Genomic DNA, 69,634 nt, shown 5'->3' on the forward strand with positions numbered 1-69,634 from the left:
AAACTTTGAAGACATCATGTTGAGTAACATAACGCACAAAAGGACAAATATTGATCTCACTTTTATGAAATAGAATACGCAAATTAATAGTAAAAAATGAGAATACAGGTTACCAAGAGCAAGGTTGGGGGTGGCAAATGGAGACTTAATATTTAATTGGTACAAAGCTTGTTTGGAGTGCTGGAAGAGTTTTTTTTTTGGTAACGGATGGTGCTGATGGTAGCACAATGTTGTGAATGTAATTACAAACCATTGAACTGTGTATCTGAAAGTTGTTAAAATGGGGAGGAAAAAAAAACATAGAAGTGTACACCATAAACAGTAAATTCTAATGTATACTATGGACAATAGTTAACATGTCATTAACTGTAATTCATGTGCGTCACTAATTCAAAATGTTAATAGGGAAAACTATGTGTATGAGGGGTGGGTATATAGGTTATTTCCAGCATTTCTCTGCAAAACTGCAACCGCTCTAAAAAAAGTCAAAGACAAAATCAATTTTATGGCATGCCCATTTACTATTGCTATCCAATGGAATTCACGCCAGGATTCAATTCTTTTCCAGCTCAATGACTTCTGCAAGGCGAAATGCATCGACTCACGTCCTAGGTTCAACCACATCCTATGCGCACTAATTTCAAAACCCCTCATTACCCAGGCAAGGAGTACGCCCTGAGAGGCAAGATTCATCTCTGGATCCCCAAATCCTGACCCCAAATCTCACCCCCTTCCCAGGTCCTCCGCCTCCCGGGCGTTCTCGGCCTGTGCGCATCTCGGTGAGGTGCCTGCCCTGGAAGTGGCCCTTAAGTCGGTGTTAACCAGCGACCACTTGGCCAAGGAGAGATCTGTGGCGAGGAGCCACGCGGAGGACTCTGGGGTCCCCGCCAGGTGTGGGGTACGAAAAGCTAACCAACACCTGAGAGGGCAGCGGATCCCGCGCCGGCTCCGACCAGAACCCGAAAAGGCGCTGCGCAAGAGCGCGGAGGGGCCACGGGAGGTTTCCGAGCGAGAGCAAGGCCGGCGTGCACGGGCGGGGCGGGGGGTAGCAGGCGGCTGCGAGGGGCCACCCCGCTAGCACACAATGGGCCGGGGCGCGAGGCCAGACGCCGGGCAGAAGCAAAACCGCACCAACTGGGCCACGGGGCTCGCGAGGGCCAGAACTGGCCCGTCGGCCCAGGCCGGGCGCGGCGCGGCGTGCGTGCGCGCGCGTGCGCGTGCGTGCGTACGATTTGCGATCAGGCGGCGCAGCGGACAGCCCCGGCGGTGGGGCGGGGGGCAGTTATATTAGGGGTCCTTCCTCGCTCACCCTGGTTCCTCTAGGAGCGGAGACGGCAAATGGCGGACTTCGATACCTACGACGATCGGGCCTACAGCAGCTTCGGCGGCGGCAGAGGGTGAGGCGGGCGTGCACGGGGCCCAGGCGGGCGCGGGGAACGGGCAGAGTTGGGGGCTCCGGGGACAGCGGCTTTCCCATGCCTGCCCGGTGCGGCGAGAGGTTGGGGGCCGGACGGGCCCGCGGAGACCTGCGAGAGGCCTTTGGAGGGCCAGGGCCTGGAAATGGCGCGCTCGGGGAGGGGGCGGCGGCGGTTAGGCTGCTGGGGACTTGCTCGCGGGGTGGATCCCTTCCTCCGCCTCCCGCCGCCTACAACGTGTCGTCTTCCTCCTGCCTTGGCCGCGGGGCCGGGCCGCCGCGGGACTCAGTGTCCCGGGACACAAGCTCCCGCTTCCAACTCCATCTCCCAGGACGTAGAGCAGGGCAGCGCGGGACTCTGCTGCAGCCGGGGTAGGGGGTCGCGGGCTGCCCTGTTGGGGCGGCGGCCCCCTGTTGTCCCCCTGCGCTACAGGCACCTTGGCCCTCTTCGCCATGAGGCCAGCAGGCTGCGTAAAGTCGGAGGCCGAAAGGGGCGATTTCCTTCCCATTACTAGTGAGGCATGGTTCACCGCTGGAACCCGGGATTGGCCCGATTGCGGGCGAGGGTATCAACGAATACAAACACAGGAGCCTCTTTTGGGGGGCTTATGGGAGAAAGTGCATTATTGACAGATGCGAAGTGCTTGCTGCCAGAAAATTTATTTCACCTTAGTTTCCCGTTTTGACTTGGTGAACGAGTCTCATTTAGCCTCGTTCTGTTTCTCGTCAAATGCAGACGACTGTGTAATTGAAGCACTTTGTTTAAAAGACAAGGCCTTCGCTGGTGAATGAAAAGCTCATGGTGCATAATGCCAGGAACCCACGCTTGTTTTTTTTTTGTTGTGTTTTTTTTTTAAATACAAGTTACCTCATAACAGAATTTGGAAGATAAGTTATACACATCTTGCTATTTGTCAAGGACACACTTGGCCTTTGTAATGGAAACAGTTGGATTAATTTGCCAGGATAACACTACAATAGCATCTGCTGAGGTGTTCATCCGCCTGGGTTACAGTCCCCAAAAGTAGCTTTGTTTGATGAAGAATGATCACTTTTAATACCTGGGTTAGGAAAACAAAGGCTTGTTTTGGTGCGGGAGTGTAACTGGTATCATTCCTGACGCTATAATGTGGAAGCTGGGCAGGCAGAGCCACCCGTTAATTTCAAAGAATATTTTATTTGCTAATAAAAAAGAAATAGGTGTTGGAGAACATGTAGAATTAGTGCCTTTGGGGTAAGTTTCTAGTCACTTCAATCAATTTGAATCTATCGTTTTGAATCTAATAATTAATTCCCGCCCCCTAGATTCACAAACATTCCAAAGTACCCAGAAACTCTTCTCTGCTTAAGCAGTGGGATTACAATTTAAGCAGATTCAAGGACTTTTAGTTGTAATTGGACTGTATTATACTGAGCCTAGGGATTTTTCTTTTTTCATTCTGCCTTTAGACTATCAAATTTGCCAGCCTTTCTAGTGACTTCAGGTGTTCAGGTTAGACTAGCAATGCATGTCACATGTTGACAGTTGGGGAGTGGCTTAACCAATAGGAGATGATCAAAAATAAATTTCCTTTAAGATGCTATTCATTTCAGATAACAAAAGGCAAATGAAAATGTTAGTCATTTGTCCAGATGTACTCCAAAAACTGGTATGGGAGACTTAGTAGCTAGCGCTCTGCTTCCTGAGCTTCCTAATATAAAGTCCCTTTGACTGTTAAGCATCTTCTGGCATCTTGGAATCTTCCATTTAACTTCATAGTCATGTAAAAGTATAAAGAAGAGTTTCTCAGTTTTCTAAAAGTAATTTTTGGTGTTGGTGGTGATTTTGTGTGTTTATTTACACAGTGTCTGAAGTGGGTGAGTTAACTTCACAGAGGACCAGACATGAAGTGGTGGTGGTCTATGAAAAAGTTTTCATATCCCACCCAGAGAGGTGCTTTTTAATTTGAAGAAATCAAGAGTTATCTGTTATTGTAACCTCTGAAATTTAGCATTATGTTATTATAGTTCACCAGATACCTTTCAATGATAATTTCAGTTACTTGGGTTAACGTTCACATTAACAAATGTCTCCATGCTGTTAATTTGCTTCCACTCAGATATGAAGTTTAAGCATCTAGCACATTAACTATCATGTATATACTATGACCTTGTATTACTTTGTTTGGTACTTTTGTAAGATACCATCCCTCTAGTCTAAAACTCCTTAGACTAGTTCACAGATTTTAACTCTAAACCACTTGGGTCATAGGTGAAAGGAATAATAGGTTTTAAACATACAGTTATAGTCTGAAAACTTCGTTTTAATCAGTAATTGTACATTTCCCATAAGTTTGTTTTGTAGTTGTTTAATAACCATAGCAGCTGTCAGGAAGCAATATTAAACATCTTATACCAATGACAGGTGATATATGGCTGACAGGGAGCTGTACAGAACATATGTCCAGGGTGCATGGTAATGTTTGGATATACTCATAGTGGCAACAATGAAAAACCACAGTAGGGGGGGGGTACTGGGTTCCTGGCCAGTGGTGCTCTGTCGTGGTCCCTAGGGGAGCAGCGACAGTCTCCCAGGTACAGTGGCGGGGACCGGGAGGGATTGAGGGTTCAACAGTGAGTCCCTGATGCTAATGACTATGCTTGTGAGCTGATAAACCTAAAATAAGAACAAGGCCTAGAGCAACATTGTGCCTGGGAATTTCCTCCTGTCAGCCTTCATGTTACTCAAATGTGGCCAGTCTCGAAGCCAAACTCAGCATGTAAATGCAATGCCTTCCCCCCAGCGTGGGACATGACACCCGGGGATGAGCCTCCCTGGCAACGAGGGACCACTATCAACTACCAACTGATGATGCAACTGGAAAATGACCTCATACGGAAGGTTCAATGCGGATCAGCAGAATATCCATGTCTACATAAAATACCATGACTTTAAAATGCTGTTTGACCTAAAGTAAGGGGGAAATGGAAAGGAGAAATGAGTTTATATGGCTACGAGTTTCTAAAAAAAGAGTCTGGAGGCTGGCAGAAGGATTGCCCTCATGCACAACTGAGAAGAGTCAGAGAGACAGATAAAGCAGATACAACCCCAGGTATTGGTTCTTTTGAGGGCTAAAGAGACCCATGGGAGTTATGGTCATGGCCGATGGGGTTAACTACAAGGGCAGATGGCCCCTCTTTGGAAATGGTGTTTATGTGTGATGAATCTGGACTCAGATGGGATCTCCCTTCATAAGACTTTCATGCTAATGTGCTGGAGGTGCAGTTAATCTTGGGGTTTAAGATATATTTAGGGGATTTGAATCTCTGGACTGACAATGAGATAGCCAGGTCCTGAGCCTCAACAGACTCCAGCACCTACAATCTGATCTATTGGACTTACCACACTCAGCTAAGATGGAGTTGAAGAAGGACAACCACCACACCATGGAGCCTAGAGTGATTACAACTGAAAATGGGAGGATTGCATCCAGCATCCATGTGGAATCTGAGCCTCCTCTTGACATAGAGGTGCAATGGACACAACCAATCCAATGTCCACATAGAAGAGGTGGCATTGGATTGGGAAAAGTGGACATGGTGGACGATGGGTATGGGGAAAGGCAGGAAGAGATGAGAGGTGGAGGCGTCTTTGGGACATGGAGCTGCCCTGGATGGTGCTTCAGAGGTAATCACCGGACATTGTAAATCCTCACAGGGCCCACTGGATGGAATGGAGGAGAGTATGGGCCATGATGTGAACCATTGTCTATGAGGTGCAGAGGTGCCCAAAGATGTACTTACCAAATCCAATGGATGTGTCATGATGATGGGAACGAGTGTTGTTGGGGGGGGGAGAGGTGGGGTGGGGGGGGGGTTGAATGGGACCTCACATATATATTTTTAATGTAATATTATTACAAAGTCAATAAAAAAAACAAACAAACAAACAAACAAAAAAGTTTAGTCCAGGCATACCTCGGAGATTTTGCAAGTTCTGTTCCAGATCGCCACAATAAAGTGAATATCACAATAAAAATAAAAAATAAAAAAATAAAAAAAAAAACAGTAAGTCTTTATGGCCCACAAACAGAGTATATCTTTCCATTGGTTTAGGTTTTCTTTAATTTCTCTTGACAATATTTTGTAGTTGTCAGTATACAAATCTTTTGCATCTTTTGTTAGATTTACCTCAGTGTTTCATATTTGTATGCTATTATAAATGATATTTTAAAATTAAAATTCTCATTGCTGATTGCTTAGTATAAAGAAATAAAACTATTATTATTATGATAAAAATACATATATATATTAAACATCTTAAGGAGTTACAGCTACTTTATTTTCCAGGCTTGTTCTTAGAGGTATGTCAAATGCCCCAGCCATGGAGAGCCAGAGATTTAGTTGTTGTTAAAAAAGCAAATCAAAACAAAATTCCAAATTACCAATTGTAATAGATCTTGAATGTACTTTATTTTACAGTTTACATACTTAACTAAGGTTCCAATTTTTCATCTGTCATTGATAAGGAGGACAGTAATACTGGTGTTATTTTTCTAGTTTTATAACACTGTTAGGAGTATTTAACCAAATAACCATCTACCTGACAGCTACATTGCACCGTGGAGGTAGCAAAAGAGTTGAGATTGCTGAAATGGTGCTTGCTAAAAATAGGTAAAACTACAAACTTAGACATTCTTTATTAAGTTCATAAGGGGGTTGTAGAATTACAATCTTTTGAGTCTTGCCAGACTTAACACCTGGCATCTCTTTCTAAATTTCTAAACTTATATTTTACAATTTAGAACAGGAAAGAGAACAGTATGTGTAATGCCAGCTCTTTCCATTAGTGCTAGGATCTATAAAGATACTGAAAAGCTTATTTTAAAATTCGCTTTACCTGTCAAATGTCAAGTTGTCTGGGTTTGTTGTCATCCATCTCTCTCCCCTCCCCAGTGTCCCACCAACATTACCATGACCACCACTACCACCAGTGCCTGCTTCTAATTCCTTATCCTCTGTAAGGTCTTTGGGAGACAGTTCAGGCAAAAGCCCTGGTATTGAAATCAGGCGGTCTGCAGTTTGAATGTCACCTCAGCCTTGTATTAGCTGTGTGATCTGGAGCAAACTACCTTTCTGAGCCTCGTTTTCCTCTATGTGACATAGAAACTTCTCTAGATGACTGTTGGGAGGATTACATGAGATAAGTCTAAATACCAGCACAGCACAGTACAGTACTTGGTATATGGAAAATGCTTAATAATTCATAGCCTTCAGTTTATAATAATTTACCCATTTTGGATTGGTAGGAGTGGGGAAAGTTCTTTTGAGTTAACAGAGGTGAATTATTTTCCCAACTATAGTTCTAAAGCCAGGTGAGAAAGATGTATTCATTTTATAGACCTTGAACAACTAAAGTATTTTGAATGAGTACTAAGTAATTAGTTCTTTAAATAATTGGTTCATTATAAAATTTATTCCTGGAATATTTAATAGAAATGTTTCTGAGATTCTAAAAACCTTAATATACTTCCTCTTTTTTTTAACATATCAATTTTATTGATACATATTAATAAAGCATACAGTTCATCCAAAGTGTGCAGTTAATGGTATTTGGTATAATCACATAGTTGTGCATTCATCACTTCAGTCATTATTAGAGCATTTTCATTATTTCAATAATAAAAAACAATCTCTATAGTATACTTCTTAATTAAAAATTTTAAATATATTTCTATTAGAAGTTAGCCTTTTTTTTTTTTTTTTTTTTTAAAGATTTATTTATTTATTTAATTTCCCCCCTTCCCCTGGTTGTCTGTTCTTGGTGTCTATTTGCTGCTTCTTGTTTCTTTGTCCGCTTCTGTTGTCAGCGGCACGGGAAGTGTGGGCGGCGCCATTCCTGGGCAGGCTGCACTTTCTTTTCACGCTGGGCGGCTTTCCTCACGGGCGCACTCCTTGCGCGTGGGGCTCCCCCACGCGGGGGACACCCTTGCGTGACACGGCACTCCTTGCGCGCATCAGCACTGCGCATGGCCAGCTCCACACGGGTCAAGGAGGCCCGGGGTTTGAACCGCGGACCTCCCATATGGTAGACGGACGCCCTAACCACTGGGCCAAAGTCCGTTTCCCAGAAGTTAGCCTTAATGTTCTGGTAAGACTGTATACAATTTCAGAGTCTTCCTAGAAGCTTGGAACATAGAAAGCGAATGGTGTGTGTCAGTCCAAGATCGTTCCCATATTCCCCTAAGAAACCAAGGGAGAGTTGGGCAGGTGCATATTACCTGCCTCTTTGCCTTTTGTCATTTGTGCATTTGGTTAGACCACCCAGTAAGTGCAATGCATGATTTTAGTAGAACTCAGTGACTGTCATAATGTCGTCTTTTATAGGTTGCTTATCCTTGGTTCTTTCAGGTTTCTCCCATGGCGTGATTACTAACATTTTCCATCTTGGTTGGGCCCCTCTGACTGTGCTCTGGTGTGTTGATTCTCCCCTTAAAACATGGTGCCTCCAGCTAAGCACTGAACCTCAGTGCAGCATCCACTGGAGCCATAATCTCCCTTGTTCTGCCTGCTCTTCTTCTAGTTATTAATGTAGTCCATTGAAGTTTTGGAGCCACCTAGTAACTTTACATCAACCGTAAAAGCCTCTCAGCCTTTTCTGTAGCTAAACTCATAAACTTTTTTTTCACCACGGGACCCCTTTGCATTCTTAAAAATTAAGAACCCCTAAGAGCTCTGTTGCCTGTGTGAATTCTGTGTTTACCTTATTAGAAATTAAAACTGAGAACTTTAAAAGATATTCATAATTCATTTTAAAGTAACCATAATAAATTATTACATGATAACATAGCATTTTATGAAAAATATTTTCCAAGACAAAAAAGTTTAGTAATAATATTGTCATTGCAAACTTTTTGATGTCTGACTTAATAGAAGGCAGCTGATTTCTTTTACCTGCTTCTCTATTCACTCTTGCGATATGTTGTTTTGGTTGACATACATGAAGATAATCTGACCTTATTCAGATAAGTAGTTGGGAAACAGAGGAGTGTTTTAATAGCCTGTCAGATAAATGGGGTTATACTTACTTGCTTCTACACCAAATCTTGACAAGTGGTATTTCTTTAAAGATGAGTTGCAGTGAACTTTTCATACACTGTTAGATTAAAATTGATTGCTTTTTCTAGGACTTTGAATGGATCCCTTTCTGGTGCATGATTTTGTAACATGGTATGTTGATTATTTGGATAATACTGGTTCTCTGAGTTAGGCAGATCTTCCAAACATTGATATATTTCATTATACAATATTAAAATCACAGTCATTAATACCACCAATTTAATCAGAAGTCTTTGAATTATTGGGAGGCTATCAAGCTTATGTTTGTGGATACAAGTTTTCCAGTGTTCTAATTTTTGCTTAGAAAGTCAAATTTTGTCATTGTCAGCAATACTGTTACTTTCCTTGAAGGGAAAGGCTCACTTCATTCATTTTGAAGAAAATGTCTGCCTAATACCCAAGTCTGAATAACTAGTTTGTTATTCATTCTTTCAAATAAATATGGTGTTCTGAGAAAAGAGCGACTAGCTCAGCTTAAAACTCAATTGCACAAGTGCTTTTCCTGGAGACAGCCATCATGCTTGTGTGCAGCAGGAGTGATTTATATGTACCACCCATTTTTTAACATGGAATATTGAAAAAGAATATGTAGAGGGGTCGAGATGTAATAAAATTTAATTTGTACTGCTTTGTCAAGGACTTTCTTAATTGAAGCTATTTTTTAAATTATTTTTTTAATACTGCAAGTGCCTGGTGGTTACACATAGAATGAGTAATAGTACAGTTTGGTTCCGCTGCTTTGATATGTTATGTGCTAAGGCCATTTGCAAGATCAGCACAGGTTTCTGCTCTGCCTGCTAAATCTGAAATACTGTTTCTGGCAACCACATCTTAAGGCATCAACTAAGTAGAGCCCATAATATAACAGTCTAGTCAATGTTTTCACTTTCTCCAGTCAATTCATAAATTTTATCATACAGATGATTTGTTTGAGTCAAAACCAGACAGTTTTGTGTTCTTCTGACAACCTATAAATTGAAATTTGTTGTGAGCAAACATAGTATTAAAATACTTGTGTTTTAGTACAAGTAACTTAAAAGATTTGTTATGTATTTTCAAATTAAAAAATAGAAGAGCTATTAGCTATGGTCTGAGTCCCTTTGAATTCTTGGTCTTAAATATTGGACAACTTATGGCAATTTGTAGTTATCTAAATAATTGCCCTCTTGAAAAATGTTAATATTAATTTTGTGGTTGTCAGTTAATTGTGGATCCTATCCAATCCAACTGTGAAAATGTGAAATTTCATTTAAAATCTATTGGAGCTGGTGATATCTGGAATGCCAGATAGTGAGCATTCTACTTTAGAAAGAACTCCTGGCCTGGAAAGTTCAAAACAAATCCGCAGAAATAGTTTACACCATAGCTTTAAAACAAGTGTTAATGTGGCAGTGTTCTCTCCTTATGAAGTTAAGCTAATGACCCATTTATTTGCTTTCATTAATGTGTGTGGGAGTCCAGAATCTCAGAACATTATGATAAATACCTTTTTCCTGGTTAGAAAAATTCCCTTAAAATACTATATGTAAACCAAAAAGTCTTTGTCTTCACCGTTCATCTGAAACAAAGCTTTGTAAACTTCCCATTGTGTGCTATTTGTAGACCATGGAATCAATTTAGTAGGTATCCTGGCAAGCATTTTTTTTTTTTAATGAAATAGACTAGAGTGTGCATTATACATAATAAGAATTAGTACTGTTGGGCAAGATTTTTGTTTGTATCATTAGCATACATACATGAATGTATATGTACACATATTAGGTTACGGTATAAAACATTTCTTGCTCTTGGTCACCGCCAACAGTTTTTAGAAAAGCATTTAAGTATTTAATTTGGAGTAAGTCATCTAAATATGTGAAATGCTCTCCTGTGTTTTACATTTTTTCCCAAATAAGAGTACCCTTATTATTGATAAAAGTTATTTGTAATCCTGAAGTAGTTGCTAAATCTGACTAGTCCTTCCGTTCTTCCTTCCTTTAATAAATAATTTCCACCACTGGTGGGTACCAGGTAGTATACAGCTCTGGAGAAAAGCAGTGAAAAAGACAATCTCTGCCTGCCTAGAACTTGCATTTTACACAGTAGAACTACTGAAAATTTCCTTGGCAAGGCTTTTAATATCTTAGAGATGTGGTTGAATTTTTAAGGCCTTATTCACTGAGATTAGCAGAAAAGAGCTCCTTGAAATAGGGATCATTGAAGAATTCACCATGAAAAATCTCCTGCCCCCAGTGTTTGCCAGGAAATTCCAGCGGATTTTATCTACATCCACTAGTAGTAGTTATCCAAGATAAAGGGGATTTGATTTTTTTAAGAATACAATGTTTCTATTCACCAATAAATTAAAAGTTCATTTCTAGATGTTTATTTTGTACACTGCAGTTTTATTTAGTAAGCAGAGCCCTATGAGGGGAGGCTTCACATAGTCTTCAGGCTCAGATCCATCTCCACCTTAACTACTCTGGAAGTAATAAAGTTCATAAGTCTCCTTGTCACATGAAACTACATGCAGCAGTCACGAAGATTGTTAAGGTATTGCTTGGTATGGTATTTTAGATACCTTTTAGAGAACTGTTTCTCAGAAACAATTATGATTTTATTCTTGAAATGTTGTCAGTGTGAACATTTCCCAGATTTCCAGTTTTCCCATTGACTGTAACCTTCGCCCATAGAAGCTGTTTCTATTTTCAAACAGGAAAATTCAAAACTAGGGAAGAAAACCCTAGATATTTACTAGGAAAGGTACTAAATTACCAAAATCAATAATCCTAGATGAGTAAGATCCTACTTAAATTTCCAGGTTGACTTCTTAGGCTTCTTGTCTCTCTGTGGCACCATCTTGAGAACCAACCGAGGCATCAGAAAGCAGGGGATTTAATTTTTTTTTAATATATCATTTTTATTGATACATATTAATAAAGTGTAAATCCATCCAAAGTTTACAGCCAGTGGTATCTGGTATAATCACATAGTTGTGCATTCATCACTTCAGTCATTTTTAGAGCATTTTCATTATTCCAATTAAAACTCATCACCCCAAGGGGATTTAATTTTGAATGCTGTTTGAAGGCTTTGGAGAATGCATATGCTGAGAAGAGAAAGCTTTACTTGAAAATAAAGTATCTATAGTTTAAGTTGTATTGCACTAATTTTTTCTTTGTTTTATGGTCAAAAAACATATTTAGCCTTAGCCAACTATCATGGTTAACAGCCAGTCAAACATGTGCCTTCCCTTCAGGAGGCCTGGTCAGGGTGTTGCACTTGGTCACATCAGTATCATAGAGCATCTTCACAGCCTGTGTGTTGGCCTGATATCCCCAGTGAACACCTGTGGTGGTGTCTTCCATCTTCATGGCTGACTCAGTGGTCGATGGGAACTTGATGGCAGAGTGGTTGTTTGTTTTCTCCTGGGGGTGCTTTTCCAAGGATATTTGGGCTGTCTTCCTAGACACGGCGTCTTAGGCCACTGGAAGGGTGGGTGATGTGCGGATCTTTCATGTGGGAGTGGCTGTGGACGTCTTTCAGTACTGCGGCCTTGGCTTTCAAAGCCTTGGCTTTGCCTTTGGTTTTGGAAGGGGCATGGGCTTCCTTCTCTTCTGGAACCATCTTTGTGAAAAGGCTGTATTGCACTAGTTTTTAAAAGCCTAAGCTATTGGTAAACGTAATGTGGGATCCTGGACGGGATCTTAGAGCAAGTAAAAGGGTATTAGGTAAAAATTAAGAAACTCTAAATAAACTACGGACTTCAATGATAAGGTTTTGCTTTTGGTTGGTTAATTGTAGCTAATATACCAAATTAATGTAAGATGTTAACAGGGAAAACCAGAGTGAGCATAGATATATGGGAACTCAACTTTTTTTGTGAATTTAAAGCTATTTTTATTCCCAAAAAAATGAAGTTTTAACAGAATTTGGGTGGAAAAATAAAGCTATTAACTACATCCCTAAGCTAATCTTGCCTACATAAGCCAGGGAAAAGCCCAAAAGGAACATGTAGCTTTTATATTATTTAGTTTTATGTAATAAATGAGTGTAAACATTTCCGCTTATTTTTGTGATCAAGGTTGTGTTTTTGTAGTAAAAAATATTTTTTTAATGCAGTAAGGATTTTATTTTTGAGAGCTTAGCTCTTTTTGATTGGAAACCAAGTAGTTTACAATTTGAATTATCTTTTTTTTCCAAGCATACCTACTGGATTTTGTCTTTGTCACTTAACTCTTATAAAGGCAAATTTCTTGTAATGTTATAAAGGATCAATTTATAGTTCATAGGAGCTAGCATAAAGTTTTCAAGAGTGGCAGAGTGTGACAGTACTTAAAATCTGTAGCTTATTATTAAAAAATTTTTTTTTATAAAATCTTTTCCATGGAACACATTAACTGTAGCAAGAGTTCATTTTTTTTGTTGTCTTTTGTATTTTTGAAATAACTTTTGAACCCTTAATTTCCTATTTCATCTACTTATTTGATTCCAGCCCTTACTAACCTCTATTCCTTTTTCGTTGGTTTCTTTTCTTTTGTAGTCAGCCAGCTTGCCTCTAGTCGCCTTTTTTTTTTCCTTTTAACAGGTCATTCCTTTATTGACATGCATAAAATACATCACATTTGCTGTTGTTTTTTTTTTCCTCTGGCCTTCCCCACCCCCCCCAGTTGTCTCTTCTCTGTGTCCGTTTGCTGCGTGTTCTTGTTTTTGTCTGCTTCTTTTGTTGTCAGCGGCACAGGAATCTGTGTTTTCTTTTTGTTGCGTCATCTTGTATCAGCTCTCTGTGTGTGCAGCGCCATTCCTGGGCAGGCTGTGCTTTCTTCCGCACTGGGCAGCTCTCCTTACAGGGCGCACTCCTTGTGGTGGGGCTCCCCTATGCGGGGGACACCCCTGCGTGGCAGGGCACTCCTTGAGCACATCAGCACTGCGCGTGGGCCAGCTCCACAGCGGTCAAGGAGGGCCGGGGTTTGAACCGCGGACCTCCCATATGGTAGACGGACGCCCTAACCACTGGGCCAAGTCCGCTTCCCACATTTTCTGTTCTGTTGATGCTATAAATTCAATACCACTTCCCCAGTCACATCAGTTTTGAGCATAAAGTATATCATGTAACCTCAAATCTCTAACAGTGGAAGGCTTAAAGAATGGATGCTGCTATAGAGCAGTGCTGCTTCCTTTGATGTGACAACTGAACATCCATCTCCCTCCCCTTCAGATGACTTCTTCAACATGTTACCCAAGATCCAGAATTTTTTTTAAAATGGAGCATGTGTGTTAGGTGGCCAATGTCTTCATTCTAACTTGGTTTTGAGACTAAAACCATTCCTAATGCTCTAACGTGCTGAAGAAGTCTAGTCTCCTTTTGCTACTTCACACGTTACCAGCTTGTCAAGAGGTATTTCCCTTTTTCATCTGGGACGTGGAGTCCAGGTTCCTATGGCATTGTCATTTGGTAATGCCGTTAGTTATTCAGTTATCTCCTGAATTTTCTGCAGTCCTTTGTTTGTGCTTTCTCCTGTCTAGCTGCTGTGTCCTTTTCAGCTGAATTATCAGCTCTTTCAGGGTATTAACTGGGCTTAGGTTTATGCCCTGTCTTGCACTGTGCTGTGTATTTCATAGACATTTAGATAGTTGGTTGATTGGAGTGAAGAAAAGTGATTTGTCTGTAAAGGATTTTGGTCATCCTTGAAGTTGAAAGTTGGATTCCTTCAGATTGATAGTTGGTTTCCTAAACTACTGAGAATTTGTCTGAGTCTGCCAGCGCTGCCATGACACATGCCATGAAGTGGGTTGGCCCAAACAGCTCTGGTTGCGGAGGCTGGAAGGCGTCCTTCCTCCCAGGGTTAGTAGCATCCTGGCTGGTCAGCAGTCCTGGACTTTCCCCTCACATGGTGATGTCCTCTCCTTTCTCTTTGGAGTCCCTCCTGATTTCTGGCTTCTCCCTGTAGCCTTCTGTGTGTACTTTCTTCTGCTTATAAAGGACTCCGGCCATCTGGATTAAGGCCCACCCTCATCATTTTGAGCCACACCTGATCTAAAATAACATCTTCAGAAGTCCTATTAACAATGGGCTCCCACCCCCAGGGCTGCAGGTTGAAATTAAGAACACACCTAAATTGGAGTATATAATCCAGTCTACCACTGGATTACTTTAGAACTTCCGTATATTGTTTTAAAACTCAACAGACCATCCCCAAGGAGCAGTAAGAGGCAGTAATGAGGAAGGGAGCAATAGAGCCTAGGAGTTTGTAGCACAGACCCTGGCTTAGATGCCGGTTCTGCAGTGGGATCTGGGTGGGAGGCTGTTCCGCCTGCCTCAGCTCTCCACCTAACTGTTCCTGTTACTCATTCAGTGGCTGCCAGTCCATGGGCTTGTGCAGGCACTGCGTGGCCTCAGGTCTCGTTCACTTCTATCCAGGAACGCTTTAGGATTGTTATTAGATATTCATATGGAACACAACCTTTGTGAAATGCTTTTATGGTCACTTTTAAACCTCTCCATAAAGATCTGACGTATTTATAAAATAATAGGCCCCGCCATAATCAGGGTGGCAGAGTGAGACACTTCAGGGCTCCATCCCTCCATGGAAGCTCTGAACAACCGGCAGAATCATCTTTCTCAAAGTTCCAGGAAACGTTAAAGGACTGAAGCAGGAGGGCCAGTGCAGCATCAAGAGAAAGGCATCTTAAAAGCAGTAGAATCACCTGGCACCCTTGCTGGCCCCTCCCCGTCCCTTCTCTCCCCTACCCCCGCTCTCCCAGTGTGATCCTTGGTCCCTGTTCCTGGGGGAGCAGTATTCCCCTTGCACATCCTGGGAGCATGTATGTTGGGCCCAAACTGTCTGCTCGTGACCTGAGGGATTCACTGCGTGCATGTAGAAGAACTTGCTCTGCATGTTGAAGGTGGCCCAGGGAACTCTGCTGTGAAAGCTGCAGGGCCGGCAGACAAGTCATGCTGCCCCGGGCAGGCGATTGATTGCTGGCTGTAGGGCATATAGGACAGTGCCTTGGATTGTGAGGAAACTGTTTCCTAGAGAAGAGGGGGATTACAAGATGCATAGGCAGAAAGGATCAGGAAGTCCCCTCTACTTTGGCCTGGAGCTATTCTCCAGATTATTTATAGGTAAGCCTTTGTGCCAATTTGAGATTATTTATAAATCCCAAAAAGAGAAAAATGATGTTTGTGAACTAATCTGTTCCTCTGGGTGTTATACCCTTTGTATTAAATTCAGTTGAGGGCCTTTGATTAGATGACCTGTTAAGATTGCTGTAGGGCTTTTTATTTGATTACACCAGTAGGCGTGACTCTGGTTGAGTCCCCACCCTCTTGCTGGGTCTGGTCTATGACAGCTCTCCATCTGTTGGTGAGTGTCTGTTTATATTAGACCCATAGACACTCACAAAGACACAGGAAGAGAGAGCTGTCATTTTTGATGCTGCCATGTGACAGAAAGGAGAAGGCTCAAACAGCTGAGGCCCTGAGGAGAGATGAGCAATATGCCCTACAGTTTGCAGCTGAGATTGGAAGAGAGCAGAACAGCTGAGACTGATATAGGAGGCCCAAAAAGAAAGAAACCCTATGCCAGGAGAAGAGAGGACTTCAGGATCACTTAAGCACGAAGCCTCAAAGAGGCTGGGCACGTGGAGCCCAAGACGAAAGGGTGAGCCCGCAGGGGAAGGCAGCTGACTTTGAGGAGAAAGCACCTCCTAATGGTGCCATGAGTTGGACTTTGCATGACCTTGGGACTGTAACCTTTTACCCCAAATAAATACCTTTTGTAAAAGTCAACAGATTTCTGGTACTTTGCATCATCACCACTTTGGCTGACTAACACAGCCTTGAAGGAGAATACTCGTGAGGGTCAGTCTGCAAGGACTGGGAAAGGTGTTTGTTTGCTTGCTTTTTTTGTCTTTTTTTTTTTTTTTGGTTACCTCCTGGCAGGCAAGTCATGCTCTGACATAATACTAGTTGGATACAAGCTTGAGAAGCAGATGCCTCAGAATCTAAATTCCAGTAATAACACATTAAAATATCAAAATGTCCAGGTTTCAACAAAGTTTATAAAACATACAAAGAAGCGATGACCTCAGCAAAGGAGAATATTAAAGCATTAGAAACCAGTGAGAAGGATCAGACCTGTGACATACCAAAGACTTAAAAAATGGTCTTAAATATATTCAAAGAGCTAAATGAAAACATGGACAAAGAACTGAAAGAAATCAGGAAAACTAGATGAACAATACAAAGAGAATATCAATAGAGGGGTGTAAATGATGAAAAAGAACCAAACAGCTGAAGATCACAGCAACAGAATTTTAAATTCTCCAAAGCCCGGAGTGCAGAGAGACTTCCTGTAATCTGGAACCAGAGGAGGCAGAGGCATGGAAAGAGGCCCCCAAGGCGCTGGGCCCACAGAGCTGCTTATGGCTCAGGAGAGGAGCTCTCTCATGTGACTGATAGCTCCAGCTGAATCTGGAAAGAAAGAGGAGCCGCAAAGACAGAAAGGAAGGCCAGTAAGAAATAATACCTATGCCTTGTTGAGCTCAGGGAGACAGTAGATTCTGAAGGGGAAGCAGAGAACTTGGCAGGGATTGGTGGCCATCTTGCTTCGCCATGTGGCAGGACCCTGAGAAAGCATCTCTGATGGTACCTTGATTTGGACATTTCACAGCCTTGGAACTGTAAACTTTTATCCCCAAATAAATCCCCTTTATTTTAAAAAAAAAAAAAATTCTCCAAGAGCAGGGCCAGCTGCTTTTCCTCTAGTGTTCCTAGAGCCCAGTCTTCTTTTATTAGTTTCTTCCCAGGCAGCAGCCTGTCCTGATCAGCAAGGCTCTCCTTGCTCCCTTTCATCAGTGAGCAGTCCAGTCTGACCGTCATTTCAGTCCTGCTGCTTCTAACACCTCACTTTTAAAGCCTTCTGCTGGTCCAGTCTCCTGGTTCATCAGACATACTCCTGCCAGAGTTACCATCTTTTCTCTCCATCTTCATCCTTGCCTTAAATTTTTTTAACTGGGACATTTTTAAGAACCACTATTGCTTTTTGCTTTTTTACATCCACATGTATATGTACATGCATAGATATACATTTATACAGTTGTGGTTAGTTACACATGTCTTACATGTGCCACTCATTTGTGAGCCACTCAAGGGTAAGGAACTTTTCCTTCAGGTGTTTAGTAGATATTAAATAGATGAATTTAAAGTTTTTTTACTCTAATTCGTCCTCTGTGGCTTGATAGTCTTCCAAATGTTTATGCTAAATCTCATATATTCAGTATCTAATCCTAACAAGAATTTTTTTAAGGAGGTATCAGGGATTGAACCCAGAACCTCGTACATGGGAAGCAGGAAAGCAGGTGCTCAACCACTGAGCTACATCCACTCCCCAATGAGAGTTGGTTTTTGTTCGTTTATTTTTAGGAGGTACCGGGGATTGAACCCAGGACCTTGTACATGGGAAGCAGGCACTCAACCACTTGAGCTACATCTGCTCCCCAACAAGAGGTATCTTAATGAAAATATTTTAGGTTTTATGGTATGGAGATAGGAAAGATAGAGGAGTGTTGCAAAGGGTATTGAAAAGCAAAATAAGTCACATGACTAAACTGGAGAGAAGTGGGAGCAAGTGGAATGCAGTTCACCTATAAACCTACTTCTCTGGTATTCTTTGAACAGAACACAAGGCCTCCTACTGGGAAGTTAAAGAATTCTGAATTATTGAACTTAAAATTTTTAGCTGTCTAAGAACCATCATGGCTTGGTTCTTCTGCTTTAGAAAATTGTTTTAAAGAAGATTATCTTGGCGGCGGACTTGGCCCAGTGGTTAGGACATCCGTCTACCACATGGGAGGTTCACAGTTCAAACCCCGGGCCTCCTTGACCCGTGTGAAGCTGGCCCATGTGCAGTGCTGATGCGCGCAAGGAGTGCCGCAACACGCAGGGGTGTTCCCGGCATAGGGGAGCCCCACGCGCGAAAGAAAGTGCAGCCTGCCCAGGAATGGTGCCGCACACACGGAGAGCTGACACAACAAGATGACGCAACAAAAAGAAAGATTCCCTTGCTGCTGACAACAACAGAAACGGACAAAGAAGATGATGCAGCAAATAAGACACAGAGAACAGACAACCGGGGTGCGGGGGGAGGGAGAGAAATAAATAAATCTTTAAAAAAAAATAAAAATAAAGAAGATTATCTTGTCAACTGTAAACTTGTAAATTAAGATATCTGGATTTTATCTCAAGGAAGGTGTGCCATTTCCTTCATATTTCTAGCCCTATATGAATAGAAAAGTTGCTTTCTGAGGCTGGTTTTAATGATGTTTCCTTGAAAAGAGAAGGATGACTTAGAGCAGATCTTTGCTCTGAGGGGACTTGTTTTAAATGTCCCTTAAAAAAGAAGCAACCCATTTTTATGGGAAACGGACTTTGGCCCAGTGGTTGGGGCGTCCGTCTACCATATGGGAGGTCCGCAGTTCAAACCCCGGGCCTCCTCGACCCGTGTGGAGCTGGCCATGCGCGGTGCTGATGCGCGCGGGGAGTGCCGTGCCACGCGGGGGTGTCCCCCGCGTGGGGGAGCCCCCACGCGCAGGGAGTGCGCCCGTGAGGAGGGCCGCCCAGCGTGAAGGGAAGGTGCAGCCTGCCCAGGAATGGCGCCGCCCACACTTCCTGTGCCGCTGATGACAACAGAAGCGGACAAAGAAACAAAAGCAGACAAAGAAACAAGACGCAACAAATAGACACCAAGAACAGACAACCAGGGGAGGGGGGGAAATTAAATAAATAAATAAATCTTTAAAAAAAAAAAAAAGAAGCAACCCATTTTTTAAAAAAATTTTTTTTTCTTCAGTTTTCCATGCCTCCAACATTTTATTTTGAAATTTTTTAAACTTAAAGTTGAAAGATGATACAGTGATTACTGGTAGAGTTAGAGGTTGTTAACATTTTGCCACACTTTATATATATTTATCTCTATACATATGCTTTATGTGGATGGAAATAAATATTGTCTGTCTTGACACTTCACTCATAAATACTTAGTCTTTCCTAAGAAGGTGGGCATTTTCTACTAACTGATACCATTATCCCTCCTGAGAACTTTTTAACACTGGTACAATCATACCTGTAACACCTTATTCACATTTCCCCAAATGCCTTGATAATGTCTTTTATAGCTGTTTTTCATCCCAGGATCCAAAGAGCACATGTAGCCATTAGTGGTCATATTTCTTTTCTGACTTTAATGACCTTGACTTATTGTAAAATCCACGCCAGAATTAGAAGGCACATAATGTAAATTTGTCCCATTATTAACAATACTAAGCTTTGTCATCTGGTTATGGTGGTGACTGCCCCATTGTTCCATTTGAAAAGGATTCCCCCCCCCCAAATTAGTAATAATCTGGGGTGATACTTTGAATTCATGTGAATATCTTATTCCCCAAAAACCATTCCATTTACTCAGTGATTTTAGTGTTCATTGATGAGCCTGGCCTTAATCAGTTACTGTCTTGGTTGCAGAAAAGTAGGGGGTTTTTTTGTTTTTTTTTAAGATTTAATCAGTTGCTCTACCCCACTCCCCCATCGTTTGCACTCACTGTCTGCCCTGTGTCTGTTTGCTGTGTGCCCTTTGTGTCTGCTTGTCTTCTTTTTTTAAAGAGGCATTGGGAACCGAACCTGGAAACACCTCCCATGTGGGAGGAAGGCACCCAATGCTTGAGCCACATCGGCTCCCTCAGAGGAATGGTTTTTTAACTGCATGATTCCTTCTGAATCTGTCAGCTGACATTCTTCTACCCATGTAAAGAAGCACTCCCCTTCCTAATTTTTTATGTATTTATTGAGGAGGTACTGGGGATTGAACTCAGGACCTTATACATGGGAAGCAGGCACTCAATCAGGTGCTCAGCCACTGAGCTACACCCACCCATCCCCATTTACTTTTTGTTTTTAAGATTGTTTATCCCGCCCCACCCCTTTTTGTTTGTGCTCACTGTGCTCCTGTGTCTGTTCATTTTGTGCCCGCTGAGTCTGCTCATCTTTTTAGGAGGTACTGGGAACCAAACCAGGGACCTCCCATGTGGGAGGGAGGTGCCTAATTGCTTGAGCCCCATCCACTTTCTGCTTGTTGTGTTTCCAGCCCTTCATATCAGCTCGCTGTCTTGCTGATTGTCTTTAGGAGGTACCAGGAACCGAACCCAGGACCTCCCATGTGGGAAGCTGGTGCCCAACTGCTTGAGCCATATCTGTGCTTGCCCCCCCCCCCATTTACTGTTAAGTATCTATAGAATATATTTTTAGTCTCAGGTTGTGGATGGAGGCGATGATAGTTCCAGGGACTGTGAAGCACCTCATACTTGTCGTTTGTCTTTAATCAAGGTCTAAGTATTATTAACCCAATTTTACACATGAGTAAAATAAAGGGTAGAGAAGTTGAGTAATATGAGTCAAGGTCATATGACTAGTAAGTGGGGGAACTGAGATTTAAACCATTACCTCTACAAATTAGCAACAATGTGATAAATTCGCCACGTTGTAGCTGTGTGACCATGGACAAGTAAATAAGTCTAGCTGAGGAAGGGACATTGAGGTTTAAATGGATAGTGATATGGACCACATGTTTTGAGGACCCAGAGAAGTAGTCTGTGGCAAGTGTTATGTAAATGGTACTTATATTCAAATTTTAAACTTTTCTTAAAGCATTCTTACTCATAATCAGAAAATAACAATAATTGTATTATGAATGTATTAATAAATGCATTCCCTCTGGCGAGTCCATTTCTGGATTTCTTAGTATTATTGGGTGTGAGGGAAAGTTTTTAAGTTTTAGGATATGAACACTGTGGATTCTGATTCTAAGTAAATACCGGTTGTCTCAGGATTCCTTTTAGGCTTGGGTTTGATTTTTCCAGAGACCAAGGTAATTTATGTGCATTCTGTGTTTGGGTGGGCATTTCTCTTGCCAAAAAAGTTCCCTTTTTAATAAATGATATTTCATAATACTCTAATTTCTAGAAAATGTTATTGTACATCATCAGGGAATAAACTGGAACAGAGCATCTCACCTGGGATGCCAGCTGCTGCAGCTGGAAGGAAAACCATTTTCCCTGTCCCCTGCTCTGGGGACTGGGGAAGGGGGCAGGTGCTCACGAGCAGATTCAAATCATGTCTCTTTCCTTCCTAGGTCCCGCGGCAGTGCTGGTGGCCATGGTTCCCGTAGCCAGAAGGAGCTGCCCACAGAGCCCCCCTACACAGCGTATGTAGGAAATCTCCCTTTCAATACGGTACAGGGCGACATCGATGCTATCTTCAAGGATCTCAGCATAAGGAGTGTGCGGCTAGTCAGAGACAAAGACACAGACAAATTTAAAGGTGAGTTCGGAGAATTCATATTGTGTAGTAAGCGAAAGGGGATGTTCTGAGAACCAAAATGTGTTAGTAAATCAGAGGGCTCTCATCATGGAAGTATTCTTAATATTTTCCTGATTCAAGTAGCTGAAATAAACATAAGTTCTTTACCCCCTAAGTCTTCAGTTCTACAGACTGTTGTACACGTATCTAGTTTGTTGAAATAGGTAGCACATAAATAGATATTGTTTTGTGTCTGACCTGTATAGTGGTTCTATCTCTGCCAGCAAAGATGTTGTCCGGGAGAGAAATGAACAGGTAAAATGGAGGATTTTAAAGGTGCGTCTTCTTAGCAGGCTCATCCTTTTTTTAATTGTTTTCCTGTAATCTGGTTATTTATTGTAAAATCCAAAAGTTAACCTAATAAATGTTTGTGACTTTAGGGTGTGTGTTTTGGAAAGCAAGATGGCTCAGATTTCAGATAAGAGTGTCTGTAGCTTGGTTTCTTTAGGACACTTGAGCAGAAGAGGAGTGAGAATGAAAGATCAAATGAACATTGTTATCCAGCTTTCCAGGTTTCCTTAAGGAAAATGTGCCCAGCACTTAAGTGCAAGCTGCATGGTACAAGGACATTTGGTTTAAAAATTAGTCCAAAGGTGCATTCATGAGAAAAGTAGAGTTGAACTTCGGTGGGAAGATGTACAAGAAACAGAAAAGATATTGCTGACCAGAATGGTCCCTTGTATAGTATTGGTGTTCTGATCATTTTGAAAGCTTGTTGACTTTAGGACTGGAGCCATGTATGATAAGTGATTAAGTTATGAAAGCATATATCAGTTAAGCTTGTGAAAGGAAGTCCCACCCACTTTGGCTGCTTGCCCACTTTAGGGAGGTAAGAGAATATGGGTGAACCTTGCCTTTGGGCTGGATTGGCAGGTTTTGGAGTGTGTCTTGTTGAGGAACATCTTCAGTTTTCAGCAGCTCTAAGAGTATGGCTCTGAGTGGACGACTGGGATGTTCCTGTCTCTGAACTTGGGGGTAGTTTGCTCAGGTACTCTCACCAGTGAATCCACTTAGGCAGGGAAGTTAGAGGGGATGAGGGATGAACCTCCAGCCAAGGCATTACTTTCTTTGTTTGGTTTAAGTTCATACTGAGTAAATGATGAGCAGGAAAGGTTTGCACCCGGGGATGAAGGGGAGTCCTTAACCCAGATTTAGAATCCAGACAAGTTTACTGGAGGAAAGGCCTTCAAAATTGAGGTTTGAGTCTAAGTACCCAGGAAAGGAAGGGGCATAGACAGGAGTGTCAGGTAGAGGAACGGCTTATTGTAAGAGCTCAGTAGTGAGAGTGATGGCACTATTTTCCTCTGCACAGAATGCTCTCCTACGTCCTCTGCTTACAAGCCTGTCTTCCCGTTATCAGGAAGACATGTTGCCAGTAACACCTGCTTGGGTCTAGGCTGTCTGTCTTGTCATTAATATCCAAAGGAAGATGTCCTTGTTGCCGACTGTATACTTTTTAGCTTTGTAAAGTGAATTTTATATCTTCTGAGTAGTAATAGGCACCTTCAGAATTTCAGATACTGAATTTAAAAGCTATTCTTAAAACTCCAGTCAGGTTACATTAGTCATTTGGAAGTCAGATCTAAGAGTTCTGCAGAGACCCAAGAAGGTTTTGATATGCTGGTGTTAGAAAGCTTTATAGACACATACCTGTTGTTTCAGTGCCTGTTTGTTTGGCACTTTCTAACTGAAAGAATATAATTGAGAGGGAGGAGTACCAGTAAAGTTGTATTTATTGAAAAGTAAAATAAGCTCTTTCAGGCCCTGCCAGTCTCCTGTCATCTAAACTCAACAAAAATGTTAGTTCTTGGGAAGTGGCTGTGGCTTAATCAGTTGGGCTCCCGTCTACCATATGGGAGGCCCTGGGTTCGCGTCCCAGGACCTCCTTGGATGGCAGGCTGGTCCGCACACTGCGGGGAGCCACCCGGCCCGCAAGCGCCATGGAGCGCTGCCCGGCCTGCAGACTCCGCAGAGCGCCACCAGGCCTGCGAGCGTCACGGAGAGCTGACTCAGCAAGGTAACGCAACAAAAAAGGGAGACAAGCAAAAGCACAGAAGAGCGCACAGCGAATGGACATAGAGAGCAGACAGCAGGCAAGCCGCAAGGGGGGAGGGGAAATAAATACACAGAAGAACATACAGCGAATGAACACAGAGAGCAGACAGCTCGCAAAAAGCCACAAGGGGTGGGGGATTAAAAAAATGTTAGTTCTGATGTGGGGAAAAGAGAATGGATATATACCCCACCTTATCTTTAACCCCAAATTACTCGAGGAAATTGGGCGTTTGTTTTCTCTTACAGGATTCTGCTATGTAGAATTTGATGAGGTGGATTCCCTTAAGGAAGCTTTGACGTATGATGGTGCAGTAAGTACCTTCAGCTTTTCTCAGTCGTGGTAGCAAGTGAGATTTTTTTTTTCTTGCCAGTACTTAACCTGTTTTCTGATTTCTCTTTATCATTAGCTGTTGGGTGATCGGTCACTGCGTGTGGACATTGCAGAAGGCAGAAAACAAGACAAAGGTGGCTTTGGATTCAGGAAAGGTGGACCAGATGACAGAGGTGATTGGTTCTTCTAAAACTTACAGATGACAACTCTTGGAGGTTACTAGTAGAGCACCATCTCGTAGGTCTGGTAGGTTTTTGTGAGCTTTAAAAACTGTGTGAAATCTTAGAATGGATGATGCTTCTGCAGGCCTGGGATTCCCTCTCCCCCCGCCCCCCCAGTTGGCAGCAAAAACTCAGTGATTTCATTGAACTTCCCTTCACATGAGTTGTACATCTTCCAAATGAAATTTTCCATGTTTGCAGCAAGGTATAATGATACAACCTCAACTTTATCTTTTTTGTGTATCCTCAGGAATGGGTGGCTCTCGAGAATCTAGAGGTGGATGGGATTCCCGGGATGACTTCAATTCCGGTATCAGTATTTAAAGTATCACCTCTTACCTTTCCCAGGGGCCTTGCTGCTCTTGTCCGTTTCTTGTGAGTAGCCCATCTGGCTGGACTACTCCTTTAGTTCTTTCACAAATAAAACTTTGTCAAAAGGTACCCAGGCACGCAAGCAAGCCTCTTAGAACCTAAATGTTCAGGGTTGGCCTTAAGAGACCTGTACTGTGGGCAGGTAGGACTGACCTGCCCCATGTAGTTCCCTCGACCCAGCCTGCCGCGCCTTGTGTGGCTTATGGGCCTTTCTTTCTCGAGGGTCTTTCTCAGGATCTAGTCCAGGGAGACTTCTTAGTGGCCTTTTTGTGTACTGCACAAATAGAAGTGCTATTATTTCTAGAAATACTGAGAGGTTCTAGAGTTTATAAAATTCATAACTGTGGTTCCTGGTGGCTCCTTCTGAGATGATAAAAGGTCCTGGTGGCCTATTCTTTTTTTTTAATTGGGGGCGGGGCTCCATATCCCTTAATAATCCCAATTATGTTCCATTTCTTGACCAGCCAAGGCTGACCAATAGGCACCTCCTTGTCTCAGCTAAACTCAAGAGGTCAATTTGCGTGCCACACCTGCGCTTTAAGGATTGCTCTCCTAAGTATTTGTTCGTCCATTTCCGGTACTGCCTTCACTAAACAGATGACTATCTGTTGCGTTTAATTCCTAAAAGTCCCATAGCCAATCCGAAATGAGCGTATTCATAAAATTACAGTATAATCCAGCTAGCCTGTAATTTTATGTATAAACTAGTCTCTGATTGAAACATGCAACAAATGTCTTCTCAAAGCCAGTCCAAGTCCAGCAGTGACTTACTGAGAAGTGGCCTTTGATTTGCCAGTTCCGGATTGCTCGGTGCTGCAGCACAGTGTGCTCACAGCTTAGCAACCATAGGGGTTATATCCGGAACTGATGTCTTCCGCCTTTTGGCTTCGCTTGGAATCTCAGGCAGAAGATAAAGCACACGTAGTTCATATCATACCTTGCTCTTTCCTTGTAATCTCCCCATTACTTGGAACATGTGATTTTGAAATGAGGCTGTCACTTGATGTTAATGTACATTTATTTTTTCCCTCTGCTGGACTCTGTCTCCCATACCTTGGACAACGTATCAGTTTTACTTATTTGCCTTGACATTGTGGGTGTGAGAGTTTATTTGTGTGGAAAATGACTTAATTTCATTGAAGTGGAGTAACTTCCATACACACATGGGAAGGTACACTTCACAGTTTAGATATTAGTTTGGGGAAAATGTCATTTTAAATGTTTGAATACTTAAGTTTAATGAACTATATATGTTGTCGTTGTTAACAGACTTTGTAAAGATTCTTAGACTTGACTACGTCATCCCAATGTGTTTCCCCAAAGCATTGCTCCTATTTTACTTGTCTTGTTAAAATTGATACTGTTAACTCTCTGAACTGAGTTCCCTGTCCACATATCCTTGCTCTCCTTTGAAAAGATAAATATGCTGCGGTTGGAGACATGTGGCCCTGAGGCTCTGGGTTCTTTTCAAAGATGGGTGCCGCAACAGGCTTTCCGCTCGGTCACCGTCCTGCAAGTCATAGTCTCCTTTGGGAGTGTAAACAAATGGGACATGCTCGTTTACTTATTCTTTTTTTTTTTTTTATGTATTTTTACTGTAAGTTAGCTATAATGGGCTGTACTCTTAAAAGGTTGGTGCCCCCACCCATGAAAGATTTTCACTTAAATGTAATAAAACGAAAGCCTGAGGTTCTTAAAATCCATTGAGAAAATATTCTTCTCTACTCCAATGAGAATTGCAATTTACTCTTAACATTTCTAAATGAGATACCATTTAATTCCCTTTGTAACTGTTTTAGCAGATAGACAGATGAATAGGAGAAATAAAAACCCCTTACAAACGGGCATTTGGGTCTTAGGTGCTTTCTGTTCTCTCGGGAGTGCCCCCCTCTATGAAGGGAGTGGGCCTTACTTAGATAAGTGCTTTGTTTACTATACAGGTGCCTTGATTTTAGAAAGATCCACACCCGAAAAGCAGCAGAAACAGGAAAATGGGGAGTGTCACCCAGAGGTGACTTTGTATTTTTATTTTGCCATCATATCTAGCTTTTTCTTAGGATTTTGCACTCTAAATGCTTCTAAATTTCAGGTATATCTTTTTCAATAACAGAATAGATACATGCTAAAAAAGGGATAAAACCTGCTTTGAGAATTTTTATTTTAAGCAATACTAGAACAAACTTTTATGATATTGTTCCACTTTTCCTGTAAGCCACAAATATAAGCAACAGCTCATTTCATTTCATTTTTCTCTCCTAAGATTCTTTTTTTTTTTTTTTTAATTAAAATTCTGTTAGCATTCTCATTATCCAGCAGATTCATCCTTGGATTCATTTTCAGTCCATTTTATTTTAGAAAAACTTCAGATACTGGACAAATTAAGAATTTAAAAGAAATTAAATTCAGAAATAATTCACAAAACACTATGGTAGCCAGCTCTGAGACAGTAATTTTTAAAAAATAATTCAGGGTCATCTTCCTTCTCAGGCTTCAGGGATGACTTCTTGGGAGGCCGGGGAGGGAGTCGCCCTGGTGACCGGCGAACAGGCCCTCCGATGGGGAGTCGGTTTAGAGACGGCCCCCCTCTTCGTGGATCCAACATGGATTTCAGAGAACCAACAGAAGGTACGGTGATAACTTGTAAATGGTGGGTGTTTTTTCATGGTACATTGATTACCCGTCACAGAAAACATTTTGCTTTATACCACATGCAGTTTTAGAGTAGATTGCCCCCTCAAGTCTTACCTTTTTTTTCTTACCTTTACTAGAGTATTCATTGATGGAATAATAGTTCTTCAAGGCCATAAAGCTGTACGAAATGGGTTGGGTTGTTGAGATCTACATCAGTTCTATAATTTGTGCTTGGATGGGAATGGTATCGATTTCTTTATAAACCATGGTTTTTCTTCCCCAGAGGAAAGAGCACAGAGACCACGACTCCAGCTTAAACCTCGAACAGTTGCAACACCCCTCAACCAAGTAGCCAATCCCAACTCTGCTATCTTCGGGGGAGCCAGGCCCAGAGAGGAAGTCGTTCACAAAGAGCAAGAATGAGCTGGCAGTCGGGAGGGGATGGGGTGTGGGGGTTAGGAAGCAAGACCGCGGCCTGGTTAGCCCCTGGGCCGGCTGTCCTGCCGTCGCCATTCCTGCACCTGACGTTAGTCCTCCTTCCTCACAGCAGAAACACAGAGCTTGTGAATGCATGTCAGCTGTTAACAAGTGGTTTTTAGTACATTCTTGGCTTTGCTGTATCTATCTAGTGCCTGTTTTGTGCTTTTTTTTTTTTTCTTTTCCCTCCTACCTCTTCCCCATTTTCCCTTCTGTCCTCTTTCCTTCTTGCTCCTCATTGTCCATAGAGCACATGGATTTCTGTAGGGGGACGAAGGCAACCATCACCACATGGACAGTTCTTTGGAGGGAGGTGCTGCTTCATTTTCTCTTTTGCTTTCTCTTTTTTACTTTAGACACACTGGCCAGGCTCTAGTCATTTCTTTTGATTTTCCGTAGTGCTTCTCTTCAGACCTGCATGTTGAGTTCTGTATTGCTGTGACTTCCAAGAAAAATCCAGAGACTGAAGTCACTGACAGATTGAATAGCAACTTGTTTTTATTCAGCTGTGATCACATACAGAATTTGAGGCACTTTGTTTTCAAAACCAGGATAAAATACCTGTTGATCACCTTGCGAATTCCGTCCTCTTCCATTTACAGATGGTCCTTGTCTAGTACCCCTTCCCCAAATGGATTATTCAGGCAGAATAGGCCCCCATTTCAGACAGTGAAGCCTTCAGGAAGAGTCTTGGGAAACATTGGTGGGGAGTTCCCATAGGACATGAATTGAGTGCACTGAGGTGTTCACGTTTTTTATGAGCGCTCTTTCAAGACGGCGTCTAAACTAGGTAACTCCTTTCACCGTGTCTCAGAGGGCTCTCCAGCCTGGCTGGTGGTAGCAGATTGCCATCCCATTTGGTTTCTGCTGGGAAAAGTGCTTTGCAGAGTTGAGTGGCAGTGGTGGTGGTGGGTTGATTTGTGCTGGGCTCACTTTTGAGCACTGTCATTGCTTTTTTCAAACCTGCTTGTGTCTTTTGCTTCTCTCCTTTGTTTATCTCTTCCCCGGTATAAGAAACAAGGCACAGTGCTTCCTGCCATCCCTTAAATTTGTAATGAAAATGGGCCTAGAATCTGGCACTTTACTCTGTTTTACATGACGAATTGAAAATTTTGCTATGCAGAGCTTTCAGGAACCTTAAAATAACTTGTAGATTTGCTGCTGCGTCTTTGGGGCAAAGCTTCTTGTTCCCATGTACAGTGTTTCAGCCGTTACCTGGGGGGTTGGGGACTAGGCAGGAATAGCTTTTGCGCTTGAACCACCTACATGCGAACAAATTAAAAATTCTTTCAACATCCAAGTCCCAGCCTGTCCCTAGGAGCGCAATTCAGGGCCAGCCAGCAGCGGGAGAAGCTAGAGAAGAGCTGGCTGGGGAAGAGAGGCCCTCTCCAGGTTGCTGGAGGCCCGCCGGCCACCCGCCTGCACCGTGCCGTGTGTGCAGATAGTAGTTAACCGCTAACCTCTCATCCTTGCCTTCTCTTACTCTGTCTTTATCACAAGGGCTCAGCAATTTACAGAACTCTCGCTCCTTTCTTTCCTTCTACCTGTCTTTTCTGCTTCTGAGATAAGAACCATTTGTGTAACACCAATACTTAATTTAAGAAAGACATGCATTATGTGGTTGTAATCAAACCTGATGCTTTCAGATGACCTACTTACATCTTCAATGTGGAAAAGATTAAGAACAAAACAAATTCATCTAAAACTTCTGGGCAATCCAGTTGACTTTTAAATGTAAGAATGGAATTCCAAACACTTAACACATTCAGCTATATGACAGAAAGTAAATCTATGGATATGGTATTTTGTGAATGATCTTTTAAATAAAAGAAAACCTTACGTAATATTTAACAGTTGTCTTTATTTTTGAGTTCTTTTTCAGCAGTTCATGAAATTAAGTCAGTTTAAAATTTAGCAAACTGCATCCAAATTTTAGAAGTATATACTATAATTGAAATAAACAAAGCATCTTTTCAAAGTTACAAGTTTGGTGAGAAATCATTTTAAAGCTAGTGATTAGAAATAGAGTGCCAGCTTTTTCTCCCTTTCTAAAACTGGATTTCTTAACCAGACAGAAACCTCAGATGTAGTCCAGCAGTAGTTTTTGGTTAAATGAATGTAATGTGTTTTCTCCTAAATGGAGGAAATCAGGTATTTCCATAATGTATACCTGCCTTTTCTGACTTCTGTTTTAAAAGGAGATCTATGGGAGAGCAGATGTAGCCCAGTGGTTGAGCACCTGCTTCCCATGTACAAGATCTCAGGTTCAATCCCTCATAATTCAAAAAGCAAACAAATGAAAAAACCAACTCTCTTTGGGGAATGAGTATAGCCCAGTGGTTGAGTGCCTGATCCCATGTACGATGTCCTGGGTTCGATTCCTGGTACCTCTTGAAAAAAAAAAAAAAAAGACTAGGTGATCTCCACAATACTGACTGGTGGGTACTGCTATTTGCTATTTGTTTTTCTGACCTCTCTCTGTAGGCAAAGAAGCTAGTGGGGATTGCTCCGGGGAGGGTGGTGGTGGAGGCTCTGGCCTGATGCAGAGCTCCTTCACCTGAGTAAGGAGCGCCTTGCGGTGGGGGGGGGGGCGGGGGTAAGAGCCGTGGCTACACCTTCCTTTCCCTAAAGGAGGTGAGGAGTGCCTGGACTAGCTGCCTCAGGAGTGTGTTGTGCAGAGAGCTAGAAGCCTACTCGTTTCTTTAAAGGGGAAAAAAAATCCCCAAGTATGAAAAGAAAACAAAGCCCCAACCCGTCTTAAGTTGAGGAGTTGAGGTTTTGTTTTCTGATTTCCTGAGACTGGTTTGACAGGCTTTGCACAGGGGTCCTTTGGGTTCCATCTCTGAGGGCCGTGGGATGTAATGCTGAAAAGGGTCGTATAGTTCTGCCTTCCAGCAACTGCGAGGGTTTCTTGGGACTGAAGTGACCCTCTTGTGCAGTCGTCCCCCTGCCGCTCTCCAGGTGGCGCTCTGGTTTCATGATGGTTTTCACCATCGTTGCTTTTCCCAAGCACCTTGTCAGGTGAACATTTACAGGAAGCAGGTAAGCCTCCCCTGGGTCGCACGTGAATGGAGCTTCGTCCTCGTGAGTGCACCAACTTTGCCCTAGGGTGGGACAAGTAGTTGATGCCAGATTTCTCTGCTGCTCTTGAACTGACTAGAGAAACCAAATTTAATGTGTGCCAAGTGAGACCCTTTTGATATAAGACTCAAATTTCTAAAGAATGTTTTTACCACTTTGGAGTCCATTTTGGTTGTTCTTCAAGACTAGCCTGGTTCTTGGCTTTCAACTATGTGATTCTGTGGTAAAGAAAGAATTGGTGAGACAACAGATTCCAGAACTACTTGAGTCCTTTTGTCATGAAAATGGACAAAATAATGAAGACTGTGTACTTTTTATCCAATCTCCCCATTTGTATCCCCCCTCTTAAGTCTAAAAATATTAAATATACAAGTAAAAGCACACTTGCACAATGGCATGCTCTACTCATACTCAGTTTGACAACTGGAGAGAATTTGTTCCTGGGACTTGCTCTTTGGTTCACTGTGGGAGAGCTAATGTTTCATCATTTCTAACCTAGAAGCTTATTCTGAACAGGTGTGGAACAGGGAAGGGGATCTGAGAAGATTCTGCAAGTAACACAAAGTTCCTTGGAATTGGTAGGAGTCTGTCTTTTATGCCTTACGTATTCTACTAAAATTAAGACTGTTCACTATATAAAAGCCTTGCCATTTGAAGCAGATTTGGCTCAACTGATAGTGTCCGCCTACCATATGGGAGGTCCAAGGTTCAAACCCCGGGCCTCCTGACCCATGTGGTGAACTGACCCACACGCAGTGCTGATGCATGCAAGGAGTGCTGTGCCATGCAGGGGTGCCCCCCCCCATAAGGGAGCCTCTCGCACAAGGAGTGGGCCCCTCAAGGAGAGCCGCCCCCACGAAAAAAGCACAGCCTGCCCAGAAGTGGTACTGATCACACAGAGCTGACACAACAAGATGATGCGACAAAAAGACACATTCCCGGTGCCACTGACAAGAATGCAAGTGGACACAGAGCAGACAATGGGGGGGAGGGGAGGAAAGGGAGAGAAATAAACTTTTAAAAATGTATCTTTAAAAAAAAAAAAACTTTATTGAAACATAAGAGAAGGCAAGTTACAAACTGCCAAAAAAAAAAAAAAAAAAGAACAGATGAATTCCTACATATTGGTAAGAGAATGAACAATAGAAAAATAAACTTAGCTGCTATTTCCCCGGAGAGGAAATAAGGCTAAAAAACAACGTTCCCCTCTTTAGAAATCAGAGCTTCAAAGAAATGAAATACTATTTTACACCCACTCAGACGGTGACATTAAAAAAGCCTGACAACTAGTCGTAGAGAATGTGGGTCTCTAATTGGCTGCAGAGTAAGTCAGTATAGCTACCTTGGAAATGAAACTAAAATGAGCTTTAACTTGAAAACTGAACGTTCCCATATACCACAACCTGCTGGTTCTCTCCCAGGTATGTACCCAAGACTGTCAAGAACCTTCACAGCAGCAAAAATCTGGAACCAATTTGATGTCTGTCAATAGAAGAGAGAAATTGTGAATTCAAATAGAATGTACAGACGTCTCTGTATGCAGAGGTCTGGTCAAACGGTGGCAATGTAATAAATGGTCAATAAATCCCAAGCACTTAAACATGATACTTTCTTATAAAGTTGAACACTTTTTAGGAATGCATGGAGATGGCAAAACAAAACTTAAGGTGGGTGGAGGCAGTGTAGCCTAGGTTGGGGTAGTGGGTTCATGGCCAATGTCAGATGGCTGGAAGTGGAGGTGGGAACCACCCAACTTCGTAAGTGGCCGTTAGGGGGTTCTCATGGTGTACACACTTGTCAAGGTGCGTTTTTCATCAGTCTTTACAAAATTAATGAGCCCAGATGATTTTCGCCTTCGAGTTTTTATAGCTCTTTGAGCTGTTGGTATTATTGAGATACCCTGCTTCTGTTATCAGATGGGCACACAGCGGTTACTTGGCAGTGAACTGAAACACCTGATACTCGTTACTCAAATGTATACAGTTCATGATGAGCGGTCTTAAAAACTACCTTTTTAAAGCATCTTTTGATTCACAGCTGATGGGTAGATGACGTTCACAAAGGACTTTGGGAATTACCTAGCAAGGGGGCAGCACCTCATTCTACTCAAGGTCTCTGGGCTTGACCACCCCTTGTTTTGTATATGGGGAGCAAGATGAATTCTAGGTGCCCCTGTTGGAGGGTGAGGGGCGCCCTCGCAACTTGGCTAAAATCCAAGGTCATTTTCAGCATCTGCCCCTTCCAGGAGGTCCCACCCTCTCCTCCCAACTGAGGTAGTCACACTTCCATCCATCTACAGGTAGGAAGCGCCTAGCCAAGCACACAGTCCAGGCGCAACTGGGAACCAGTGCAGGCCTGTTCTAGTGGGAGGAAGGCGTGGGTCCCACACTGCTGGCAGGCATGGCTCCTGCCATCAAGGGGCGATGGACAGGGGGCAGGCTTTGGAGTCTAGGTTCCAATGAGCCTGACCTCTGCTGGCTCACCTGTGGGAGGAATTTAGCATTCAGCTTGTAAGAGCTACTGTTGGAATTGAGTGAGTCTTGAATTCAGCACACCTGGCTTTGGCCCACAGGGAGCTGGAGGGGCTTCAGTGGCCGGGAGGGTGTAGCAGTTAATTGCACAAGCACAAGCTTTGAAGTTGGGTGGATTTGGCCTTGCTCCTGCCCCCACCCCATCCCCTATCCCCCCCAAGGCCGCAGATCTGCCCCGTCAAGCTCCTGGTCCATGTGCTTCTCTTTTCTCCCACAGGGTGGCAGCACCCGGCAGACCCAGCCCCTTGGTTTTTGTTTCGGTTGCATTTTGGCCTCCTGGCTGCCTAGCTGCAGGATCCACCCCCCACCCCCATTCTAGCCCTGGTCTTGTCACCCCAGAGAAGGCTCAGCCATCCAGAGCAGGGGCCACAGAGAAACCTGTACCCACACCAAGAGACCTGAGGGCTCCAGGTCTGGAAAGGCCGAACTTAAAAACGACTTCACCAGGAGAATCCCACCCATCAGTCATGTGGGATCTAAGCCCCCTCTCGATTTAGAGGTGGAGTGGACATCGCCATCCCAGGGTCCTCAGGATGGAGGAATAAAATATGGATTAGCGTGGACTGACTGGTATTCACCTGTGGAATTATCGTGACTCTAGCAATGGAAGAAATTACATCACTGATGTGGAGACAGTGGCCTTGGGAGCGGCTGAGGGCAGGGAGAGGGAAGAAGAGGTGTGACGTGGGGGCATTTTCGGGACTTGGAGTTGTCCTGAATGATACTGCAGGGACAGATGCAGGACATTATATATCCTGCCATAACCCACTGAATGGACGGGGAGAGAGTGTAAGCTACAACATAAACGATAATCCAGGTGGTGCAGCAGTGCTCCAAAGTGTAGTCACCAAATGCAATGAATGGGCCACACTGATGAAAGAGGGTGGTGATGTGGGAGGAGTGGGGGGCGGGTTGGGGAGTGGAGGTACGTGGAAATCTCCTCTATTTTTTAATGTAACATTTTGTGTGATCTATGTATCTTTAAAAAGAAAAAAAGATTTTAAAAAAAGAAGGGCTTTGTGTGGCATCTCTAGCAGGTGGGGCTGCGGCTATAGTTCCACGACCTCGTTGCCTAGGCAAGTGACCTACGACCAGTGACTTAAGGCACTCAGCAAGGACTTGCTGGATGTGTACCTGTTGAGCCCTCCTCGTGGGCCAGGTACCTTTCTAAGCAATTTTGGTGGTTACCCGTTGCTGGGAGGAGGTCCCCTTCACAGTTTTTGACTGTGGAGGAGCGGCTCTGCCGGCTGTCAGAACGGGGAGGGGACACTGCAGCCGTGCTCCTACCCCGCTCCTCCCACGCTCCACGCAGGACCCACGCATGTTTGCCCCATCCATAAAGGCGGGGGAAGAGACGGTTTCCAGGTTACAGGGAGGGGACGCTTGCCTGCCTCTTCTGTCCCCAGCTGGTGTCCTGTCCTTTATCCGTCTGTCTTTGTCACTCTGGCTGCTTGTCACATCTGCTCTGCCCCTGTGTGCATCTGCCATGCATCTCTGTCCCTGTCCACACATGTTCTTTGTGTCTGTCTCTGCATACAAAGAGATTTAAAGATAGACACACCTGTAGATGTGTGTACATAGAGATACACACACGTGTATGCATGCATAGGGCCGGCTCCTTGTCTGTGACTCCAGTTGTCGGGGTCTGTGTGTCTGTCTTGCTCTGTGTCTCTGACAGTCTGTCTCTCTCTATAAACACATATGTAGTCACACAGCTAGATGCACACTCTATGTACATGCGTCGTTCTTGGGGACTCTTGCTCCCCATCTCTCAGAGCCTGCCTCATGGTTCCGTCTCTGTCAAGCTCAGTCTCTGCCTGTCCCCCTGTCCCTTGGGTCACCAGGTATGTCTGTGGGTCTGTCTCTCCCTCCTCCTCTCCCCGCTTGTGTATCCCCTTCTGCATGTGTCTCTGCTCTCTTCCTCGCGCAGTGGTGTGTGTGTGTGCCGTGTGCGTGTCGTGTCTCCGTGCCCAGGTGTGTCCTCAGCACGTGTCTCTCTACGTCGCCCGCCCTCTCCTGTGTGCATCTGGGAACGTCTGTTTCCGTCTCTTCTCCCCGTCCCTCTGTGTGCCTCTTCCTCTGTGTCTTTTGTGTTTACGTGTGTGTTTAGTTAGTGTGTGTCTCCATATCTTCCCGCTCTCGCTCTGCCTGTTAGATTCTGTACCTCCCCCTCCCCCCTCTCCCCGTCCCCCTCCCCCTCCCCTCCCCCCTCTCCCCCTCCCCTCCCTCCCCCCTCTCTAACAGCGCGGCCTGTCCAGCAGAGCAGCGGATGTGTGAGATGAGATGATTCAGTGGCTGACAGGAAGCTCGCCGCCCTCCCCGCTGCCCGCCCGTGGCTGTGGCGCTGCTGTCGTCGCGAGCAGGTGCGCGGGCCCAGGATGGTGTGGTGGCCGTGAGGAGCCCCTGCGCGCAGGTAGGCCTTTCCCAGGGCGCCTGGCCCCGGCCTGGAGACAGGGGGCTCCGGCTGCCCCCTCCCAGCCCGCGGCAAGGGGTCGGGCAGAAGAGGGGCCGGCCCAGCCAGAGCACTGGGTGGCCCTGTGGGGTGGGGTGGAAGGACGTCAGGGCGCACTCCCTTGGCCGCACTCCCTCCCTGCACCCTGGCTAGGGTGCCCTCCCCTGACCCTGGGGCAGACGCAGGGACAGGCCGTTTCTGGGGCTCTTGCAGCTCGGGCCGCACAGGCCCTGGGAAGCCCCCAGGGGGTCCTTCTGTCTGCCCGAGTCTAATGGGGGCGGCCAAGAGGCCAGGGCCAGCAGCTCCCGGCAGGCCGAGGCTCACAAGCCTCGGTTTCCCCATCTGTACACGGGGGGGCTGTGACATCCCTGCCCCAGGGTTCGGGGAGGCTGGGTGGGGGTCTAGAGTTGGGCGCACCTGGGTGCTGCCCCAGAACGGGTGGAAGCAGCCCTGCTGCCCCCTCCCAGCCCCCACCCCGGCCCCTCACTCGGTCAGGCCCCCATCTGCGCCGCCTTCACCCTCCCCTGCCACCCGCCCCAGGACGGAGGCCGCCCAAGCCCGCCACCGCCCTCCTGCCCCCCGCCCTCCCCGCGCCCTCCGCCGGGGCCTCCGCTAGCCAGGCCTCTCCGCCAGCCCCATGTGACGCCCGAGGGTACCTGGGGGGAAAGGAACAGGCCCCGGAGGAGACCACAGCCCTGGGCACGAGGCCTTTCCAGAACCTCAGGCCAGGGCCGCCCCCACGCCACCCCGCACCGCCTGCTCCGCGGCCCCGGGCTCCGCAGGGCCTCAGTTTCACCATCTACGGCCCGGACAGGCTTCCGGGCGGAGGCTCGGGGGCCGCGGAGCCGGCAGCACCCCCAGCCCAGCCCCGAGAACTTTCCCGCAGCCGGCCTGCTGCCAGCCTTGTTCATATGAAAACTGCCTACTTCCCTTTGTGCTATTTTGGCCTGCAGAGGTGCGGGGCTGTGGCGGCCACCCCCCCCTCCGCGCCCTGCCCCGGGGGGCCCTCTGGGGACTGCCGGGGTGGGGGCAGGAGCCCAGCATCCCCCTCCAGCCCCCGATCCCCCCCTCCCGCCCTCGGAACGGGAGAGAGAGGGCACGACTGGCGCGGTCTGGGGGGCTCAGGGACAAGAGTGTCCGTTAGTCTCCCTTTGTAAAATATCTCATAACTCATAAAACTTAGTGTAAAAAGGGTAGAGGAGCCTGGGGCGAGGAGTCGCTCACTCGGGGTTTGAGTCCTGCTCCGGGGCTCGCCCTGCTGGGTGACCCCAGCCTCGGCGCCCTGCCTCTCTCAGCCTCTCCTTTCTTCGTTGAGGGGCCTGGCGCGGACGCTGCGTGTCTGTGACAGTGACGGGCCAGGGCCCCGGCCCGTGGGGAGCCGGAGCCTGGCCCAGCCCTGGGTCCCAGCCCCGCCGCGGTGTTGGCTGCAGGCCGCCGGCCGCCTCTTCCCGCCCCGCGGGGACTTAGTGACCACGGCGGCGACAAGAGTAACGGTGCTAGCAGCTGACCTCGGCCACCACTTCACACCGGCCGCCTGGTCTGGTGACAAACCCATGAGAGGAGCGTCGCTGTTTCTCCTCTTTGACGGGGGGGCCCGGGTCGGGGGCGCTGGGCCCCGGCCGGGGCTGGGCCTGCGTTCTCTCATGCTGCTCCCTCCCTCACGCTGGCACCCTGCCCCGCGCTGGGGCACCCCGGGGTGCTCTGCGAAGGCCAGATGTGCCGGGGAGGGGGCAACAGGCCAGGCCCCGGGGCCTCGCGGGACCAGGAGGCAGGAACTCGCTCCTGGGGGCTTAGCAGCCCCTGCTGGGTCAGGCCTGGCAGCCCACCCGAGCGCAGCCCCCCGAAAGCGGCCCACCCGTGCCTCTTTTCCTTCAGGGGCAAAAGCACCGACATCCTGACACAGGAGGGCGAGGCAGCTGCGCAGACCAGCCGCCACCAGAGACCCCCTGCGCAAGGTCCTCCTCAGGGAGCCCCCAGCGACGCCGAGGAAGGCACTAGATTGACCCCACTTTGTAGATGAGAAAACTGAGGCCTGGAGACGCAGGCCCCGCGGGGCTCTGACCCCAGGAGGCCTCCCCCTGCGCACAGCGTGAGGGGGTCTTGGGTGACGGCTGGGGAGCTGGGGTGGTGGGCGCCGAGCGGCCTCAGAAACACCCGAGGACGTGGGCCTGCCTTGCTCCCCAGGCGGGCCAGCTCCGTCACGCGGGCTGGGAATCCACTTGTTCCCACCGAGTCACTTGGGGGAGAGGCAAGGGGGCGCCTCCGAGTCGGGCACCTGACTGTGGCTCAGTGCTGCCCGGGATGCGTCACCATCTTCACCCCAGCGCGGGGCCAGCGCTGTTTCCCCCAGGCGGAGCCCAGAGAGGTTCTTCGGCTCACCTAAGGTCACACAGCTAGTGAGCGAGGCAGCCCAGGCCAGCCCCCTCCTCCCCTAAATCCAGGAACGTCGCTTTCCCCAGCTGTGAAACGGGAGCCGGCTGAGCGGGGAGAAGGGCTCATGTTTGCAGAGGGGGTGGGTCCCTCAAATGCCCTCCCGGGACCCGCTACCCTTGTCCAGCCATTGCAGGGAGGCCTGGCAGCTGCGCCTCCTGTCACCCACTGCTGACCAAAAAGCAGGGTCCACGCACCCAGGGACTCGGTCCCCGCACCCTGCCTGTCTCCTGTCCAGCCTGGCCCCTTGTCACCCCAGCACGTCCCCCCACAAGCCTCCACGGGCAGTCTCTGCCCCTCTGCCTGGAGCACCCTTCTTTACCTCGTCCTTTCGCGTGAGCCCAGACTCCTCCTCCTCCGAGAAGCCTTCCCTGACCTCCCCAGCCCCGCTCGCTCTCCCTCCTCCTTGCCTTCCTGTCCCCCAGGAGGCTGTGGACTCAGGCAGAAAAGAGCCCGAAGCCCTGGGGTGCGGGAGCTGCCCCGGGGACGCCTGCCCTGGACGGCCTCAGCCTCGGGCCTGGGGGAGCAGAGGGGTTCACAGAAGGCGCTGCAGGGGCGGGCGGGGCCGGGGCGGGCCCCTGAGGCCTGCGGGTTGTCGTGGTGGAGGTGCTGGTGGTGGTTTTTAATTTTATAAATTACATAACCTAAAGTTGGCCGTTTTTTCCATTTTTCTTTATCAGAGCAATTGTAGGTTTACAGAAAACTGGAGACGGAAGTAGAGTTCCCATATACACCCCACCCTGCCCCACCCATCCCGCAGTTTTCCCTCGTTGCTATTTTGCTTTAGTGTGATCCCTTTGTTACAAGTGATGAAACCTTATAATTATACTCTTACTGTTTACATTAGGTTCGCTCTGTGTGTGTGACAGTTCTACGTTGTTTTTCCCTGGTAACATATAGACAGCCTAAAATTTCCCCTTTTAATAACCTTTTTCAGACACCCAATTCAATGGTGCTAATGACAGTCAGTGTTGTGCCACCGTCACCCCCTTGCTTTACCAACACTTTTCCATCACCTCAGTCAGAAACTTGGTCCCCATTAAGCAATGACTCTCTTTCTCCCCTCCCCTCCCCACCCCGGTAACTTGCACTCTACTTTCTATCTCTATGAAGTTGCTTACTTCGCTATTTCATCTAAGTGGACTGGTAAGATATGTGTCCTGTTGCCTGGCTTCTTTCACTTAGCATAGTGTTTCCAAGCTTCTTTCACGTTGTAGCATGGGTCAGACGTCATCATTCCTTTTTGTGGCTGAACAAGATCCCATTGTCTGGAAAGACCCCGTGTGCCTATCTGTTCAGGGGTCCACGGGCGCTGGGTGGCGTCTGCTTGTCTGCCGCGGTCACGTTGGTGCACAAGTGTCTGTCCGAGTCCCTCTTTCTAACTCTTCTGGGTGTATATCTGGAGATGGGGAGGCTGGGGTTTAAATATGACTCCATTTAGCAGTTGTGGGTTCTCCAGCCTCAGTTTCTCTTTGTGTATTTGTGAAACAGGCGAGCCTCTCCCTCAGAGGGTGGTTGTATGGGCTAAGTGAGGGCGAGTGAGTGCACACTGCACACGGTGCTGTCCACTGGGTGCCCAGAACCTTCCGGCACTTACGCGGCATTGATGATGGCTGGGTGGGGGAGCAGGGCTGGGGTGCTGGTTTGGGGGCCAGGTGGGGAAGCAGGGAGGGAAGACGGGGCTCCCACGGCCCGGGTCAGCCGCTGGGCTGTCAGGCGACAGTGGGGGCCAAACCTGAGGGCGTGGCGCTGATGGGGCTGGGCCAGGGGGCTGGCAGGGGTTCCCCGAGAGGCGGAGGGGAGGAGGGCGGGCCCCGCGGCCCCCCTGCTCACCGGGCGCCCACCTTGTAGCACTGCAGGAAGGGGCCGGGCGCAGACATGAGTCTGGAGACGGAGCTGCTGTGGACGGGGGCGTCGCTGCTGCTGCTGCTGGGAGCCGTGGCCGGCCTGTGCGTGCGCTGCGCTCGCCCAGGTGAAGTGGGGGCTTGGAGGAGAGGCCGCGTCCCCCAGAGCCCCTCCCAGAGGCCCCCGAAAAGCCCCCAAGGCCGGGCGTGCAGCCCCGGGTGGGCTGGCTGGGCGGAGGGCCCGTGTCTGGGGTAGAGGCATTCCTCTGAGCGGCCGCACGGCTGCCTGCTCCTCGCTGTCCCCTCAATGACCGTGAGCAGGTGCCTGTGCCTGTCGGGTTGTCCCCGTGGCTGGCGGCTCGGCCCCCACCTCCCTCCCGAGGCCCCCAGTGGGCCCAGGTGAGGCCTTGGGTCCCCGCCCAGCTCCAGGACACCTGCTAAGCCGGGCCTGTCCTTGCAGGTGCCAAGAGGTCCGAGAAAATCTATGAGCAGAGAAGCCTGTGAGTTGCCTCGGCGTCCCCAGCGGGTCCCGGATGTGTCTGCGCGCCCTGGCCCTGGGGGGCGGTGGGCTCTTCCCTCACGTCGCCGCTGCTGCCTCCTCCGTGCCACACTCTAGCGGGCTCCAAGCAGCCGGGAGGGAGCCGGGGGCTGCCAGGCCCTGCCCCTGCCTGGGTAGAGGCCGCTCTCGCCCCCCACGAGGGTCTCCCCCAGTGGCCCGGGAGGACCTGCTGAGCTGGGGCCACGGCGGACCGAGGGGTCCGCCCTCCCAGCGCAGTGGGCGACGCACTCCCACAGGGACCCTGGGTGCCGAGTAGATGCGAGCTGTGTCTGAGACTTCCCTAGACGAGGGCAGAGAAGCTGGGGAAAGGGGGGGGGCGCGTTCCCTTGGGGGGCCAGGGAAGGCTTTCGAGAGGACCTGGGGAGGAGTGTGATAGAGAAGGGGGGTGGAGGGGGCCTTCCGCAGACGACGGGGGCAGGAGGAGGGGGCTGGGGAGGGAGTCTCAAGGGCCATGAGGCTGGCGGTGCAGGCAGGACGCCTTGGCTGGGGGGAGAGGCCTCGACCCCGTCAGCTGGGCCTGGGCGAGCCGCAGAACACGTGGCCGTGGGGGCTGATGTAGGGCAGGAAGCCGGGAGGCGGGCGGGGGGCGCGGGGCAGGGAGGGTGACAAGCAGGGTCACGATCCCAGGCAGAGGGTGGGGGGGGGCAGAGTCCCAGGCCCTGGCAGGCTCTGCGAGCCCCCGGGGGTCCAGCGGTGCTGGACGCTGCAGACCTGCAGGCTGAAGGCCGAGGCCACCCCAGCCACTGGGACGGCGGCCTTTGGTGCCCTTTGAGCGAGAGGGTGACTCATGGCGGGCCCGGGAGCCTGTGAGCCGTGTGCGCAGCTGGGCCCACGGCTGCACGCTCGCTCCCGCCCACACGCTCGCCCGCACTCATGCATGCGCCACTCACGCACCGTGCCTGTGAGTGCACGCTCAGGCAGGCACTCACAAACACCGGCCCCACGCCCCTTTCTCATTTCCTTTTGCAACTGAAAAACCACGAGGAGACTTGAAAATAGAATTGCCCGGTCCCTACCCACCCCCGGGACCCGGGCTGGACCTTCTCGGGATTTTTTTTTTTTTTTTTTGGCCCCTTGGCCCTCTGAGCCAGTAACTTCCACCAGGGCTGGGCGGAGCATCCGGTGCCCCCAGCGCCCCCCCACTCCCCTGCCCCAAGGCGCTCCCTGCCCCCCTCAGCCCTTGCCCAGCCTTGACTGATTTGAGAGCCAGGTCAGAAGCTAAACCTTCTCCTGGGGAAGAGGGAAGAGGGGCCCAAGACAGGGAGGAGTGGCTCGGTGTCCCCTGGAAGGCCTCCCCCTGCCCCCGCAGTGCCCACGTCAGCCCGCACGGGGCAGCCTCTGTGGGCGCCAACCCCAGCTCCTGCAGCACCTCGTCAGGAAGTCAGGCCTGACTCCCTCCTGTGATTTTAGGGCACCCCTCCCAAATCAGGTCCCCCTCTACCCCCCAGGGCAAGTCTGCCCATTCTGCTCCAGAGACCTGCTTTAATGAGTCACCAACCTGCCCCACCATGCCCCGTGTGCGGCCTCCATTCTCAAGGCCCTGCCTGGTCCAAGATGGCCCACGGAGCTCCAGCCCTTACCTCTGCATCCCACGGCTAGGAAGAAAGAAGGGGTGGGGGAGGACAGAAAGGGTGCACCCCAGCTTGCATGGCCCCTGTAACAACCGTGGTTCGCACTCATTGACCTTGAACACGGGGCCACACCTAGGAGCCAGGGGGGCTGGGAAATTACATGAAAATCAGGGTTCTGTTGCAAAGGAAGAAGGGGAGAATGGGCCATGGGTAAGTGCCCAGCAGCCTTGAACTTGTCATACCAGCTTGTTTGAATATCCCAAGAAGGGTGGCAGCTGGGGGCCACGTCTGGATGAAATCATTTCCCCCAAGTCGCCGCTGAGGAGGGGGCGGGCTCAGAAGCCTCTGCAGCCACCTCCAGCCGGCGCCACCTCCCAGATCTGCGCGTGGACCCTTCCCGACTGTCTCCAGGGGGACTGAGGCCCCGCAGGACATGGCCCCGGTGCAGTCATGTCAGGGGAGGGGTCCAGTCCAAGGCCACAAGTGAGGGGTGGCAACCTGGGGAGGGGGGCGGGACTGGGCACAGTCCAGAGACTCAGGGCAGCAGGGAGGTGGCAGCTCGTCCTCACTCTCGCCTTGCTCCATCCCTCTCTGTCCCTCTCTCCTGTCCCCTGTCCCTGGGGGGACTGTGGGCTGCCAGGCACTGGCTCAGCACAGCCTCACGTGTTTCCAGGCACGAGAATCAACAGAGCTTTGCAGTGGCCCGGACCTATTCGTGTGAGTCCCCGAAAGGGCCGGGGCTGGGCTTGGGGTCGGGGAGGTGGCGTGTCAAGGTCCCCTCCGTCCCCATCACCCTGTGACCGTGTGCCAGGTCTGAGCCGGGGAGGTGGGGGGGCGGAGGGCGCCAGGGGCCCTGCCCACATCCTCTCGCCCTTTGCAGTGGTCAGGCAGGTGTGGACAAATCCGCCGGCAGACGCGGCCCCTGACGCGGGGCACGCAAGGTAGGTGGGAGCTCCCCGTCCTGGGCCCCGCGGCAGGGGGGAGGAGGAGGAGGGCCGAGCCAGGTCCAGGCCGGGCCCTCTGCTCTGACGCCTTCTTCAGCCCCTGCCTATCCCCACCCCTGCAGGAAGGACAAGCTACTGCAGTTCTCACCCAGCCTGGAGGGTGAGTGACCGTGGGACACAGGGCAGGGGCGGGCCTAGCCAAGGTGGGGCTCAGGCAGGTTGACATCTGGTGTGACAGATATTGGGGGGTGAGGGCTGGAGCAGGCTTTGGAGGACAGACACAAGCTGGGGCAGGGGACGCAGGTGGAGCTGGCTCAGGGCACGCCCGAGCGGAGGGGACAGAGCGCGTGCAGAGGTGCGTGGCCACCTGGCTGCTGCAGGCGCCGGCCAGAGCCCTTGGCCACTGGGCAGGGCAGGGAGAAGGGAGCAGTGAGCCTGGCTTGCCTTCCAGATTCCGCAGACTCCAGATACCAGAACTTCAGCAAAGGTAGGGGGGCCCCGCGGGGGTAGGGGCGGGGGTGGGCGTCCCCCTGCCTGGCTCAGCCTCACCCTTGCTCCCCTGCAGGAAGCAAACGCGTGTCAGATGCGGCCTACATGTGAGTGGCCCTCCCCGGCCCCCTGCTTCCTGCCTGCCACTGCCCTGTTTCCTCATCCTAGAAGGTTCTGGGCCGCTACCACGCTGTGGGGGGGGGGGGCGTGGCCCTGCAATGGGGGACAGGGCTTTCAGTGGGGGACGAGACTCATCCTGTGCCACCCAGCCCAAGACAAGCTTTCTGGACCCCCGGGACCCCGGAAAGGAAGGGGCCTTGGGGTTGTCTCCTCATTTCACCGATGGGAAGAATGAAGCCTAAAGCAGGCAAAGTCTTGCTCAAGGTCATAGAGCAAGGTCAAGGTGGCTAGAATCAGGCTACGGCCCTCTTCAGCTCCAGGGTAGCTCGGGGGCTGAGGTGGCAGGGCTGGAGGGAAGAGAGGGGTGACTGGCAGAGCCCCATGGGCTTCTAGGGGTGCCGCTGGCTGGCGTGGCCCTTGCTTCACTGTCCCCCCAACCCTGGGGTACCCCCACCTGATCACAGGCCTGCCCAGCAACCTGTGCTGTGCTTTCTTGGCAGAGACCCTATTCCCGTGGACTGTCACCAGTGGGGCCAGTTCCAGAAGCCCCTGGAAGGTGAGGGGAAGGTCGAGGTGCGGGCAGCAGGAGGAAGTGGCAGGGGAGCCCCTGAGGGGGCAGGGAGGACACGGAGGAGGGGGCCGGCCTCGGTCTGGGTGCACTGGCCAGGGCTGGGTGGACCGATGGCGGGAGGCTGGGCCTCTTGTCACGCCGGCGCTCACCCCAGGTCCCCGCCAGGCCTGGAGAGTGGGGGAGGCCCCGGCAGGGGCACCCCGGCTGGGGCCGCCCCGCCCGCAGGCTCCGAGGAAGCTGGAACTCTAGCTCTTCACGCTTTTGCTGGACAGGAGGAACGGAGGACCCCTTCTTCCTGGGTGGGACGTGCCCGCCGAGAAGGGCCTGGGCTCCTTGCTGGGCCAGGTGGGGGGAGGGGAGGCCCTCTTCATCCCCCTGCCACTCCCAGAATGGACAAGGGTGCTCATTTCTTGGAGCTTCTTGAACACAGCTTTAGCAAACAGACAGAGGTTGTTGGGGGCAGATTTAGCGCTCAGCTTCTCCATTTTGGGTGTTGGCACGGTGCCAGGCCCTGTGATGCCGCACCCACTCACGGCCCCTGGGAAAGGAGCTCCTGAACTGTGCCAGCAGCTCACCCGGCAGGCTGCCCTGCCTCTCCCAGCACCACGGCCCCAGCAGCTCTCCCCGCCCCTCGCGGCCCTGTAGCAATGCGCCTCTGAGGCTGCCACTTGCCCGCCTCCTCCCTCCCTCCACCCATCCTGGGCCTGGAGTGCAGCGCCCTCTCTGCCCCCTTCCCTGGGGTCCGGGCATAACCTCCAAACACAGAGGAGCCCCGGTTGGAGCTGCTGGAGCTTGCCCAGGAGAATGTTCCAGGCCCCAGGCACCCAGAGGCTGGAGGACAGGTCACTTGCAAAGGGAGTGGGGAAGAAGAGCCAGGTGGCTGGGCAGGGCTGACCGCCATCCCCGTGCCTGCCCACCTCTCTGGCAGATGATGACGACGCCAATTCCTACGAGAACGTGCTTATCTGCAAGCAGAGACACCCCGAGTCAGGTGAGGCTGGCGAGCGGGGCGGAGGATGCAGGGGCAGGCCTCCGGGCGGGGGGCACCTGCCCCCAGGGTGGGCCTCGAGGCCTTGCGGGCCCTGCACTGTGAGGCATTGTCCTCATTCTCGGGTGTCGGGTGAAGCACTGCCCCCCCGAGGGTCCTGAGTGAGTGTGGGGGGGTGGGTACTGTCAACAACTGGGGGGCTCCCTCCCTCCCGTGCAGGGGCCGCCTGGCACGAGGCACGGGACCCCTTGCTGCCCTCTGCCAGCCCCTCCGTGTGCTCTCCCCGCAGGCGATGAGGGATCTGCGGACTATCAGAACTCGGCCTCCATCCGGCAGTGGCGGGAGTCCCCGCGGGCTGTGGGTAGGTGTCCCCAGGGCAGAGGCCCACGCGGGGTCCGCTCCCACGGGTCAGCTCCCAGGGGGTGGGGGGCTGACCTGGGAGAGCCAGGCCGGGTTTGGGGGTGTGTGGGCGGGGCGCCGCGACTGGGGCAGCAGTGGGGCGCGTCCACGGGAAGCACCCCAACACCCATCTGCCGGCCGGTCCCCAGAGCTGGTCCTGAAGGAGGCACCTCAGGCCCTGGCGGGGAGCCCGGATGACGACGGCGAGCCAGATTACGTCAACGGGGACATGGCTGGGGCGGCAGGGGTCGCCTAGGAGAACAGAGGCAGGTACGGGGGCTCATGCCGAAGGGGGCGCAGGAGCCGGACTGCAGGAGTCGGAGGGGCTGCAGGGGTCATGCTGGGGGCAGCGGTGAGAAAGGGGGGGCTCTGAGGCTGTTGAGGAACGTGCTCCCACCTCCACCCCGCCTGGCTCACCCCTGCCCACAGACCCTGCCTGGGGCTCCTGAGGGACCAGGTGGGCTCCACAGGGGTCTGAGGCTGCTGGGGGCAGGGGCGGGAAGGCCAGTGGAGGCATCTGCCCAGGGTGGGGTGAAGGCCTCGGCTCGTGGGTCTCCCAGCTCCAGCCCCTCCTCACTGGTGACCTTAGACTGGGGACATAACCTCCAGGAACCCACTTCCTCACTTGTAAGATGGGGTCCATGGTGCCGGCGGAGAAATGGCATGGAAAGCTCCGCCAACGATGGCTGGCAATAGAGACGTGGGCGGGAGAGGACGGTGGTGGGTGACGGCAGAGCTGGGAGGCACAGGGGTGCCCCGTGCTTCCAAGGCCTCACGCACCAACGTCTCTTTTTTTTTTTTTTAAGATTTTTTATTTATTTCTCTCCCTTTCCCCTCCCCCCACCCCGATTGTTTGTTCTCTGTGTCTATTTGCTGGTTCGTCTTTGTCTGCTTCTGTTGTTGTCAGCAGAACGGGAATGTGTGTTTCTTTTTGTTGCACCATCTTGTGTCAGCTCTCCGTGTGTGCGGCGCCATTCCTGGGCAGGCTGCGCTTTCTTTCACGCTGGGCAGTTCTCCTTGTGGGGCGCACTCCTTGCGTGTGGGGCTCCCCTACACGGGGGACACCCCTGCGTGGCACGGCACTCCTTGTGCGCATCAGCACTGAGCATGGGCCAGCTGCACATGGGACAAGAAGGCCCGGGGTTTGAACCGTGGACCTCCCATGTGGTAGACAGACGCCCTAACCACTGGGCCAAGTCCGCCATCAACATCTCATTTTTTGATAAAACGTTTTATTTTTAAATTATCTCAAGCTTACAGGGAGTTGAAAAAATAATACAAAACCAGTACAGAGAACTCCAACACACCTCCTACTCAGACGCCTAAATTTGCCACCTTCTAACATTGTGACACATTTGTTGTATTATCCTGTCTTTTATCCACCTATCTAATTTCTGGGAGTAGACTGCACGCAGCATGCGCCTTGAACTCCTAGTACTGCCAAGTGCATTTCCTCAGAACGGGGATATTCACGCACGTAACCACCTTAAGTTCAAGCAACCTCATGCTGACGTAAAGCACACAGCCTATCTTCCGTTTCTTTCAATTGTCCCAGTGATGTCCTTTTGGGATTCTCCTCCACTGTTATTAGCTCCAGCCCAGCATCAGGTATTGCATTTGTCACTGGAGTCTCTCATCTTTTCATGCAAACATGGATTATCACGTAGCCCTTCCCATCTCAGCCACTTCCAAGCACCTCAAAGGCACAGAGAGGCCACACTGACCACCCAAGGGCACACTCAGCACGGAGGGGGCAGACGCTGAGCCCAGGCTGATGACCACTGCGTGGGAGGCTGTCCAAAGTCACGATCCGGAGAGCAGGGGAGGCCTCTCAGCCGGCAGGTTGGAGGAGCCCCTGGCGCAGGCTGCCTGGGCTGGGCAGGGGTGCCGGGGCATCGCAGTGGTTTGCACCCGAGGTCAGGGGCAGGGAGGCCCCAGCCACCACCACCATCCAGCAAGTAAACACGGGCACCTGCTGCGGGCAAGTCCTGCATTGAAAGCTGGGGCACAGTAAGACCCAAGCACACACAAACCCCTGAGCTCTGGGAACGACACTCCCATGGCAGAGAATAAAAACAGGCAGTGCTGTGTGTGAGCTGGCGGCAAATCCTAGAGGGAGCCGAGGCAGGGAAGCGGGGCAGGGACCCGGCTCTGGGCTCCCCCCACGTCCAGAAGTTGGGGAGATGACAAACCAGAAAGGGGAACCAAGAAAAGTAGTCAAGGAGGTAGGAATGACGTAGGAAGAAAACCCACCAAGGGTGATGTCCTGGAGCTAAGGGAAGTGTTGCAAGGCGGGCTTGAGCAACTCTCAAGTGCAGCAGGGAGAGACGCAGGCGAGGGCCCAGAACTGAGCGTGAGAGGCGCTGGTGACGACAGCAGCTGGGTGGGGGCGGAGGCAAGTGCGCTCCTGTCCTCCAGGAGAGGAGTCGAGGATGGCGAGGAGCGATAATCCTTCAGGAAGTTCACACGGGAGGCAGAAGTTTGGGGTCACGCAATGGCTGGCTGGCGCCACACATCACGGGCACCCCGCACAGAGCACGGTCCAGCACAGATGCTAGAGGGGCCCAGTCTCGGTGTTCAAATAACATAAAGGGCCATCTATCAATCAAGGCAGAAGTCGGCTGAGTTCAAGCTTGCTGAAGCTTGATGGTGGTCATTTCTGTGTTCTCAGAGAAGGACCCCCTCGAGAGGTGAGCGCCCTGCCAAGGACGCACGCAGGTGGAGGCTACCAGCGCTTTCACAGAGGGAACTCCTGCTCTAAATGGGAGGTTGCCACAACCTGAGCCCTAGCTATTTCCCTGTGTCTGCTTCTGATATCCTAGCTAGGGATATCAAACTCAAAAGCAGAAGCAGAGAAGCGGCTGTGGCTGAAGTGACTGAGCTCCTGTTTGCCATATGGAGGACCCAGGTTCAATCCCCGGGACCTCCTGTTAAAAAAAAAAAAAAGGAAAAAAAAGTGTCCCTGCATGGAGCGGGGAGGCACAGGCCCCTGCACGGCGAAGCAACATACCAAAAAGACAATGATGCAACCAGATAGAGAAAAAATAAAAAGCAGAAACATCTGGAATAAGAAACCCATGTCAAGGCTGCTGGATGGACAGGTTCTCGTCTCATCCAGGCTGCAGAGCACCTGAATGTGGGGTCCTGTGGCTCCACCTGCCTTTCCAACCACCTGCTCTGGTGCCGAGGAACAAAATCCTAGTAAAGGCAAACCTTTTCCTTGTAACAAATTCTTCTCTTCGAAGGAGCGGAGGCCAGGAGTGAAGGAGATCACTGAGCTGGCGGAACTGTTCATTGCTTGCCTTGGATCACTTTCCGGAGCTGCCCGAGTTGGAGTCACCCGGCCACAGTTACTCCTGGTGGTGCCCCAGCATCCTCAGGACCACCTGGCCACAGGGCCATGGCTGGACAGTGCACTCGGGAGGGGGCAGCTGTGTGTGGAGTTGCCAGCACTGGAGTCTGGCCAGCCAAAGCCTCTCCCCGAGCCGGGTGCCCCCGGGGCACGGCTGGGGCCGGGTGCCGAGGCCTACCAATTCCTCTGTGGCCTGGTGCCAGGTTTTAAGTCGAGTTGCACTTCCCACCCCCCAGATCTAAAACATTGTAAAACACTGGTATTTGTGTCCTTTTTGTTTTGAATTTGGATCCCAAATTGCTTATTAAGGTCGGGTGCTGGTTGTGTGTGACTGATGAGCTTGTACAGTTAATTTATATAGGTGGAACAATATTTAATATGCCAAACTTGAAGGCAGAGATTTTTGTCTGTTTTATCTGTCACTGAGCATTACATGTACTCGATTTCAGCAGACCAACTAGGGGGAGACTGGCTCTCCTCTGCCTTCGGTGGGACCGCTCATTTCTTTGGGCCTCAGCTGACCTAGGAAGAAACGAGGCTGTGGCCACCTTTTGTAGTGTGACGACCCCTCAATGGAAATGCTGTTTGCTGGAGAAGTGGCGGGCAGGAGAGCGGCCAGAGGCCGCAGGGCAGGAGTGCCCACAGAGCCTCAGGTGCCCACAGAACCTCCTCTGCTCTGGGGCTGACCGGGCAGTGACAGGACATCTCATGGGAAGGGCAGCATCCTGGAGGGGATATTCTGCATCAAAAAAGCCACTCAAGGGAAGTGGGCGTGGCTCAACTGATAGAGTGTCTGTCTACCATATGGAGGGTCCAGAGTTTGATACCCAGGACCTCCTGACCTGTGTGGTGAGCTGGCCCACGCACAGTGCTGCCGTGTGCAAGGAGTGCCGTGACACGCAGGGGCGCCCTGTGTAGGTGTGTCCCACATGCAAGGAGTGCACCCTGCAAGGAGAGCTGCCTTGCATGAAAAAAGCGCAGCCTGATGCAGCAAGATGACACAACAAAAAAGAGACACGGTTTCCCAGCGCCGCGCGACAATGCAAGTGGATGCAGAAAAACACACAGCCCATGGACACAGAGAACAGACAATGGGGGGGGAGGGGGGGGCGCAAGAAAGAAAAGAAAATACATCTTAAAAAAAAAGAAAAAAAGCCACTCAAGGGAAACAAAATGCTCCCTCCAACCTATGAACTTTTCAATAAACTTTCAATTTAAAAGCAGTCATTTTCCCTGTGTTTGCTTTCCCCTGCTTCAGGTAAAAAAAAAAACAAACAGAATGAAAGACCTAGAAGGGTAAGAAGGATAAGGGTCTTCAGGTATGGGGGTTTGGGGATAAAGACCTGGACATGAGCATAAGGGGATTTTCAAGGTTGATGGAAATGTTCCATATCTAGATTTGATTGACATGGTTAATAATGACACGGGTGTATACAGTGGCAAATTTATCAAATTGCACAATTAAAATTATGTATTTTGTGTACAAAACTTCAATTTAAAAAAGTCTATAAGATGAAAAAAAGAAAGAAAGATCTGGAAGGGTGTATTAGTCAGGGTTCTTCTCTAGGGAAACAGAATCAACAAGAGATCTCTGTCAATAGTGTGCAATTTTGAGTCTCTCACGTGACCGTGGGGATGCACAAGTCCAGGTTCCGCCAGCAGGCTGCAACCAAGGGCTCTGATGAAAGTCCAGTGAAGGTTCTTGATGAGTTGTTGGGATTAAACAACTCATGGGAGATGTTGGCTTTCCAAAGACGAGCTGGGAAAATTCTCAATGCTGGAATCACTTCCCCTTTTAAGGCATTGGGTTAAATGTCACTCATTCCTGATGGCAGTCTCCCTGATTGATGTAATTATAATCAGCTCTCTATGATTTATCACTGCAGTAAAGTCAATGGTGACTAAAGTCCATAAATACCCTTGTATTACAGTTAGCCCAGTGCTTACTTGACCGAAAAACTGGGCACAATTACCTGGCCAAGTTGACACATTAGCCTAACCATCACAGTCCACCCCTTGTCAACTTGGCAGCCACACACATTACCTTAAATCATACTTAGTCTCTAAGTAAAAACAGTAACAGACATGCATATATATATATATATTTCCCCCTAACAATGTTCGACTCTCCTGCATACAACCGGAAACACATTAATTCCATACAGAATAGGGTGCAAGTTCTTGGGCAATATTCACTCTTAAACTTGACATCCTCAGATATTATGACATGAAACTGATACAACTTGTTATATGATAAGGGAAAAGTTTGGGGAAGAAGACAAATTCGTTTTGTGTACATACGCAATCATCATCAGCATGCAGCAAGGAAGATTCATGACCGTTACAGTCTCGTTTCTGTACCTGGTCACGTGGTTGAAGTTCATATTTATCACCACCTTCTTCCACCACCCATTCTATGTTTCCATTACCCTCAGCAAGCACTTCAGCTGGCCATGGTTGCCAGGTGGGGTGACCCAAACTTTCATTCCTAAAGATTCTGGGCCATTATTAGTCCTGCTCGGATTGGGTTGTTGCAATTTTCCATTGACTTTAATCATAGGACACAGCAGTACTAGGAAATGCCCTAGAGGATCTCCCATACTCCAGGCAAACTTTTCTTTATCCGCATAATGTAGATGCAGTCCTATTTCCCCTTGATAGTCAGGATCAATCACCCCAGCCAGTACAGTAATTCCCTTCTTTGAATGTTGACTCAGAGGTAAGAGTTGCCCAAAGTGGCCAGGCCAGGTGGCAGTTTTAACTTCCAGTTCAATGGAATCATTGTTGTGTTCCCTGGTGACAGCACTCCTCCTTTTGGGACTAAAACCTCCAGACTAGCGGAGTTTGAGGTTGCAGGGATAGGAAGCAAAAGTTTTCCTAGTGGGTCACTAGGGGTAATTGAGTGGTACACTCCCATTTCCACCCCTTGTTTCCTGGACCCACGGATCCCGGTTATGGGAGAAACAGCACCATAGAGTAGATGCTGATTTAGAGTAGACACAGCCTCCTGGAGAACACTGCCCCAGCCCTGCCAGGTATTGCCACCTAGTTGGTGCCGTAATTGAGTCTTCAAAAGGCCAGTCCACCGTTCTGTCAAGCTAGCTGCTTCAGGGTGATGGGGAACATGGTAAGACCAGTGAATTCCAAGGGCATGCACCCATTCCCGTCCATCATTTGCTGTGAAATGGGTTCCCTGATCGGAAGCAATGCTGTGTGGAATGCCATGGCAGTAGATAAGGCATTCAGTAAGTCCACGGACAGTAGTTTTGGAAGAAGCATTGCATGCAGGAAATGCAAACCCATATCCAGACTATGTGTCTATTCCAGTTAAAACAAATACCTGCCCTTTCCGTGGTAGAAGTGGTCCAGTGTAGTCAACCTGCCACCAGGTAGCAAGCTGGTTACCTCAAGGAATGGTGCCATATTGGGGGCTGAGTGTGGATCTCCGCTGCTGGCAGACTGGGCACTCAGCAGTGGCTATAGCCAAGTCAGTCTTGGTAAGGGAAGTCCGTGTTGCGGAGCCCATGCATAACCTCTATCCCCACCTCCATGGCCACTTTGTTCATGAGCCCACTGGGCAATGACAGAAGTGGCTGGGGAAGAGGCTGAGCATTAGCAACAGAGTGGGTCATCTTATCCACTTGATTATTAAAATCTTCCTCTGCTGAAGTTACCCTCTGGTGAGCACACAGTTGGACACAAATATTTTCATGTTTTTTGCCTACTCAAAAAGGTCTATCCACATACCTCATCCCAGACCTCCTTGTCACCAATTTTCCAATTTTCCAATTGGTTCCTTCCAATTCCCTGACCATTCAGCCAAACCACTGGCATCAGCCTGTCAATCAGTGTACAAATACACCTCTGGCCATTTCTCCTTCCAAGCAAAATGAACCACTAGGTGCACTGCTCGAAGTTCTGCCCACTGGATTTGCCCACTGCAGCACGGGTGCCTGAAACCCTCCAACTGGGAGCCTACAAGACAGGAGAAGCCAGCGCGACACCTAAGTACACTTGCAATTAGAGCCTCGCGTATTGTCACCTCCCTCCCCTTGAGAACATTATTCTAAAAACCATGTCTGGGATTTGCTTGAAAATAACCTGGGAAGTGAGTTAGAGTAGTGGGTGAGACTACAGAAGAGAGTTTAGCCATGCAGTGATAAAATTTTTGAAGGTGGATGATGAACATGTGTGGCAGTTTGATATTGTTTATGAATTCCAAAAACAGATTTTGGATTATGTTTGTAAACTGGTCTATCCCTATGGTCAGATTATATTGGATTCAGAAGTTTCACTTTTACTTGATTAAGTAATGAATAAGGCTTTGTATTGGATCACATCAGTAGGACATTGAGTCCCTGCCCCTTGGTGGGTGGGGACTCAGAGAAAAACACACAGCAGAGCAGAGGAGTAAGTTGGAGTTTTGATGCTGGAGTTTTGAGCTGGATCCTGGGACGTGAACACACAGGAGAACACAGGAATAGAGACAGCTCCACAAACATGGCAGAGGCCCCAGGAAGAGAGACGAGCTGTTCACCTGATAGTCTACAGCTGACCTTATGGAGAGACGCAAGCCTGAGCCTGGAAAGAATTGAGTCCCAGGGAGAGAGACAAAGCCTAGAAAGGCTGACGGCCTGCAGCTGATACTGGAAGAAACTGGGACCACGGAGCCTTAAGAGGAAGACTGAATATTGGCAGCCATCTTGCTCCACACGTGACTAAAGACTTTGGTGAAGGAAATAACTTATGATTTATGGCCTGGTAACTGTAAGCTTCTACCCCAAATAAATACCCTTTATAAAAGCCAACAGATAACTGGTATTTTGCATTAGCACCTTGGCTGACTAATACAAACATGTGAGGGTTCATACCATTCTCTCATAATCTAAAAAATGGGGAAAAAATAGTACCTTGCAAATAACTCAATACTGCAGTTAATATAAAATACACTGGGGAATTCTAAATCAATGGGTAAAAATGGCTACCTAGAAAAGGTGTCATGGCTAGAACTTTCCTAAGTGCTTTAATCAGCCTTTCCAAAGGGCCCATTGCCCAGGGCTGTTCTGAGAAATCCTTCTAAGTAGTCAGAAGACCCTGCTCCACCCTGTGGAACTGGTCCCTGCAGACTTCTGGACCAGTCGATGGTCTTTTTCTCTTATCCTTTTCCACCTGTAAGATGCTTGAGGCACACACAGAGGCAGGAAGTTGGTTTTCCTTAAGGTCTCATGTTGTCACTTTATTGCCAACTCCAAACTGTGAGGTTTTATTAGCTAAAATGCCAACATGCACATGCACATCAGGTGCCAGGCCCCTCGGTTTCTCTGGGCACCCCCAAGTCGAGGCTGAATGGGAACATTCGTGGAGCAGCGAGCCATGTGCTAGAAGCAAAGGGAAAACCATGGAAGTTCCACAGGCAGGTGTTTTCCAGCACCAGGCTGAGGTGGCATGGTTCTGAATCAGAAGGCTGGGACGCCTGCCTCTCAAGGATGAGGCCTTGCAAGCCGAATCGAGGAGCATTCCCTCTAACTGGCCAGAGGGGCCATCGTCTTCTGACACAGCCTGGCCAGGAGCCCTGCCATCTGCAGAAGGGAGTTCACCCCTTCAGCTATTTTCATGTGAGTGTATCCAATTTCCTGAAAAACAAACCAGGTTTAAATCTGGTTAACAAGTGAGGGAGGAGCTTGTTTTTTTAAAAATCTGATCAACTGGTCTACACAAAATCAATGCAATGAATTCTAATTTCAGCTGGAAAGGGAATGCTAAGATGTCATGGATTACGTTTAACCAGAATTCAATTTACTTCCTAAAAGGATGCTGACATTTGATGATGACAAAGCAGGAAGTTCTTAACCGTGGACCTTAGAGGGTCCAAGAATCAGCTTCAGGTAGGTCTGTCTGAGAAGCCCCTGAAATGACAGGTGCAGCTTAGTGCCGCCACCGTGCAGCTGTCCACAGTTTGGGCAATCTCCAAAGGGTCAGGACCCAAGAAAAAGATAAGAGCACCTCAAGAAAAAAACAGAAAGGAACACCTCAAACCAGGACTGTGACCTTCAAAGGCCGGAGGAACTTCAGGCTGAGCCAAGTGCCCAGTGTCCAGGGCGTGCCAAGCTGGGCTCCTGCAGCTCTGGGAAGCCCTCAGTGAGGAAAGGTACACTAAGGGCTGCCCGGTGACGAGGAGAGCTCCACTTCCCTGGGGACGGTGAAGACCAGGAAGAGGCCACTGGAGGCTCCAAGGCACACCTGTCCCGAACCCAGGGGAGAGCACCAAGTCTGAAATCTGAGACAAGCACCTCCAAGGAGAACGGGGGCCCAAGCCCTGGTCCACTTGAGGCAGAGTGCCACAAAGTGGAAGAATCAGCCACGATTTTTAGCAAATCGCTAAAGGCTGAGCATAGACAAGTGTGGCACCCCTAGGAGTCAGAGACAAATGGGAGCTTGCGCCCGCTGACACGCCTGCCTTCTGCAGGCACCCACAAGAGGGCTTGGGGCGGTGGAAGCCGGGAAGTCCCCCTCGGCAGAGCTGGCTGCAGGAGGAGACGGCTGCCACTTGGAAAAGCCCCGCCCAGGTGCAGGCCCACTTGGGCCCCCCCACTAGGCTGGCAAGCCCCGGGTAGCAACCAACAGCAGTGGGCTGCGGGCACGGCGCGAGAGCGTGGAGGGAAGCAGTCTTCTGAGGAGCACGTGCACACGGAAGGCCTAGAGCTGAGGGTAGAGAAAGAAGACCGGGAAAAAAGCACAAGGTAATACTAAAGAACTGTGAAGCTGGTAGTGCACGGGGTAACCGCAACAACCCAGAACCCAAATCCAGTCGCACTCCTCCCCAGACTGACTCTAAGCCCCACCCAGTGGCCCAGAAGAGGGTGCCCACTTCCCGACATAACTACTATTGACCTCAGTCTTTACTGTCCTACATAATGTCCAGTGTTCAATAAAAATTAGGAAGCGCACAAATGAAAATGAAAGAAAGCAAAAAACAGTGATGACAATTTAACAGAAAGATACATAGCCCAATTAACAAATGGGCAAAGAATTTGTGAAATGATGCTCATTATTAGTCATTAGGGAAATGCAAATTAAAACCACGAGTTGGCACTTCATACGTGACAGAATACCAAAATGACAAAGATGGATAATAATAAGTGACGGTGAGGATGTGGAAATATCAGAATGCTCATCCTGCTGGTGGGAACATATAATGTAAAATGGCTCAGACACTTTGAAAAAGTTTGGAAGTTTCTAAAAATGTAAAACAAAGAGTTTTGTATCGCCTAGCAACAGCACTCCTCGGTACAGACCCAGGGAAACCGAAGATATATGTTCACACAAAAACTTGTATATGAATGTTCATAGCAGCAATGGCCAAAAAATGGAAATAATCAAATGTCCATCAACTTATGAATGGATAAACAAATGTGGTTTATCCATATAATGGAACAGTATTTGGCCGAGAAAGAATGAAGTACTTATACATGCCACATGGATGAATTTTGAAAACACACTAAAGACCACATACACATGTAACTGCAGTAATGTCCAGAATAAGCAAATCCACACAGAAAGTAAATGAGTGCCAGGGATTTAGGAGAGAAGGGAATGGAGAGTGACTGCTAAGATTATATAATGGTGATAGTTGCACAATTCTGTTGATATGCTATTACACATTTGAAATATATGAATTTTAATGGTATATGAATTCACCTCAATAAAGCTGTTAAAAAAAGATGAAGAACGACTTCAACAGAACTCATTTGTAGACCTGACAGAGTTAGCTGAAGAATCAGTGAACCTGAAGATAAGTCACTGGTAATGCTCCAGATTGAAACACAGTGGAAAAAAGGCAAAAACAGGATAGAGCATTTAAGAGCTGTGGGACAATATCAAACAATCTAAATATACATGTAATTAGAATCTCAGAAAAAGAAAAGGAAAATGGAACAGAAAAAAATATTTAAAGAGAGAATAGTTCAGAATGTTTCAAAAACAATTAGACACCATACCACAGATAAGGAAGTTCAAAGAACCCCAAAAGGATTAAATACACACACAAACCCACCTAGACCCAGCGTATGGAAACTGCTAAAACCAAATATAAGGGGGAAATCTTGAAAGCAGCCACAGAAAAAAGACACATTACCCCACAAGACAGTATGTATAGCTGATTTCTCATGAAAAATTATGCCAGACAAAAAGACAATGGAGCAACATCTTTAAAGTGCTAAAAATAAAGCTATCAACGAATAATTCAGTAAGCAGCAAAAATTTCTTTCAAAATCGAAGAAGGGAGTAGGTATAGCTCAGTGGTTCAGAAGGAGAAGGGAGTAGGTAGAGCTCAGTGGTTGAGCGTGCGCTCCCATGTACGAGGTCCTGGATTCAATCCCCAGTATCTCCTAAAACGAAACAAAACAAAACCGCTGAAGGACAGCACTATCATAGGGCCCCCAAGGCTGCAAGAACATGCTGCCTAGTGACACTCTCAGCAGCCAGGCTGTCAGCATCCCAGAAAACGGCGACATCACACTGAAGGGACGCAGTTATTGTGAAAGGCCCCAGAGGAACCCTGAGGAGGGACTTCAATCACGTCACTGTAGAGCTGAGTCTCCTTGAGAAGAAAAGGAAGAGGCTTTGGGTTGACAAACCGTGGGGAAACAGGAAGGAACTGGCCACAGTTTCCTATGTGCTGCCACATACAGACCGTGATCAAGGGTGTTACGTTGGCTTCTGTTACAGGACGAGGTCTGCGCCTGCTCACTCCCCATCAGTGTCGTTATTCAGGAGTGGGGCTCTTGTTAAAAGAAAACATTTCTTGGGTGGGGGGGGGAATATATCTACAGGCTTAGGATGTGGTGTTTTTTGTTCAGTATCTCAAGCCCAAAAAGACGAGTTAATTCTTAAAGGAAATTATATTTAACTTGTATCAAATTCCACTGCTTTGATTCAGCAAGCTACAAGAGTTAAAAAAAAGAATATCCCCCATACTCCTCAGCCATGGCACTGAGTGGTTGTTTCAAAGTACATTTCTGGGCCACTTCAGGAACTCACGTCTCTGCCTGGCAGGCAGCCAGCAGCGGACCCGGCCCTGGCCCACAGGCGCTGCTGCACACCCTCCTCCTCTGGTTACGCGAATGAAATGGGAAGAGGATAAAAGCAGAAGGGAACCGAGACAGCTGACCATGTTAAATTTTATTTATTTTTAGTTTGTTTTTTCTCCAAGGCTGCCAATCCCTGAAATTAGAACAAGGGGCAGTGTGAGATGACTGTGCCTAATCATATTGTGATTCTCTTTCTTCTTTTAGTAGAATGGAATATTTTACCTTCACGTATGGTAAAAGGAGGATTATACTTTTTAGACTTGTTATGTTTAGATTCTAAAATTGTCCAAGGTACCAAAACTTATACTAAACTTATGTTTTTGTTACAAATCTTCTGAAAAACAATGTGAAACATTAAAAGGTATTATTATCAAACAAACAAAAAACAAGAATATCAGAAAATCTCTGGACAGTATCCACATCTCTAAAAAAAAAAAAACAGTTCAGCTGAGGAAACAAGAAGATGCTAACCTATGTATGATATTTTAAAATGAAATGAAATTCATCTGTTGGGGGAAAAAAAGGAAAAATAAAGTCTTATCCAGACAAACAAAGAGAATTCATTACCAGCAGACCTGCACTACAAGGAACATCAAAGGAAACTCTTCAGGCAGAAGGAATTTGGTCCAGACAGGAACTTGGCTCTCCACGAAAACATGAAGATCTCCAGAAATGATTAACATGCAGGCAAATAGAGAGCACATTCCCCCACCCCGCTTCTTTTTAGTAAAAAAAAAATTTTTTAATCCCCCGCCCCCTTGTGGCTTTTTGCTTGCTGTCTGCTCTGTGTCCATTTGCTCTGCGTTCTTCTGTGTCTTTCATTTTTTATTTATTTCCCCCACCTTGCGGCTTGCTTGCTGTCTGCTCTCTGTGTCCATTCGCTGCACGCTCTTCTGTGTTTTTGCTTGTCTCCCTTTTCGTTGCTGAGTGGGCTCTCCACGGTGCTTGTGGACCAGGCGGCTCTCTGCAGTGTGCGGGCGAGCCTGCCTTCACAAGGAAGGCTCGGGACGCAAACCCAGGGCCTCCCATATGGTAGACGGGAGTCCAACTGATTGAGCCACAGCTGCTTCCCTCCCCTTATTTTTTAATCACTCTAAAATTAGTCTTGTCTAAATCAAAAAGCAAAATTAGTAGCAAAGTACTGTGAGTTTATGGCACATATAAAAACAAAATGGGGAAGAGGTTGTGGCTCAACTGATAGAGTATCCACCTACCATATGGAGGGTCCAGGGTTCAAAACCCAGGGCCTCCTGACCCATGTGGTGAGCTGGCCCACGCATGGTGCTGCCACGTGCAAGGAGTGCCGAGCCACGCAGGGGTGTCCCCCACGTAGGGGTGCACCACGTGCAAGAAGCGTGCCCCACAAGGAGAGCCACACCACACGAAAAAAGCACAGCCTGCCCAGGAGTGGCGGCGTACACACGGAGAGCTGACGCAGCAAGATGACACAATAACTAAAAAAGCGACGCAGTTTCCCAGTGCCACATGACAATGATGCAAGCGGACACAGAAGAACACACAGTGAATGGATACGGAGAGCAGACAATGGGGGGAAAGGGAGAGAAATAAATAAATCTTAAAAATAAATAAAATAAAATTATAATGTCACAAAGATATTACAAAAAAAAACTACAGATCCCTCATGAATACAAAAATCTGCAAACAAAATATTAGTAAATCCAGCGATACATAAAAAAGATAATATATCATGACCAAATGGGTTAATCCCACAAATGTAAGGTTGATTCAATATGTGAAAAGCCATGCAATTCACCAAATCAGAAGATTAAAGAAGAAAAACTTTGATCACCTTAAGATTTGAAAAAATTCACATCCACTCATGATAAAAATTCTCAGGAAACAGGGATAGAAGGAAACTTTCTTAACCCAATAAGTATCTTTTTAAAAACCTTATAGCTAACATCATACTCAATGGTGAAAGACTATCCAGTGCTTTATTGTAAGGGAGGAATCAAGGCAAGGATGCGTTCTCTCACCAATCCTATTTAACACCATTCTGGAGCTACTAGCCAACACAATAAGGCAAGAAAAAGAAATAAAAGGCATTTGGTAGAAGATTGGTAGAAGAAATAAAATTGACTCTATTCACAGACATTGTAGAAAATCCCATGGGATTTATGAAAAAAGGTCCTAATAAATGTGTCACAAATTCACAGATTACAAACGAGGTCAAAATACAAAAATAAACTGTGTTTCTAAGTATCAGCAATTGATGTGGGCTATGGGTGGAAGGCTCTTTGTCTCTTCAGAGATAACTAAGTTGTTTGACTTGTGGGTGTGGAACGGTAAGAGGCTGCAGTCCTGCCCTTAGGGACTGGCAGCGGCTCCAGTCCCAGGAAATGTTTAACAATGCAAGGGCTATAAACTTTAAGTATTTAGGGGAAATGCAAAAACCAAATACCCTAAAGGCTTATCTAGAATGTCTGGAGTCCATGCTAAAAGCTTACCTAAGATGTGGAAGATATATGCTAATTGAAGCCTATTGAGAACTGAAACAAAGGGACCATTTGGCCTTTCCTCTCTGTATAAAAGACGTTTGAAAATCTTGTTCAAGGCTCGGGATTCAAACTGAAAGCTCCCGAGTCCGGCCAGCCGTCAATAAACCATTTTTCCTTCTCAAAATCATTCCTGAGTCCTGGCCTCTCTATACTCAAATAATTGAACTTCTCTTAAATTCCACAACACAATAACCAACTGGAAATAGAAATATTAAAAATAGTATTTACAATAGCATCAAAAAACATGAAACACATAAGTATTTATGTAATACTTAAGCATTAACCTCTAAGGTGGAAGCTATAAAACACTGATGCAAGATATAAAAGAAGACATGAAAAAAATGGAAAGATATATCATATTCATGGACAGGCAAACCCACTGTAAGGGTATTAATGAATTCCAAACTGATATATAGTCTCAACATAATCCCAACCAAAATCCCAAAAGAATTTTTTTTTTTGTGGAAATCAACAAGCTGATTCAAAATTTATATGGAAAGACATAGGAACTAGAATAACCAAAACAATTTTGATAAGAACAAAATTGAAAAACTCATACTAGCTGATTCTAAGACTACAATAATCAAGAGAATATGATATTAGTGAACGGAGAGGTACACAGATCAATGGAACAGAATAAAGTCCAGAGACAGACACACACAAATATGGTCAAATGGTTTTTGATAAAGGTACAAATGCAAGCCTTTCAGAAAAATGGTGCTTGTATTAGTCATGGTTTTCCAGAGAAATAGAACCAAGAGGAGGTATATTTATGCATGTAAATATTACAAGATTTATTACAGGAATTGGCTTACACCACGTGGGGATCAGCAAGTCCAAATCCCATAGGGCAGGCCACAAGTGGGGAAGGTTTCCATCAATTCCCCTGGAGAAGCTGGCTGACTGAAGTCAAGAGAGACATTGTTTTTGACTGCTGAAATCATCAGATCTCCCTTTAAGGCCTTCAACTGATTGGATGACACTTCTATCACTGCTGAAGGCAATCTCCTTTGTCAGTTGTAGATGTAATCAGCCAGAGATGCAATCAACAGATAAATTATTTAAATCCAAGAAACTGCCTCACTGTAACAATCAGGCAAGTGCTTGCTTGATCACAGAACTGGGCGCCATAATCTAGCTAAGTTGACACAAGGACCTAACCAACACAGTGCTAGAATAACGAGACACTCCTATGTTTAAAAAAAAAAATTAACCCGTATCTCTCATCATATACAAAAGTTAACTTAAAATGGATCATAGACCTAAAAATAAAATCTAAAACATGGGAACCTCTTATGTTTTTTATAATGTAATTAACCTTTTTTGTGATGTATATATCTTTAAAAATATATAATTTACAGAAATTATGGGGGTGGGTTATATGGGAACTTCTTATGTTTTTTTAATGTAACATTCTATGTGATCCATTAACTTCAATTTTAAAAAAAAGGAAAAAATAAAACCTAAAACTATAAAACTCTTCTAGAGGAAAACATAAGGGAAACTCTGACTTTGGGTTAGATAAAGATTTCTTAGAAACAAACCCAAAAGCATGAGCTATAAAGGGAAGAAATGATATCATAAAGGAAAAAAACTGATAAATTAGACTTCATCAAAGAACTTCTGTTCTTTAAAAGACAATTAAGAAAATGAAATAAGAAAAAAGAAAGTAAAAGAAAACAAACAAAATAGCCACACTGGAAGGAAATATTTAAAAATCACAAAGGATTCACATCCAAAATATATGAAGAACTCTCAAATCTCAATAAAAAGAAAACAACCCAATTAAAAATGGGCAAAGGACATGAACAACCATTTCATCAAAGATTTACAGATAGCAAATAAACACACGAAACGATGTTCATCATTAGTTACTAGGGAAATGCAAATTAAAACCATGAGCTACTACTATCCACCTATTAGAAAGGCTAAAACAAAAAACACAAAACTGACCTTTCCAAGGGCTGGCAAGGATATAGTACATCTGGAATGCTCTCTCACAGCTGGCAGGAATGCAAAATAGTCCAGCACTTTGGAAAACAGTTTGGCAGCTTCTTATATTGTTAAACATACACTTACCACTTGACCAAGAAATCTCTCCTGGGAACTTAACCAAGAAAATGAAATTTTATGCTCACACTAAAACCTGTACATGATTATTTACAGTGGCTTTATTCCTAATCACCAATACCTGGAAACACAAATGTGCTTCAGCTGGTGAATAAACAGCCACATAATGGAATACTACTCAGCAGTCAAAAGGAACGAACAAATGACAAAAACAAATCTGAAACACATTAAGTTAAATAAAAGCAGTCAGAATCAAAAGGGTACGTTCTACATGATTCCATTCATATGACATTCTGGAAAAGGCAAACCTATAGGGATGGAAAGTGGATTAGTGGTTGCTAGAGGTGAGGGAGAAGGGTTGACTACAAGGGGCACAATGAATGCTGGGGGACAACAGGACTGTTTTAAGACTTGATTGTGGGGGTGGTTATACAACTGAAAGGATCTGTCAATAGAGTATACGTAACAGTTAAGTTTTACTCTATGTAAATCATACCTCATTAACCTAGTGAATGGTACATATAAATATTATAAAAACATTAAAAAGATAAAAATTTTGAAAACCTCTAATGCAGACAGATACCCCAGAAACAACGAGGTCCCTGTCAGAACTGGCTGAAGCTCTGAGCCCTCAGGACCATCGGCCACCCTCCCCTCCGTTGCAGCCAGGGAGCACCTACTGGGCATTTCCAGGTGCCAGGTCTGTTGAATGAAAGAAGCAGCAGCCATAATCTTGAGGAGAAAGACCTTCTATACTTTCACTGACCTTAATAAACTCCAGTTTCAAGTATTCTGCCATCTGGAAGGTTTTACACACTCGAAAAATGTTGCCAATGACATCTTCCGGTGAATAGCCCAGGTGCCACAGGTGAGCAAGAATCTGGACAAAGGAAGACTCAGTGACTGGCCAACCCTGTGGACTCTAAGGATACTCGGGTGAGACCAAGTTAAACCCACACCCACCTCAGGCCTGCAGGCTGCAGGGCTCAGACGCCCTGCTGAGAGCAGACGGCTCATCCCAATGACCCATGTACAGTTTTAAGAATTGCCCCAACTCCAGAGAGATGCAGGTGGGCCCTTTAGACCACGTGGGGTAATTTAACTGATTCTCCCAGCAGGCAGAGGGATAACACAGCAAATGTTTTACACTATGTGGCCAGATGCTCTCCCAGCACACCTACAATGCCTTTATTTAAGGCTCTCAAAATGCTGTATCATCATCCCTCTAAGTACCCTACAGTGGAAGAAACACACTCCGTGTCTGCTCTGCCTTCCCCAGGCAATGGAGTCAGAATCCATGCCCCTGCAGGACTGGCCTGGGACAAACCCTGACCAGGCTGGCGTCACAGCTGCAGCCTCAGCCTTCCCAGCCCCAGTTCTCCCACCTCCCCCTACCCACCACCCAGAAATCAGTGTTTTATTTTTTTCACACTTAGTTTGGCTTCTTGGGTGAATCTGGGGGATAGGGCAGCTCTGCACCCATCCATGTGAAGCCTCCCTTTGGGTTCACTGAATGATTCCTCAGTCTCCCTGCCCTGTACTCCAGCTTTGTATTAGGCCTAGTCCTGCCCTAAACCCAGTCAACTTCTAGCTGATTCCGGTATGTGTATGTGTGGGGGGAGGGTTGGGAGAGGTGGATGTAACCTGCTGTGACCAAACCAATGGCTTTAAAATCACACCAATGCTACTACGTGACGTGAATCACCTGAACCCAATTCATGCTGCTGGACTCTGCGCTGTAAGCAGGCTAGAATCCCCTTTGTCCTCCCTCTCCTGGTTGACCAGTGATTGCTGAGCTCCCAGAATGCCTGTTCCATGTCCCAAGGAGGATGGAGAGGGAAGTCTCCACACCAACCAGAGAGAACAGCGGCTTCCCCAGAAGGGAAGGTGTCGAGCTGGTCTTTCCTCCCCTCTCAGGTTGACAGTTCCCTTTGCAGAGAACATGACTATAGCAGAAAGACATGGCTGAATTCCAGGTCTACTACTTTTCAAGCACAATTTAGGGCCAAAAACTTAACCTCTCTGAGTCACAGGTTTCTCACTTGTAGAGTGTTCCCAACTCCTGGCATTAGCTTAAGAATTAAAGGGTGCAATGTGCATCAAGTCTGCAGTCCAGTCGGGGTTCCCTTCTGCCCTGCTCAAGGGGCAAAGTGTCCTCCAGAATCAGGAACAGGGGACGGGGGCAAACCTTGTAGGCTTCATCGATGTTGGCGTTCACACAGTGCTGGATCATCTCCTTCACGAGTAAGGGATGCGGCTCGTCACAGACCTGATCAAACGAGAGAAACCAGCTGAGGCAGAGTCCCGCAGCCTGACTTCTGGGCAACATCTGAAAGCAACTTCTCAGCTTGCTTTCCTCCTCAAATTCCCCACAGACAAAACGGGGTCGGGATTGCCGCTCTCAGCTCCAAAGATGTCGACCCAATAGAAACAGCACAAGCCAACCCACTGCAGTGAGGAAAGCTTACTAAGCCACAGCCACAAGCATCTCAACCATAGGATGAATGAACGCTGAAACAACCCAGAGCCAACAGAGAATCTTCCCTTGGGGGCAGTTTTAAAGGCAGTCACTTGTCTCAGGTCACTTGGGGAATAATTTGCCCAGAACCACTTTAAATCCTGGCATAGGAATCTTCTTTCCCTGGAAAGGGTCTTCCAGAAGAAGGCCCAAGTATGGAGAACCCCCACCCCACCCCAACAGGCAGCCTGTCAGTGGGGGGTCTGGCTCTCCTGAGGCCACAGGCTGCCTCCCTGGAGCTTCCGCCACTGGGGCCTGTTCTGCCCTCGAGTGCACCAGCAGAACCGCAACCTTCTAACGAGCCTTCTGCTCTCTTACAACTGCCCTGGTGTCCTCTCGGTTCAGCTGCCTTCCCTCAGAAGCTAGGGTTTCCGGAGCCCTCAGTGCTCTGCTCCCCACAGGATACCGAGCAAGCTTCCCTTTCAGAAGTGTCCTCGAAAATACAATCGCTAATAAGGACTAAACAGATGCTTTCAACATGGCTTTCTTTACCCACAAAATTGATAAGAAAGAGCTACACAGGCTGAAGGCATGGGGAGCCCCTCTCAATTCTTTCCCCCAAATAAGGGGGAAATCAGTCTCCAACATGACATCTAGATGCCAAGTTGTTAAGGCATGGTAGCCAGTTTTCAATAGTAACCCCCCTGCCCCCCAAATCCTTCACCAATGTGGAAGCATAAGAACTCTCCTCCTGGGCTTCGCTTTGAAAAGGGATGGCCACCTATCCCCCAGCTGCAGGAGAGGATGGGCTGGGCCCAGAGCACAAAGAGCCTGAGGACACGGGGTCAGAACGCTCAGGGGCAAGTGCGGGGCTCCGCCTGCCATTGAGGGCTGTCTGGTCTTGGGCAGGTCCCCGAGACGACCTCTACTGAGCCGATTTCTTCCTCTCCAAAATCATAAGAGTATCTGTCACAGGGATGTTGTGAGGATCAAACAAGACTCATCAGAAAGCATCCTGCATTGGGCCTGGTATAGCAACAGTACTTCCCATCTAGCCATTTGCTGGCGACACCCCCAAGTCCTCCCAGCTTCCCAGGATGTGAACGCAAACGCGGCAACAGACAAATGGGAACAGGGCAAACCCCCCGTGCGTCCTCCCCTTCTGCCACAGGGACGGCGGAAGCGTCTGTACACGACCACTGCTTTTACAGACTGTGATAGCCAAACCAGCCTCTGTACCTTGAAGACATTCTCACTGTTAATAAAGCCAAATCCCGAGAAGGTGGACTGCAAGTTGTTCAATGCCTGTTGAAGAACGAAAACATGTCAAGGGTGATTTTTATATCTATGCCCTTCCCTGCGCTTCTTAGAGTCAAGCTGAGCCCCGCTCCCCCCGACAGCCTGCAACCCCAGCAGGCTGGTGGGTCACATGGTCTCCAAGCTGCCTCATCGGTCTCTGTGCAGCAGTCACGACCCTCCTCCCCCCAAGTCAAGGGCACAGCAAGCCCAGGAGGTCCACACGACCACACGTACCTGCCTCATGTCTCCCTGGGCAGTGAAGATAATGGCCTCCAGGCCGTCATCTGTGTAGGGAACGTTCTCCTTCTCAATAACATTCATCAACCTGACAAGAATCTGAGCATCTGTCAGCTTTGTGTAGCGGAGAACTGCACACCGCGACTGAATTGGCTCTGAATGGAGACAGGCAAAGAGTAAGGCATCCCTGCAGATGATGGCACACCCCTCTCAGTTCTCTAACTATGAAGCAGCTATGCAGTTCCCACCACCCAGCAATGCAGGCCCCACTCTTTCTACCCAGCAAGTGCTCAATAAGCATTTGTGGAAAGAGAGAACGGGGCTAAATTCAAAATGTCAATCAACAGAGGCCAAGGACAGCCCTGGCTAGCCACAGCTTCCAGAGGGGGGAAGGACCCTCTGGGATAGGGACATCCCATCCAGGTGCTGGCCTCAGTGGGCCCCACCTGAACTGCCACCAGAAGCCCCCGTGGGTGCTATGGTCAGGGTCTTCTGGGCAGACCATGATCCAGCTGGTTTGGGGTAAGGACAGTCCCCCGCGTGGCAGCTTTAAAGCTCCACAGGCGCTTCCGATGTACAGCGAGGGTGGAGGACCACTAGACACACAAGTGCAAAGCCCGGGGCTCGCCCTCACCGTCAACTGAGACTACTCCAACACTTCTCCATCATCTCTAAGCCCAACGGAGCTCTGAGCAGCCTCTGTGCCACCCTGGCCTTCCTAAAAACACTCTGCTCCGCCACCTCTTCCTGCCAAGGGCCTTCGGCAGTCTCCTAACGCCACAGAACGCAGCCCCACCTCGTCCTGACGGGCAGAATCCTCCACCTGCCTTTCTCTGCTCTCACAACCCTGCCTCTGGCCCTGCTGCTCCCCTGGAGCAAACTGACCCTGCACTCTCCTGATGCTGCTCCTCCCGCCTGGGATGTCTCTTTCCAAATCTCTTCCCACTGAAACCACCACCGTCTGGGAACACCCCCTTCTCATGCGGCCGGCCCTGACCACCCCAGGCCGAGGTGACCTCTCCCTCCCCTTTGCTCTCACACACATTTCAAGGAACCACATATTCCTGTTCATTTATTTGTAGAAGATAAACCAGTTACCTCCCCAGGGGCTGGGGATGCAGCAGACAAATATTATGGCAAGGCTGTAGCCGCTCAGAGCCTCGGTTTACCAGGAGAGAAGGAGGCCTAAACAGAATGGTTTCGATACGAGGGGACAGGCTATGGGAGAGGCTTTCAGGAGCCCAGAGCAGAGCATGACTAACCCGGCCTCTGGGTGATTTCTTGGGGGAGGAGCGCTCAGAGCTGGGGCTTTAAGGAAGAGGGTCTCCAGGCTGGAAAGGGAGTTCGAGGCAAGGGGGACGACCTGGGGAACCAACAGAGAGGGGCTGGGAGATGCAGGGGAGTGAGAGGAGACGGCTCGGGGCCGGCTGGGTCCCCGTGTGCTCCACTGAGGCGAGCCCCGGAGGCCTCGGCAGAGCGCAGGGCTGGACGGTCTTAGAAGACTGCCCTGGTCACCGCTCAGCGACCGAAGGTGCAAGGGAAGCCGGGGGGTGCCACGCCTTCTCTGGGAGAGAAACAGTGAGGGCGCAGACTAGCTAGGAAGACAGGTGGGGTGGAGGTTCAGGGGACAGGCTGAGGTGGGGGGCCGGCTGCGGTGGTGAGCGGAAAAAGGAGGACCTGGGATGGTGATTCAGGCCTTGCTGGTTCGGGCATTCCCTCTTCTGATCGTGTGTGAGCTCCTAGGGGGGCGGGGATGAACCTCCTGGCAGAACCAGGCATGTAGCATATGCTTTACAGGTAAAACCTGCTCAGTATCTGCCAAACGAACATGACTTTTAAAACGGTGAAAAAAAAAAATAATAAAATGGCGCATTTCCTAAGTTAGTCTACTTTAACTTATCTGAAATTAGGAAGCTTCACAAGGGAACCTTATTTCCATAATCAGGATCATCTACCCAGACAAGAGATTTCTTAGACTATCTAAATTCTACAATAACTGTCATAATATCTAAAAGGAACTTATACTCAAATGACACCGGAAGTTTCCTCTAGCTATTTCTCCTTTCAGGAGTACCACAAGTTGAATCTGCAGATTCTACACACACTTCAGGATAAGGTGTCCATGGCTTCTTTCTTAACTGGCTCAACTCTAGGAGCCAAAGTGAGGTTCAGTTTCTAAGAATTTTGGAGATCAAACCTGCAGCAATCTGATTACAAACCATTTTCTGTAAAGCTAAGAAGTAAACTTCTTTAAGTATTTCATTCCCATATTTGTTTCCTCCTTTTAGGAAATAAAAGTTATCAGAATGCACATGTATCAGAAAAGTCAATTTCATTTAAAGGGAAAGTCAGAGCTTTCTTTGCCAACAACTGTGGTTTCAAATCGGTAAACAAGTTCATGAAAGCCCAGGCCTCTGCGGTGGGAAGGGGTCTGTAGGCACAGACACCGCTCCTGCCCTCGGAGGAGACGCAGCCACAAATCAAGAACTTTTAATAGTTTCTCCACTAAACCTTGGTGTCTGCAGGGTAGAGAACATCTCTGATTAAACTCTGTATGTTCAGCGCTAGCACAGTGCCTGACATGTCCTAAGAACAGAGGGGATGTCTGCTGAATGAATGACTGAATGAATGAATGACTG

General features: G+C 48.1%; 3 protein-coding genes across 5 annotated transcripts in view; 2 read left to right on the forward strand and 1 right to left on the reverse strand.

Moving 5' to 3' along the window:
* The first annotated feature begins 767 nt into the window (after nt 1-767).
* Nucleotides 768-29,838, forward strand: EIF4H (eukaryotic translation initiation factor 4H). Of its 2 annotated transcripts, XM_004461196.4 has the most exons (7): nt 1,028-1,397; nt 21,679-21,866; nt 24,207-24,271; nt 24,368-24,464; nt 24,763-24,822; nt 27,372-27,509; nt 27,799-29,838. In XM_004461196.4, exons 1-7 carry the CDS (start codon nt 1,339-1,341, stop codon nt 27,936-27,938), a joined length of 747 nt encoding a protein of 248 aa, XP_004461253.1. In that variant the 5' UTR covers nt 1,028-1,338; the 3' UTR covers nt 27,939-29,838. The 2 variants fall into 2 exon arrangements, with proteins under 2 accessions (XP_004461254.1, XP_004461253.1); XM_004461197.4 differs by lacking the exon at nt 24,763-24,822 and having other exon boundaries at nt 768-1,397.
* A 6,090-nt stretch (nt 29,839-35,928) lies between these two features.
* LAT2 (linker for activation of T cells family member 2) lies at nt 35,929-48,861 on the forward strand. Of its 2 annotated transcripts, none has more exons than XM_004461195.4 (13): nt 35,929-36,017; nt 40,338-40,458; nt 40,791-40,830; nt 43,134-43,177; nt 43,341-43,401; nt 43,527-43,564; nt 43,856-43,891; nt 43,970-44,000; nt 44,514-44,569; nt 45,513-45,575; nt 45,862-45,933; nt 46,121-46,241; nt 48,643-48,861. In XM_004461195.4, the coding sequence occupies exons 2-12, from the start codon at nt 40,365-40,367 to the stop codon at nt 46,225-46,227; spliced, it is 642 nt and encodes a 213-aa protein (XP_004461252.1). In that variant the 5' UTR covers nt 35,929-36,017; nt 40,338-40,364; the 3' UTR covers nt 46,228-46,241; nt 48,643-48,861. The 2 variants fall into 2 exon arrangements, with proteins under 2 accessions (XP_004461252.1, XP_023445354.1); XM_023589586.3 differs by having other exon boundaries at nt 35,932-36,017; nt 40,346-40,458; nt 43,101-43,177.
* A 1,894-nt stretch (nt 48,862-50,755) lies between these two features.
* Nucleotides 50,756-69,634, reverse strand: part of RFC2 (replication factor C subunit 2) — a 29,543-nt gene continuing 10,664 nt past the window's right edge. Inside the window, exons 7-11 of the mRNA XM_058285941.1 lie at nt 66,993-67,150; nt 66,699-66,764; nt 65,190-65,270; nt 63,768-63,881; nt 50,756-54,956 (exon numbers count right to left, since the gene is read on the reverse strand). Coding sequence (XP_058141924.1) covers nt 54,846-54,956; nt 63,768-63,881; nt 65,190-65,270; nt 66,699-66,764; nt 66,993-67,150 — 530 coding nt within the window. The 3' untranslated portion in view covers nt 50,756-54,845. The remainder of the gene's footprint in view (nt 54,957-63,767; nt 63,882-65,189; nt 65,271-66,698; nt 66,765-66,992; nt 67,151-69,634) is intronic.

This window comes from Dasypus novemcinctus, chromosome 23, assembly GCF_030445035.2.
Source record: "Dasypus novemcinctus isolate mDasNov1 chromosome 23, mDasNov1.1.hap2, whole genome shotgun sequence".
Classification (NCBI taxonomy): domain Eukaryota; kingdom Metazoa; phylum Chordata; class Mammalia; order Cingulata; family Dasypodidae; genus Dasypus; species Dasypus novemcinctus.

What these genes read in the sequence shown, in the direction of transcription:
- EIF4H (XM_004461196.4), top strand. Translation starts at nt 1,339, where the DNA reads ATGGCGGACTTCGATACCTACGACGATCGGGCCTACAGCAGCTTCGGC. An exon ending in CTTTGACGTATGATGGTGCA is followed by an intron (nt 24,272 to 24,367) that starts GTAAGTACCTTC and finishes CTTTATCATTAG; the next exon opens with CTGTTGGGTGATCGGTCACT. An exon ending in CCGGGATGACTTCAATTCCG is followed by an intron (nt 24,823 to 27,371) that starts GTATCAGTATTT and finishes CTTCCTTCTCAG; the next exon opens with GCTTCAGGGATGACTTCTTG.
- LAT2 (XM_023589586.3), top strand. Translation starts at nt 40,365, where the DNA reads ATGAGTCTGGAGACGGAGCTGCTGTGGACGGGGGCGTCGCTGCTGCTG. An exon ending in CGTGCGCTGCGCTCGCCCAG is followed by an intron (nt 40,459 to 40,790) that starts GTGAAGTGGGGG and finishes CTGTCCTTGCAG; the next exon opens with GTGCCAAGAGGTCCGAGAAA. An exon ending in CCTGACGCGGGGCACGCAAG is followed by an intron (nt 43,402 to 43,526) that starts GTAGGTGGGAGC and finishes CCACCCCTGCAG; the next exon opens with GAAGGACAAGCTACTGCAGT.